Source organism: Cryptomeria japonica, chromosome 10 (genome assembly GCF_030272615.1).
Source record: "Cryptomeria japonica chromosome 10, Sugi_1.0, whole genome shotgun sequence".
Classification (NCBI taxonomy): Eukaryota; Viridiplantae; Streptophyta; class Pinopsida; order Cupressales; family Cupressaceae; genus Cryptomeria; species Cryptomeria japonica.
In genome coordinates this window covers 833,141,024-833,213,112 of record NC_081414.1, presented here as the reverse complement: position 1 = coordinate 833,213,112, position 72,089 = coordinate 833,141,024, and the positions used below count along the sequence as shown (strand labels likewise).

The following is a 72,089-nucleotide window of genomic DNA, read 5'->3' as shown; positions in this document are numbered from 1 at the left end:
ACAAGGATGTGTTTCACAGTCAACAACAGAAGCTGAATACGTTGTTGTAGCATTGAATTGTACCAACATTGCATGGATCAAACAACTATTGGAAGGTATAAATGAGAAAGTTATCGAGCTAGTAACTATATTCTGTGACAATACTAGTGCCATTAACATTTCAAAGAATCATGTTATGCACTCTAAGACAAAGCACATCTCTATCAAATATTATTATCTTAGAGAAGAAGCTCAAGAGAAGAAAGTGGTGTTGGAATATGTTAGCACAAAGGAACAAATAGCAGATATCTTCACCAAACCACTACCAAGGGACACTTTTGAATATCTCAAAAGTAAGTTAGGGGTCCTACCCTTATCTTCTACTCACTTACCGAGTTCAGTGAAAGCATCAATCCGATGACTCTATAGAATATCTTTTAGGAGTTTATGATGATTTACACACTTTAGGATGTTTTCTAAAGGTGTACAGGAAATATTACAGGAAACAATATAGGGAACAAGAATTGAAGACAAAATACTCTGACTGAGACTGAATTGACATACTATAGCAGGAATTCACTTCATATAGGAAGAAATTATGTTTTAGTTCTTTACTTTTTGGCATTGTTGTCAAAGGGGGAGAAAACTGAGAAAGGGGAGAAGACTAAAGATTGGAAAGAAGACTGAAAAAAGAGGAAAAGTCTAACGTATGGGGGAGAAGTCTAATGACAGCAAGAGAGCATTTCAGCATTTTAGAATCACAGCAATCCAAATCTTTTTAAGGTCAAATCAATTGGTTTTGTCATCAATGCCAAAGGGGGAGAATATTGGCAATTTAGCATTATAACAGACAATGGGAGATTGTTGGCATTTCAATAAGGATATTGAGAAGGTTGTTGATGATTATGGATATAACTGATTAAGGATGTCTACTATCTTAATATTATTATTTTGTCATTGATGTCAAGAAATTGATTTTCTAATTCAGTATGATGTTGCCATATCTTGAGAAGTATGATTTGAAGAGTATAAAGATGTCGGTAAAAGACACAGAAAGATTATGATGAATAAGGGGATGAATAAGGTATTCAATGGGCAACTATTACCGAGTCAGACAATGATGAGATCATGATGTTTAGATTGTTTTGACATCATACATATGTTATAAATTGTAAGGTTAATACTATACTATGTTACCAAGCAAAGAACCTAGTCGGTAAACCCTATGGAACCTAGTCGGTAAACCCTAAGGTTATCGCTATCGGTTAATGAAGACAGAATGTCTACCGAGTGAAGTTTAGTATTTACCGAGTTGTTATCGAGTTGTAACCGAGCTATAATAGAATGCATTAAATGTTTGCATGCGTTATTTAATGAAGGAGGCTAATGAGCTGGAACTGATTAAATGGTTGGTATGCCATGCATAAAGTTTGTTAATGAATCTATGGCAATGGAAGATCGGCATGAAGATCTACAGTTTAGATTGAACCACAATACGCTAGCACAATTCCAAGAAATGTATACAAGTTCCTAGGCAGGGTAAAACATTTTCAGATCGAAAGATACATTGAACTTGGTCAAAGATTGAAGATGTGATGGCTTTGATTGATCATGGTAAATGTGATCAAGGAGATTAAGCGGTTAGATAATTGTTTATAAATAGGGAACTGTTGATAAACAATGCATGCAAGCAAGTGTATGCACAGGGATGCTACATAGTGATTACCAAGCACAAAAGCTTGAAGACCTGTTTGAATAACAGAGTATAGAAGCCCAGCAGATGGACAAGATTAGTTCTATGTCTAGATTGTATTGAGCAAATAAGAATCTGCTTTAGCATTTTAGATGTGAAGTTGCAGATAGATTTTTATTACTGTTATTTTGTGAAAGTGACAGAAAATCTCTTAACCAAGTGGACTTAACAGTCTTATTTGTAAAACCCTCTAGCAAGGTGACATTCTGATTGAGTGTTTGAAATCCTTTAACAAGGTCACTTCTAACAAGGTGAAGATCCTAACAGATGTAAGGGAAATCCCTTAACCGAGTCACATCTAGCAATCTGTTTGTAATCTTTAACAGGATTTTCTTTTAACTGAGCATACTCTAGAAGAGTATATTTCTTAGTGGGTCCGAAATCCCACAGTGGTTTTTCCCTATTTGGGTTTCCACGTTAAATCTAGTGTTATGAGGTTTATGATGTTTATATGCTTTTGAGTTTGTATGTTTAGCAGTTTTGGTTATATTACTGAGGTATATGTTACCGAGGTTGAATCTGATGCTTTTATGGAAGATTAAGTTTGTATGATTCACCCCCCCTTCTCATCTTGTTGGCTATTGGATCTGTACTTACATTAAGTATCAGAACTATCAGTTGCACCACTTTGTGTGATCTATTCTAGGGGGTGTATCGACCACCAACAAACACTTGCTTATATTTGACGGTCATGGAAGCCATGTTGCAGTGACAACCTTCCACCAATGAAGGATGCTGGGTATAGACTTGCTCACATTGTAAGATCACAACTATCATAAAATATAGCCACTAGATGAGTGTATTCTCTCCATTCGAAGAATACTTCAAACAAGAAAGATCGGCGTGGTTGGAAAGGTTTCCAAATGTGCAGATCATGCATTCAAGCATTGAGCATTTGAAGTCTCCTTTCAAGGCTAGGTGTTGCATTCAAGACAATAATTCAACCATTGAAGACGAGATTTCTACCAACATTCAAGACATCCTATTTTACATATCCATTCAAACAAATTCATCTACAAAGGGATCAACCTTTCAATTACATCCCCTCCTTGAGGTGGACTCACTTTAGACAATTCTTTCATTTACTTGGAGCATTTTTCACCTAGTTGGTTAATTCCAAATTGGGGTTTGACTTGAAGGCCCCCAATCCAAACAACATTTTTCTCTATTTTTTGTGTGTAGGTTATAGGTGTGTAGCTATAATTGCAGGTTTAGGCTTCATTTCCACAGATGGAAAAACCCTTTTTAGAGTGCGGATTTTTTGGAGGATCATGTGAAACTTCAATCCGGTCCCCGCAAATTTTGCTCTAATTTGCAGGGAAGCTTCATCTCGACATTCTACTACTAATTTCAGGTACACAATGTCATCCCGCATCTATATCTCAAGATATAATCGCTTCTTTGTCATTTCTACTCTTAGTCTCAATTTTCTTAATTCAACTAGTCTATTATAAAAGAGGGTTAATTTAATTTCCTAATACATTCCAAATTTCACGTAAAATTCACTTAGTATTCAATCTCTTTCCATTGGGATTGGATCTAGTGAATTCAACCCCTCTTTTAAATGTAATGTGTGTGAAAAATTGAAGGGAATTCTTTGTGAAAATTCCATCCCTCTTTTGAGCAGAGTAAAGCTTTCCACTGGATCTCCCCTCATCACTTTTCACTATATTACACAAACATATATGCATATTGTGGCATCCTAATTTATATATGCAATAGTGGTTAATGTAAAAGGGTTCACATGAAGAGTCCTCTAAAAAACTAGTTTGTGGACCTTTCAAGTTGGAATGTGCTACGTATACATGTGTTTTGACTACTGCTAGTTCTTCCCTCTTAAACAATATAGACCACAAATATGTACATACACACATGTATATACATGTATGCATATACATGTCCATACATATATGCATATACATGTACATACGTTTATGCATATACATGTACATACATTTATGCATATAAATGTACAAACATATATGCATATACATGTACATACATATAATGGAATCCTTATTTATATGCACAAGTGGTTAATGTAAAAGGGTTCACATTTTTAGTTTTATTATCAAATAATTTTGAATTGGGGCAACCAACTCAGCGATCTACGTGGGTAGGTAGAAACAATGGTCTCTGGGTCCACTTTGTGTTCCACGAGGACCCCCAAATTTAAGGTGGGCACGTCCTAGATCCTCTCCCCTAGTCACCTCCGAAAACATCTACATATATACATCTACATATATGCACGCACATCATATGTGCATGCACATCAATGCACGTACATATTTGCATGTACAAGTACATACATATATGAATATACATGTACATACATATTTGTATATACATGTGAAGAATATTAAGAGGGAGGAGTGATTTAGTATACCCAAAATCCTTACCAAACACTTAAGCAGTTTTACTACAGATCGCTATAGCCCTTTCAACAGTAAACTAGTTAATACACAAACAAGCCAAATAGCAAATAAAGCATTCACCCACAATAACACAATCACCATAACACAAGATATTTTGACGTGAAAACCCAAATGGGAAAAACCATGGTAAGTAAAACTCACAAGTCTACTATCTGCAGAATAGCAACCAGACCGGTTAAGGTCAGACCGCTTAAGGCCTTACAATGTTCTTCACCAGAAAAGATCCTAGTAGGAATCCAAATCTTTGTAAGGAGATAAGTCTTGTTAAAGAATACCCTGTTAAAGGATTTCAGATCCACTACTGTGAACCACCTTGTTAGAGGATTTAGAACGTGCTTAACTGAGCCAACCCGGTTAAGGATTTCTGACTTGTCGAAGAGATTAGTAATCAACAAGTGATCTAGAAAGTAGCACAAAATACTTAGTTAGATCCTTGATTGCACTTTATTAATGCATTGCAGCATTACTTCAGTCTTCTATCCTTTGTATGTTCAATCTTTGTCGCAAGATACTTTTGCAAAAACCTAATCTTCTTACAACAACTACCAAAACCCTAGACATGATGTCCTCATATAGGAATCTGATTTGATGTCGGTCCAATGAGATTAGACTATAATTTCCTAGGTACAATGCATCTAGACACAATTTGTAACACAACATAGAATCACCACATCGGTGTCGGTGGATGATAACTCGTCACACTTTACAAGTTTGTCATTTAACAAAACAAGGTATATTGGTTACTGGTTTACAAATAAAGATTGGTAAACTAGAACATAGTGTTCCAATCTTAAAATATTGGTTGTCGCTTGGGGTCCTTTTACCGCTTGAGGTCCTCGTACATGCTTTGGCCAGTAAGATCCTTCTGCAAACACTGATAGTCTTCTACAAACAAAGACTATGCATACATTGGCCTATAATACCAGTTTGAACAATACATCACATACTACTGGTTGAGAATAACTCATACAGTAAATAAGTGGGTGTCCATCAATGACAATCACAACTAAGTACAAACATCATCAAAATGGCAACAATCTCCCTCTTTGGCATTGATGACAACACTTAGGAAAATTTGACATCTAAGTGCTTACAAAACAAAAATGATGCCATAATCAAAATTACTCCCCCTAAGCATATACACTACTCCCTTTGCCAAAATTATAAGCATGTACTATTTCCATTTGCATAAAATTTTCAAATACCACTCCCCCTTTGCCAACAATGATAAAGTAATGCAAACATGCCGCTAAGATTTACCAAAATCATATTGCATAACATGAAAACATAGTATATGTTTATGACAATAATGAGTAAAACTTTTCAAAAATGAATTTAAAGTTTTTCAAAAATTCCTTCATGTCTGTAGACCAAGTATCTAGGAGTGAGGCAACAATTTCACTTTGAGTATTCATCTAGAATGCTAACTCCTCCATGGCATCAATAGTGCTCAATTCCTAAGTGACAATAATGGCATCCATGTTCAAAAAGCACTTCTGAAGAATCTGTAACTTAGGTAACAAAAGCAACTGCAACTTTTGCAGATCTTGAGCCCACCTGCAGATCTTTGAATCAATCCTGGCAATCTGTTTCCTATGAGTCTATACAATCTTCCCATACACTATGAAGGAATCATATGGAACTTTCAAGTTCTCTATATAATGCTTTAATTCCAATTGAATTTGACCTTTCCTCTTCATAGCATCATCACATAATAGATCAGGCTGGCAAATTTTGCTCAAAAGTTTATGTCCTTTAGCCATTGCCAAACTGATATCATCTTCCTGATGGATCAACTTGGCTCTATCTTCATTAAATTTCTTCACCAATGCAACTTTTAGTGAACAAATTTGTCCTTCTAAAATAACTATACAAATAAACTCAAAATGCCCCAAATGAAGGACAAAAAGAACTAACAGTTGGATAGATTGTCATTGAAGTGATAATCTTCCTCGAATTGAGAGGTACAACTCCCTCTTAGAAGATTTACAAGGAATTAAATTACTGATATGCTTTTAACCAGAAAGCAATAAAGGAAAATAACATTCATCCATAGCCATGAAAATGAATGCCAAAGATTTACAAAACAGATATAAATGAAGACCATTAAATCAAAATTTAATTGTCTGCACTTATGGATAACATTTGGACTAAAAACTAACTAAGAATGTTGTTTCTCTAATATGGCTTACTTTCAAGCACACAAACTTGTAATAAATCCAAATACACAATTGATTATGGTAGAAAAGACATTAATAAACAACTGCAAAGGCTCAAAGTCTAGCTACAGTCATGAGAGGAATATCAACAACACAAATATTGAAGATATCATCTGCATTCTATTCATGTATGAAAATCAACTCAAAGATTGATATTTTCTGTACAAAACATTGCTTAGAAAATATTCAACTCCTCCCTTACAAATAAAAATCTACTCCCTCTCACCCATAGGTTGATGGAAGAAAAGAAAAGAAGAAGAACCCCGACTCCCTCATTCCACTCACAATAAATAGCTACATGAGATCTTTATTCACTTTTATAACCGAATCTTGAAAAACCTTTTAACTTATGCTTTTCACTTTCCCCATTACTCTTATTTTTAACATCAAATATTTATAAACATTAGAAATATAATTCTCTAAAGTTTATAAGAATATTTGGATAGGTGGCACTTGAATATTTTACTCAAAATGAAAATATTCATTATGTTGGGCGAACTAAAAATATTTGTGATAGTCAAAATCTGTCTCGGTGCGGGGGCCATAACTATTGTTTGCACAATTGGATATTTCTCAATTTTGGATATCTTGGTCGTAACCTAGTTTTCTGCATTCTGATTAGAGTGATTTCAAAAATAATGTCTAAGTAAAAAGATATGTGCTACCGTGTGTAGGTCTATATGACTATCATAAAATCAGACCTGCAGAGCTTGAACCTTGAATTTCGTCAAAAATTTTGAACATCACTGAACTGTTTGAACTAGGTTCAAACAATTCATAGTTTGGAGAAAGAGTATATGAAATATCATCCGCGACAGTGAAATAGAGCTACTGCAAAACACTTGATATGAATGTTAGCTTGGAAATGTCTTAGACACAACTTAGAACCTATAGTACCTAAATGAACACTATGAACTCTTTTCAGGATGGTTCAAGTGGTTCATGAGGTTCAAACCGACCATTGAAATGTAATGCTAAGGATTTAGAAATGATTTACAAGAGGATTAGGGATTGAACCAACAAAATTTTAACAAGATTCCGGAAAAAGAGGGAGAAAAGGACTCAACTAAAACTTTTGCAAGGCGACTCACTCTTGTTATGAGGGACGAATGACAAGGTAACATTGGCTCTGACTGGGGACCAAGACTGTAAAGGACTAGGAGAATCCAGAATGTCTTTGGAAGAGATCAGTGTCTAGCCATTGGGCAACAAAGTCAAGAAAAACAAAGCACAAGGAGCTTCTTGCGGAGGGCAGAGGCAACAAGGAAAACCTAACATGACAAAACCCACACTAAACCAAGGCTGAAAATTAAGACAAGCTACACCTAGATCACACCAAAAATATTATTTACAAAAATATATAGGTAGGAAAATCCTACCATGAGAACTAGAGCCAAGAACTTCTTACACAAAATCATCCACCGGTTGGGAGAAGAAGGAGCCTTTTCTGAAAAATGGCTTGTGTTCAAATGAAGCAACCCAAAACCATGCTCTTTTGGTAATTTCTTCAATGTTGAACACCAAACTAACAATATGTAGGAACTTTATGAATACACATTCATGCCCAAAAATCCATGTTTCATCATGAACTTCTAAATTTTCTGGAAATATCTACACAGTACTTCTCAAATAATGTTCTATTTCTGGCTGAAAAAAGTAATGCTCTGAAATTCCTAGGGAAAAGGCTGCATCATTCTCACAATCACCACTATTAAGACCATCATTCTTAAAATAATTTTCAGCATTTGAACTAATCTCAGAATCAAGAGACACTTCATCAGGCATGGTGTCCAACTTAGCTGAAACAACTTCAACATCTTTTATGGAGATTAAATCTGCAAATTCCCTATCCAAACTTAATGCATGAAATAAATTAATACCTGAATCCTTCTCCTTGAAATCCTCTTCTTCAATGGATGACAAGAACTACTCTATGATCTCTTCTTCACAAAACTAAGTACTATCCAAACCGGTCAATAGTTCTTGGGATTGCAACTCTTCATTAGTTTGACCATTATTTTGTTTCACTTTTGAATTTTCTTTTTCAATCGGATTTTTAGAATAGGAAACATCTTTATCAAGAAATGATTCCACCTTATTGTGAACACAATCTTCATTAGGAAGACATAATATTGTTTTACTGTCAAAATGAAATGATTCTACGAAGGACTCATCACAAGCTTTTGAACATAAAGAATCATTTTCATCAACTTCGGTTATAAGATTGAAAGCTTCATACTCTGGTTGCATGTAAATCTGAAAATTTTCATCCTTTATACTTTTTGGAACAAGATAACTTCCCATACTATCAAAACTAAAATTTTCTATTTCCGAGTAAGAGAAAGACCTCAAAAAACCTTTTTCATTCAAGCTCACAAGTTCTCCAATGTTGTCTTGATTATTCTCACTTACCATTGTCTGACTTGCATGAGGCTAAACAGTTTCTTGCTAAACTTCTCGCTCATTCAATACAAGGTAATTGTATGAGTGAGATGAAACTGAGATGACTGGAACCCCATCATCATCAAATTTTAATTCTTCTTTCAGCTACAATATTTTTTTTGCATAAACTTGCAAAACTCTTGTCTTTTCTTTCAATTCATTCAATTTGTGAAATATGATGCAAAGGCTTCTCCATAGAAGAGTGGATGCATGATCATCTTCCACACATATTATTTCTAATAGCACAAGAAATACTTTCTTTGTAATGCTCCAAGAAGTCATGCAGTATTTTATCATCTATTGCAATAATTTCCAAGATCGAAGGATCTGGTCTTTTCCCTTTTAGGATACTTTCTCAGCCTACAGATTTGCTTCTTGACAGCTTTGTGAGCCTGCAGATGAGTGTCCTTTTCTACTTTAGAGATTTTCCCTTCAAGTAACTGAAGTCTTCTCTTTCTCATGAAAAATATCCCTTTGTACCGATCAAGAATCTCAAATAATTCAGAATTGGAAGATCCGAGAAATATTGAACAAGAATTTGCTCCCTAATTGTTTGCTCCTTTTCAATGATAATGCACCATTTATTGCCTAAAGAATCATACAAAGAATTAGAAACTATATGTTTAATGTTGATTGGAGACTGATCATTATTACATAAATAGTTAATGACTTCTTTCTCTACCTCCTTTTCAGTATCGTTAAGATCATAAAGAATTTTCCTTCTAGTATTCTTTATAATCCTTTGAAAATGTGTCATAGGCTTGTAAGAAGCAACATGTATATTTACTAGTGTACAGGTTGTAGCTACATTATCGGTTAGCTTGGTCTTCTTACCAGATTGCCTCATCTTCTTTGTTTTATCTTCTGATTCAGTGTCTTCTGAATCTTGTGCTTCATTCTTAGTTTTCCTCTTCCTCTCAAATACCTTTGGCGGAATAGCCTTTGGTTTCTTCTTGGCTGGTGAGCTCTTGGTCACTTTTGGACTGGCAGTAGATGTAACTAGTGCTGATGCCGATGGCACAACTTTCTTCTTCCTCTACTTCAGTACTTTAGTAGGATTAACCCTCTCAGAGTAGGTACCGGTTCTCTTCTTCTTTGGATCAAGCAGTGAAGTAAGTAGGGTAGAGGCATACCCAATGAGTATATCATTCACCACTTCATAACCCATAGGTTCAACTTCATATTTTATTGGCTCGACTACTTCCATTATGCAATGATCCACTTTGATCATGAAACAAATATCATCTTCATACTTCTTAACCAGGTAACCTGATAGCCTCTTTCTCTAGTTCATCTTTAATCCGAACTCATCAAAATACATGTTTAGAGTCTCCAGATAAGTAGATCCCACTACTTGCAAACTCTCATTGATTTGTCTTGTAACCGGTAGGTCACTTGACCATTGAACATCACCAACTCCGGGAAAATACCCTTGAAAGTAGAAAAACAACTTGACAAGTAGTTGACCAAACTTAAACCTTAGTGCCTTGTCCTCTTTGATGGATTTTAAATTCTCTATGAGTTGTTTTTGCATGCGCGTACACAACTCGCACTCTGCATATTCCTTGATCATTCAATAAGCGGCATGCACCGCAGCTGTAGGAACAAAATTCATCCTACTGGCATAGAATACTCTATACCCGATCACCATGCATGCATACTTCACAAAGTCATCTCTTATGGTGTTTACAGTCATTGATTGCTTGTCATTCACAGAACCAGTGAACTCTTCCACTTTGGCTTTTATGATCTTACGAAGAAAAGGGACTTCTCCAATATTGCAGAAACTAGTCAAGGCATGGATTGCCTCCACTGTGATATCATGGGTTCGCTCAAGATACATCTTGTCACCATGAACCCTACTAAGAATAATTCTTATATGATCTTCTATGAATTCCTTGAGAAAATATACTGCATTGTGGAGTTTCTTCTTCTCGATCACGATGTACTCCGGTTTAATCTTCTTATCTTCTCCACAGAACAATCTCAACTGGGAGTGAATCACTAGAGACCCTAGGTATTCCAGTCTACAATCAATATAACCAGAAACATCCCCTTTGACAATGACTCCAACGGGAATTTGAGATAGGACATTGTATTTCAATTTCTTCCTAAGAGATTCAGATGACTCCTCAGGTGTGGAAGAACTAGAAGAGACTTGTGATGTAGAATCCATGTCTAAATAATTTTGAATGATAAGAGTGATTTGATGAAAAATACCTTTTCACTCCGAACTAGGGTTTGTCGATGTTGAGTACAACACACTTCTCCAAAAGATTTCTTTACCACTCTAACCTCCACTCTGGATAATTTGAAATGACTATTGGGTCTTGCACGAGATTTCTTTCTGGATTTCTTCGAGTGCAAGATTGATCGCTTCTATTGCGCTGCTCAGGTTAAAAAAAATGCTTCTTCAAAAATAGAGAAGTAAAAATGACTACAAGTGTCGCCTTTATACATGCTCCTACCTACCATAATAAATACATCACCATTAGGGTACAAACCCTAATTTTAGCTTTTACCACTTCATTTCTTTTGTCGGTCGACAAGTAACCAATACCAATAAAAGCACTTTACCGATATACTCTAGGAGTTCAAAGTATTGTTACCGATATGTTCCGCCTTAAGCTTTTTGAAGCTCAATTTACCGATCCAAGGGTCTCCACACTGGGTGCGGAAATTGGTACATCTTGTGGCTTCTCTTCAGATTTCTTGTTCCAAGTTTTATTCATATCTACCTGAATGGTTTCAACATCGACTTTTCCTTTACCTTCAAGGTCGACAGGTTTGTCTTCTAATGGATTCTGTCTCAGTCTGCATGCTCTGGCAAGATGCCCTGGTTTGTGACAATGATAGCATACCATACCAGGTGCTCTCCATGGTCCAGTGTTCACCTTTCCATTCTTTCTCCTACATGTTGTAGCAGTGTGACCACTACCATGACAGATCACACAGGTTGCATGCCAACCGTTTGTCACTCCATAACTAGTTGACCATTGGTCATAGGTTTTATACCGGTTTGGGTTCTTGCTCATAAGAGTTTCTTGGACAACTCCTTTTGATCTCGGTGTATAACCTCCAGGGTTGTTCATAATCGATCTGCACTCAAAATTTCTATGCCCAAACTTGTTGCATGCATAACAATGACCATTGAATCTACCAGCTCTAGCCTTGTGGTTACACATTGTTTTGCATGTAAGGGAATTTATTATAAGTCTTTCTCCTACATACATTGGCAGTATGTCCTTCCTTATGACAGTTAAAGTATATAGGTTTGAACTTTAACTTACTTTTTCTTTTGTTGTTGTTCTTAGGTACCGGTTGCTCTTTTGGTGCATCAATCTTGGTTCCAGAGGATTCACCTTCCTCATGTGTAGAGAAACCAAGTCCAGTGGTATCCCTTGATGGTTTCATTGATTCCAGTTGTTGGTCCAGTTTTATAGAGCTCAGGTTGAATTTTGCAAGTATCTCCTTCATCTCAACAAGTTCTTTGAAAAGATCTTCATTGGTCTTCATTAGGGTTTCATTTTGAGAGATGGATGCATTGAGTTATGCTTGCATTTCTTCTTTCTCTTCCTTACCTTCTTGTAGATAAGTGGTAATGGTACTAATTTCTTGATTCAACTTAAAGATCTTGTGCTCCTTGTCCTTCACTAGATCCTCATCTTTTCTTCGACTTTCCAGTTCCTGACTCATCCTAATGGTCAGTCCTTCCACCTCCCTCCTCAGGTTAGTTTTGGACGCATTCAGTTTCTCCACTTCTTTGACTAGGGCATCCATGTCTTATTCATCAGAAGAGTTGTTTTCAGTAATTTCCAGCATTTTCTTAGCAAGTTCTCTTCTTTTGGCTAAAGAGGCTTTATACTTGACCTTAAGTTCATCATAGGCTCTCTCAAATTCAGCCAGATGGTGAGTGCGTTCTCTCATGCTGTATTCCCCCATATCTCCTTTCAAGTAGTTAGACTTAAAGAAAGGTTGTCTCTAATACCAATTGATAAATACTAAGACAGGGGGGTGAATTAGTATACCCAAAATCCTTACTAAACACTTAAGCAGTTTTACTGTAGACCGGTATAGCCCTTTCAATAGTAAACCAGTTAATACACAAACAAGACAAATAGAAAATAAAGAATTCACCCACAATAACACAATCACCATAACATAAGATATTTTGACATGGAAACCCAAATGGGAAAAACCACGATGAGTAAAACTCACAAGTCTACTATTTGCAGAATAGCAATTAGATCGGTTAAGGTCAAACCGGTTAAGGCCTTACAATGTTCTTCACCAAAATAGATTTTGTTAGGAATCCTGATCTCTATTAGGAGATAAGTCCTATTAAAGACTACACTATTAAAGGATTTTAGATCCACTACTGTGAACCACCTTGTTAGAGGATTTAGAATAGGCTTAACTGAGCCTACCCGGTTAAGGATTTCTGACTTGTTGAAGAGATTAGTAATCAACAAGTAACTGATCTAGAAAGTAGCACAAAATGCTTAGTTAGATCCTTGATTGCGCTCTATTAATGCATTGCAGCATTACTTCAATCTTCTATCCTTTGCACGTTCAATCTCTATCGCAAGATACTTTTGCAAAAACCTAATCTTCTTACAACAACTACCAAAACCCTAGACATGATGTCCTCATATAGGAATCTAATTTCATGTCGGTCCAATGAGATTAGACTACAATTTCCTAGGTACAATGCATCTAGACACAATTTGTAACACGACATAGAATCACCGCATCGGTGTCGGTGGATGATAACTCATCACACTTTACAAGTTTGTCATTTAACAAAACAAGGTATATCGATTACCAGTTTACAAACAAAGACTAGTAAACTGGAACATAGTGTTCTGATTTTAAAAGATTGGTTGTCGCTTGGGGTCCTGGTACCGCTTGGGGTCCTTGTATCATAAATAAATATTGATAAAGATTGATTTTTTAAATTAATATAAAAATAATAAATAAATTAAAATGCTATTTTAGAAATAAGGTATTTAAAGAACTATAGTAAATTCAAATATTGAAGTGAAGTGGGAAAATGCATTTGTTAACAAGTGGCAAGTAGTGGCGAGTAACTTGACTTAGTTTTAAATTAATTTTTAAGTTATCATTTAATTTTAACTATAATATCATTCAATTAGTTTAATAGTAAAAAAAACTAAAACATATTAAATATTATTTTAATGAAATTTGCCTAAAAAAACTCAAACTCATATAGAGAGTGGATCTGGAAATCCGGTAATAAGATGCAAATTATTTGAGCCAATTAGATTGAAGGAAAACAATTTCTATAAATTGAAAACTTAAAAATCATGCATCTAACAATTTAAATATTAAAAAACAATTGAATAATAACGAGTTAATGAAAATTAGGTGCAACCAATTGCAATATTTTGTCTTAATTTAAATCTATTTAATATTTCATTATATTTGTATTCATTGTTTGTATTTATTATACTTTCACGAGAGTAAAGATATTGTAAATTTTAATATTTATAAAAATACTTTTTTACATAAATATGAGACAAATGAGTATAACAAGAAACGAAATAGGTAAAATAGTTAATTTAAATTTTTCATGAATTGATAAATTAAAATGTTATTTTAGGCATAATATACTTAAGTTTTAGAATTATAATCAACTCACATAATTTTTTCCAAATTTATCCAAGACCAGCCTATCTTTATCCAAATTTGACTTATTACCAACAATATTTTTTCGAAAGCTGTATCATCCCATCACAAATGCCTTGGTACTTTAGGAAGGTTTACTCATATTCTGAGGTATGCAGAATCTGTAACTTCTTTTGGTTTCTTACATTGGTATCAGGTTTCTACCTACTACAAAGAATAGGCAACGTTGGAATGTGGAGAAGGAAATAAGAAAACTCAAATGAATTGAGTAAAGTAGATAAAATTAGATAATCTTAGTGAAATGAGATAACTCAAGTAAATTGAGTGAAGTGGGAGGGATTAGATATAGCAAGTGGAAAAATACATGGCACATAAGTGAAACATAAAATATTAGCTCAACTGAGTGAGGAAGAAAAGGTTAGATATAATTGTGTGGGGTTAAGGGTTTGAGAAGCCTTGGATAATAGTCTATGCTAAGCAATATGTCTCTTTGTGTATGTAATATGTTATTCTAATTTTACATGGTTGTCACATGTGTGTTCACATGTAAATAATTGAAGTCACCAAGTTTGGGTCGTGACCAATATGAGTGATGAGTGTTGATAAACATGCTGAAACTTCTATAATAAAATCAATAATACATCACATATATTATTAGTCCCATTATTTTCCCCTATATTTTGTACTGTACCACTTCAGACCACTACATGTCTTATTAGGCCATTACTGAGATTTTTATAGCTTATTGAACCTTTCAGTCACTAGATCCTATATGTCATTTATGAAACTTAGTCCAACTTAGTATGAGGTAGCTCCTAGCATCTATCACCTACATGATAATGGTGAAATCTAGCTAAGTCCTATCATACATTGGGTATCTCTTAAAAGAAATCACCTTAAATGCTACTACTAAAAAATTGCTAGACCCTAAGATATGATAATTAACTCTTGGCATCTATCACTCTCATTACAGAATTTTCAACTATCTAGATCATGTTTGAGTCATTTCATGGTTATTTTCTATCATCCTTCCCTTCAAGGCTATTGGTCAAAATTAAATAATCCATGAGCTATGATAAATAGCATCTACAATTTGTTAAATGCATGGAATTAGTGATAGTTTCTAATCCATGCAAGAATCAAAATTGGTTCTAATAAGTGGGTTCACCTCATATCCAAATACACATAATCAATATATCACAAGGATTCAAAAGAATTGGGTATGTTGACTAAGACTTGGTTAGATACCACAAAAATTGATTGATAAACATACACCCGAAAATTTATGATTCTTAGTTTCAAATTCTTAAACACATAATGCTCACATTGAACTCACATGAGTTGTCTTATATGAACATATAAACATGAACAATAGAAACTTATAAGTAATGAGAGTTTATTTACTTCATTTTAATTGCTAACTAGAAACCCATTATTAAGAAATACATTATTTATTAGATACAAATCAAACCAATTGTAGTAATATTAAACACTACTCTACTTTTGAGCATTTAACATTTTGTATAGTACTAATCACACATATACACAAGTAAAACACTATATCAAATTTAGTAATACCCATTTGTTAAGTGCCCACTGCTAAGCATGGAAAATATAAGTAACTCTATCCTAGTCTCAAGATAGATTTGAGTAGATATATAGAGTCAATAGACCATTCAAACTTATTAAGAGGTTCTCACTCATCATATCATAATTGTTTGATTTGACAATACCACTAAATAAATGTTAGTAGGTTTCAATAACTAATTCATGACCATGTAAAGACCAGTTTTATCATTCCCTTATTTATTAAAAGGACATACCTCCGTGGTGTGCAAAAGCTACCTATATATTTTATACATATCCTTATTGAGGCACAAGATGTAGTATTGAACTATCACTTGATCTAATTATATAAATTTAGATATTTATAGAGGAAATATCACACATTCACATAAAAGAAAGCTCATGATGATAATGAATCCAAATTTCTTCCAAGATTGGAGCAGCTTTTGGAAAGTTAAATGCCACAAACATCAAAGTAAATAAGTTTTACAATGTTGATTTCTCTCGACTTTACCATGGATATGCGCATAAGATAATACCCTGACTAAAGTGGTGACTAAATGTAACAATGTAAAATTGTTACACCTAAAAATTTCTCGCTATATTTAGCGCTCATTTTGTTCCTTGTGGTTGATCATATGAAAATATACATATTTCAAGACTAGATTCGCTAACTTGATGGAATTTTGCACTTCCCAACCCTTTGAACTATCACGTTTGGCTCTAGATACTAGAGGTAGGTGCTACTAACCTCTCATTTTGGAATTTTGACTGTAAAAGATGTTAGAACAATAGTGCCTAGCTATAGTGTCATCTCAATTTGGCCCCAAATTAAAAATTTTAGATGTCAACTTGTTGGTGTAAATAATTATTCATCTTGGATATTATTACACCTTACCTAAGTTTACTTAGGAAATGCATTTCATAGTAGTTTGGGTATGAGAAACTTGGGTGTTTGTGCCACATTTGGATAGTGTGTGTAGGAGAAATTCCACCTTTTATGGTGTTGATCTTGTTACTACTTTATCATATCCACTTATTGTGGAGTGATAATTCCACCTTCGGTGGGTGATCCACCTCATGTGGAATATTATATTGTTTCTCCTACCTACCCACACCTATTTCCTACCTACCCTTGTTTCTTATTGAGCCACATGTCATATTTGGGTGCTCACATATCCATATAGCCTTGCCTATATAAGCAAGTTCATATTCATTGTTTGTACGGACAACGGGCAATCAATCAACATCTTGTAATGATCTAATTGATCAGTATTTTCATCTTGATAGAATACAGTTTATTTCTGCCATATATTTTTTCTCTCTTATTTGTGCTTTCCATTGCTTCTTGATCTTGGCAAAATCTCACATGGTAGTAGAGCCATTAGAGTGTCATTGGTTTGCCAATTGAGAGTAATTTGATGATATTTGGGGTTTACATTTTGGATCTTTCTACTGCAGGTTATTATTGAAGCTTTATGGGTCAACTCTGAGGTCACCATTGGATTGAGGAGGTCTAAGAAAGTTAGTTTTGTCTTTTGTTTTATCCAAATCAGACTTCGGAGGCCAAATCTAGAGGCATTTGAAGTTTGAAGCCGTGACGGAAATTTTCCAAAAATTATAATTTTGCAGGCAATTTTCAAATAGCGACATCTCACTCATCCAGACTCCTTTTTTAGAGAATTTTTTTTGTTTTGGGGTAGAATTTTGTGATCTGTACAATGGTGTAGGATTTTCCGGATATTTGGATGTAGGTTTTCTGGAAATCATGAAATCCCAATTTTTACAATTTTGGAGGTTTCATTTGGGCTCATATGGACTCCTTTTCAGGTGCCGTTTTTTTTTAAGTGCATAATTTTTCATCTACTTTCATAATCTGCTATCAGTTTTCAGCAATTTTGGGTAGAAATTGTACTTTCATCATATGGTCTTATTTGGCCAATTTGGCATTTGTATTGCATAGATCTATCTTTCTGATCTTTTGCTTTGTAGTTCTCAGCCTATTGGGGTAGTTGTAAAATGAAATCAGAAGTCCACCTTGTCATTTTTTGTAAGTGGCATATTCTACACACACTACATATAAAGTGCCAAAATCATCATTTTTGGGGGGGTACTTTGATTGAGTGAATTTGGGGGGTGTCTCTTATGCTTTTGTGCTCTTGTGTTCCTTCCCTTTTGCTACTATGGGTTCTTCTAATTTTCCTCTATTAACTCCTCATAATTATGCTACTTGGAAAATTGATGCATAAAGTAAAATTATGGAAAAAGGACTAACTCATTATGTTGATGGAACTATTGTTGCTCCTGTTGATCCTAAGGTTGATCCAGTTGGTCACTTGGATTGGCTCACTAAAAATATCATGGCAATTGGTACCTTAAGAGAGTATGTATCAAAGGATCTCATTTTTCATATTGAGAAGTGTACTCTAATCAAGGATGCTTGGCAAAAGTTTCAAGACTTGTATGGTCAAGTTGATGAGATTACGGGATATCAGATTGATAGTGATCTCACCATGTTAGATCCCAAGAACTTTGATAGTATACAAGATTATGTCACTAAGCCAAATGAGTTGAGGGCACAACTCAAGGATTTTAGCATTGATAAGAAGGATACTCAATTGATCTTTAACTTGATGGGCAAGCTTCCACAAGAATATGCAACATTTGTTTCTAGTTTCCAAACCCATAGGATGACAATGGGTTCAAGCTACACAATTCCTACATTTGATGCTTTCACTGAAATATTCATGATGGAAAAAACTAAGCTAATAAGCATGGGCATTATTAAGGCTTCTAAGTGTCAAGCATTAGTGGAAAATCAAGGGAACAAAGGAAATCAAGGAAATGACAACTCAAACAAGAAGAAATAGCAATCAAAGTATAAGGACAAAGCATCGTCCTCTCCAGAACAAGGAGATTCATCCTCTTCCAAGAGGGATAACTCACCAAAGAGTGAGAGACCTACTTGTGCCTATTGTAAAAAGTTTGGTCATGAGGAGTGTCGTTTCCATTTTAAGAAGATTGATGAGCTCACACATATCCTCAAAAAGCATAACATTGATTTGCCTAATGTCTGCAAGAAGGATGATTCATCAACTTCTACTTCCTCACATTCAAAAGGAAAAGGGCAAGCATTCATGGCTTCTACAAGTGGGAAGACTCACTCTTTTGGGACAAGAAAAGGAAAAGCTCTTTGTGCTACTACCAGTCATGATTCAGAGAGATGGCTTCTAGATTCAGGGGCTTCTCATCATATGGCATCTTTGCAGTATATGTTCTTTACATTTGAGCCTTGTACCATGCCACAGATTTTGATGGGAAATCATACATACATGGATGTGATTGGGAAAGGATCTATTGACATTGGGGATAACTCCTTCATTGATCTATTGTGTGTACCCTACTTGACAAACAATCTCCTTTCCATCTATCAAATCACACATGGCGCAGCTAAGATAGTTGTGGAGTTCACACCTGAGTCAGTTTTCATTAGAGACTTGGAGACTAGAGCTATCATTGCGACTGGGGTGGTTGATCATGCATCTCAGTTATACTCCTTTTTAGATTTTGTTGATGATGATGATTTCACATTTGATGATTCTACACATGATGATCACACCTCTTTTGATGGTTCATATTTTGAGGAGAACTTTGGGTACTTGAACATGGGGATTCTCACATGTGACCCTGTTCTTGAGCCTTGCATTTCATCTCCTCGTATTGATATCACATCACGTAGTGTAATTCATGATACAGATAGTGCGATAGTTTTGCCTTCATGTGATTCAGTGCAGCAGGATATTCATTGTCTTCCAGCTTCAGATTCATGGGATGATTACTTGACAGACATTGCAGGTTTGTTTGTGGAATCCTACATTGCATATTTGGGAGACATCATTGATGACATTCATCTTCTCTTTGATGACAATCATCCTTCTTCAATTGTTGCGAGGGCGCACTCTGACCCTCTTGTTCATCTTTTGAGGAGACATGTGAGTCTTTGGGACATGTTCTACATCCATCTCCACTAGATCTTGGAGTGCCTTTTTCAGCAGTGTGGCACAGTTTACCACCTTTGGAGGGGGTATCTTTCAGCATCGACATGGGCACACTTGAGTAGTTTTCAGAGATTCCATTCATCATGAGTTTTTTTCATACATCTTCCCTTTATGATTGGGGAGACTTCCTAGATACACCTTTGGTTTTGTTCCTTCCTAAGGGGAGGAATGTTATTCAATGTTCGTGGAGCAATTTCTTCATACATTGAGCTTCTATCCTTGGTGCAGATTCCACATTGTGGGGGGGCTTCCTAGTCTCTCTTCTTCTTCTTCTTCTTCTTCTTCTTCTTCTTCTTCTCTCATATGGGGGGGGGACTTATTCCTCACATGGGGTTTTTTCCTTCACATACTTCTACTAGAGTTCTTTGTATCAATATTTCATCTCTCATTTGGGGGAGGGTTTTTTCCCATTGGGTTTTTCTCTCTTTCCTGGCTTTGTGAGAGATTTCATTGCATTAGTTTGCATGCATTTGCATTTGTACATGGGTACCTAACATGACCTTGTAGTCGGGACCCATCTTGCATTGCTTAGTTTCATTGTAGACTTTAGTGCATTCCCCTAAGTTACACTTAAGTGGGGGTGTTGGTGTAAATAATTATTCATCTTGGATATTATTACACCTTACTTAAGTTTACTTAGGAAATGCATTTCATAGTAGTTTGGGTATGAGACACTTGGGTGTTTGTGCCACATTGGGATAGTGTGTGTAGGATAAATTCCGCCTTTTATGGTGTTGATCTTGTTACTACTTTATCATATCCACTTATTGTGGAGTGATAATTCCACTTTTGATGGGTGATCCACCTTACATGGAATATTATATTGTTTCTCCTACCTACCCACACCTGTTTGCTACCTACCCTTGTTTCTTATTGAGACACGTCATATTTGTGCGCTCACATATCCATATAGCCTTGCCTATATAAGCAGGCTCATATTCATTGTTTGTATAGACAACGGCTAATCTATCAACATCTTGTAATGATCCTGCTGATCAGTATTTTCATCTTGATAAAATACAGTTTATTTCTACCATATATTTTTTCTCTCTTATTTGTGCTTTCCATTGCGTCTTGATATTGGCAAAATCTCACACAACTTTCTGGTCATTAATAGATATAATCTTATGTTGGCCTCCCTCAAAAAGGTTTCTTGTGAAAACATGTTAGTTTCATATAAAGAAACTCCCTCTCTAATTTTTAACATCTTCTAAGAATATCTCTTGTAGGACTATGTGTGCTACTATTCAATGACAATGGGTCTATCGAGGTGACTACTATTTATGGTGTTTCTCGATGCTAGTACAAATAACAGACCTATTGAGGTGTTTCATGATGTGTTGTGTCAGGATTTCCACCGGAATAAGGTTTAGGGATGCCTTTCAAAATCTTCTAGGTTGTTTTGCACTAGTCTATTTCTTGGTTATATTGTTTATTGTGTGTTTCGAAGGGCTAGGTGATTCTCCTATCGAATGTTTCTATTTGTGGTTTTTGTTGGAGAAACATGGATATCCTTCAGGTAAAAGGTTGCAAGAATCCTTTCAAAATCTACTGGTTGTTTATTCCCTTGGTTGCTATGGTTCTAGCACAAGGGCTTTTGTTAGGAAGATGGTTTCGGGTGCTTTTTGAAACCCCTCTATTTCAATTAGATGATTTTGGTTTGTCGAGAACCCTATTATTGCCGATTTGGTGCTCCAGTCAAAAACTCATTTCAAAAAAGGGCCTATCCTTTAAGGTATTGATGGTCTTGGTGGTCTCATTTCTTGGGAGCTCCTCCATTTTGTGTGCCTATGTGGCATTTATGTAATGGTTTGGGCTATCCCAATTTTATCTAATCAGAACATCTTCTAAGAATATCTCTCTATAATCCTAAAAAAATTGTATCAATCAAGTGAAAAAGTTTTAGGTAACTATCAGTGATACAATAATTTTATATCAAGTAGCATTCATTGTTTATAATTCATCATTATTATCATTTTGTACTAATTTTTTGTAGGACTACATGGAAGCAAGTTAACATGACCTTACATGAGATTCAAACATGGGTTTCATAGCTAAGGTATGCATTTTAGTTCATGTTATTCATTTGCCTCTATGCTTGAGGGGGCATGTGATAGTTTTCATCACTATTGATTGTTGTATGTGAAGGTGAGAACATCAACATGGGTTTTCATGCAAGAAAGCCCCAATGTAGTACAACCTTTTCCCTTTTTTCATGCATGTGAGTGCAAATCCAAAGATTGTGGTCGATAAAATTATACAGTCAAATAGAGAAGATAGTGACAAACAATTTGGAATTTTGAATGACGATAAAAACTACAACATTACTATTGGGTGCTAGTGTTTGAACACTTTTTCCTAACATATGAAGAATATCAAACTAGAAAACATTAACTCCTAAGAAAAAGATGAGACAACATACAAAATTCATGTGGACCTTCTAGCAAGTCTAAATCCAAATTAACTGCCTTTACAAGTATTCACCCAATGCATAACAAAATGTTATGTTTTAGAACAACATATAGGCATCCATTAAAGAATAAACGAATGCACAATTTTATCAAAACTTATGGTTACAAGTTTGTGCAGACCTGCATGTAAATATAGAAGCATAGAATGGTGCGATGTGTTCATTAGAAAGCCAATGTCATTGTTGAAATGCATGCAAAATATGAAAGAAAATAGACAAGGAAGGAACCATTGACAAAGTGACTCAAATTGACTAAAGAAAATGCAATGCACTGCACTGTATATAAAGTATTAAAGTCTCCTAGTTACACTATTTGAATGAATGTGGGATTAAACCTACAATAGTTGAATCATTATAACATAGAATTGGAAATCATAAACGGTATGGATATTGGGACCTACGAAGGGATTGGGACACATGAGTGGAGTTAGGAAGCCTACAAAGGGAGATAGGATGAATGAATGAATGAAATATTTTTAATGACGTCCAAGAGACCCAACGGTCCAAGGGACCAAGATGAAACACACTAGCCTGTTTTCAAGTTCTTTTATATGTTGGCTCTCTTTCTATGGATCTTTATTAGCAAACTGATTGTTTTGTGGATTCTTGTCTCTTCAAAAATCGCATTCAAGTTGTCCACCTTTAATTTGTTAGCAAACTGATTGCAGATATCATCATACGCTGCACATTCTTTGATGAAATGTCATTCTATTTCCGTTTCCTTCTTACTGCAGAAGATGCACGTCCTTTCTTCCCAGTCTTCTTTGGGGACCTTCTATCTCCAAGTTTTAGATCTTAAATGATGAGACCCCATCCTTAACTGTGCAATTAGAATTTTTGGCCTTTTCATTGATTTCGGATCTCAAATACACTTTATCATCATGTTCCTAGATGAGGTTAAACTCTTTGATATAGTATGTTTTTATCTTGCCTAGCTAATTCATCCACATAACATTCCTTAATTTTTCTAACACCCATTTTTTAATCTCTTCTTTAGTGTTAGGATAGTCATGATGATTTATGTTCCACTTGTTCAACCACTTGCTATTTTGATTTTTCTAGTTCTTTTTACTGGGAGTTAGTTCCCCCTCTTCCACTATCATTTTGGGATAGTGGTGCTAATCCATATTTTCAGCCTTCTTTAGATAACATAACAATTGAATTATCGTTGAAGTCTCAATTAGAAACATACTAGCTTCAGCTAAAAGAATATCATACGGTATCGTTGATTTGACTTTAGGACTATTGATAATTAGATGCTTTTGAATTCTTTCTATTTGTCGCCATTTGTGGTTTGATATTCTATTCCCCCAAACTTCACACCTACAAAGGATAACCGACAACACTAACAAACTAAAAATGGTTTTCTTATTTTTCCAATCCCACAACTCTTCTTTTCTACATCTATTATGAAGAAGGTATAAACCTCTCCATCCTCATTGTATCCTCTTTGATCGAAATGTCTCCCAAGTAAGCCTATTGTGAAAATCAATTCCTAGATATTTGTCATCCACCACTACCTCCAAGGGGCTGCCCTTGAAGATAAATTTGACTTGCTAATTCTTCTTTTTCAAAGACAAGATCATGACTTTGATCTTGTTGGTATTCACTTGCAAGCCAACCTCCTAACAAAAGAGCTTGAGAGCCTTCAAATGCTCTTCCAAATCTTGTACAGATTTAGCAAAGAGAATAAGATCATCTACATATAAAAGCGACCTCACCATGTATCCGGCCAACTGAATACCTTCACCATTAATATTGTTTAACCATAATTCAATTTTATCAATATATAAACCAAACAAAGTGGGAGAAATAGGATGCCCCCGCTTGACCCCAATGTCACTACCAAAGCACACTAACGTCCCCTCTTTAGTTCTAATTTTAGCTCTAACCTACTCATAGAGTTTGTAGTCAGCAACTCTAAACTCCTTTGGAACCCCAAGTTCATCCATTCTGTGCCAAATCTTATCTCGAGGAATAGTTTCAAAATCTTTTTTTAAATCAACAAAGTAGAAAAAGTCTTCTCCTCCTTTGTTGTCCCAAATTTTTTCACTGAAATGTATTCGAGTAATGCAATGGTCAATGGTGGAATGTTTCAGTCAAAAACCCGCTAGCCCTCTAGGTCTTTTTCTCTCTTTTTCTGCCCATTTACTGATTGTGCACTCTAGCATGCTTCTAAACATCTTTCCAAACAGAGGATTGACCATAATAGTACGATAATTATAGGGGTTATTGACATCTCCATTTCTATGTAGTTGTATAACAATGCAAGTTTCCCATTCCATCAAAAAGTTCTTTTCATTAACCCCATTAAAGATTTTATTGATATATGGAGCTAGGAGATCAACTCCCCATTTTAAAAATTCTTCTTGTAAACCATCAATATCTCATACTTTACCACATGCCAAATTCCTTATGTCTTTTGATGTCTATCATTGAAAAAAGCTCAATTGAGGTGTCAATTGTGGATAGCCTACATTTCTCATTTGTTCGTTCATAAAGGAGATTTGCATATTCAACCCACTGGACATCTATTAAATTATTTTCTATTTGCTTTCTTTTTTGTTGCAGCTCCTTCTAAAATCCTTTGAGGTTATGTTTCCCCAAAGCAATTAGTTCCTTCCTTCTTGCAATTACATAACTTTCTTTTTTTTATTTTATCAATTATTTGTATGGTATCTTATTTTCTTTGTTTGAATCCATCATTTTAAGAGATATTTTAGCAACCTTGCACTCTTTGTCATAGAAAGGATTAGTAGGGAAGGTATTTGAAACTTTCTTCAAAGTTTTTGAATGCTTACACCCCTCCAAAGCCTTGTGAATTAAAGGGATCAATATACTGCTGCCAAAATACTCTCTTTCTCTCTTATTTCGTTTGCCCTCTATATTTTTTTTGCCAACTATATTTGTTTTTCCAGAGATGCCTCAAAGATTTCACAATTCTCCTGATTTAAGAGGATTTTACCTTGTGCATGGTCCCTCCTATGGTTTTGTTGTTTCTTCTCTTCCTATATGCCTTTAGTATTTATGCCAAATTTAATAAAAAGAGGCATATGACCATAATTTATCTCCAAGGGACATAGCTCAATATTGAAGTTCAACAACTTAGAAATAGAGCTTTGAGAGCAATTTACATAGTCAATTACACTTTGTCCATTGTGAGTCTTGAAAGTAATACTATTAGATCTTGGCCAGTTCTTCATTCCATTACATATATCTTGGCCATTTGGTGGAATTAATTATGTGTTGCATTGATGTTTTTTCATTGATGCCAACACTAGCTATTTTGATGCTTTACCAACACCCTTCTGGTCCGGTAGGTTGAGTGGTTTCTAATTAATTTGGATCCGACATTATCCGGTATAGTTTAGTGATGGAATTGGCTTGTTTATGATAATCATTCTCATATTCAGTCAGTTGGTTTTGGTCTGGTGGTCAGATGCTATCCTATTTTCCTAGAAGCTTTGTTTCTGGTTCTAGTGAGGGTTTCACTGGCAGATCTTTCGATGAAGATCTTTGATGAATTGCATAAGTGGTGTTGGTGTTGGTGTTGGTACAACTTTTGGTTGAGTTTTAGGATGCTATTGGTGATCATGTTCGAGACTTGGTGAATTGAGATCATTTTTGTAGCATGTGGACCTATATTGGGTCTTGGTTGATCTAGGTTATGGACTGGCTTTAATGAAGCATGTGGATTGGACCTCTAGATGTGTTTTCGGGATGTCTTATGTGTTGGTTTTTTTATTTTTTGGTCTAAGGCCGACATGGTTTTTAATTATGTAATTGGTTTATTGTCTGGTGGCCGACCTGATTGTTTATGGTTGAGGGTTTGTATATATAGATGTAAGATCTCATTGTAGATCATCATGGTTATGGAAATGGATATGTAATGTGCAAATAATGTAATATCATTTAGGTAGAGGATTTGGTTGATCATTGGAGATCGAATCGGGTTTATGTAAGAGGATTTAGTCCTCCAATATTGAGCTTAACCGGAACTATACTTAGGCATAGGAGATGCTATCTTTTGCAGTTCAACTGTACTTCTCTGGATTGTAGTCTAGATTTCTATGTAGTCAGTGAGACTCCTTTTGTGATGAGCAATGTGCTCTAGGCTATTGACCTTCCTACAAGTGCAAGCCCCTCAATTGTAATTAACATACTTACTGTAGAAGTATTATCTGAATGTGGGTAGGCTTCCCAGCATGGTTTTTCCCTTTACTGGGTTTTCCACATACAAATCTTGGTGTCATGTGGATGGTATTTATTCTATGATTATTATTTATGCTTAATTGGTTTAACTGCTATTCTGGTATTAATTTTTTGGTTTCCGGTAATAAAATTTTTAATTTCTAATGGTTCTAGTAATTTGTGACAATTGATTCACCCACCCCCCCCCTCTCAGTTGTCTTCTGATTATTTGAACCATCTAACAATATAACCATTCCATATAGGCTACAAAGACCTAACAACTCTATCCCATAGTGTGACGCATTACCATTCCCATCCTATGAGGTCCTTTTCCAAAGATGATCCTCATTTTCCCTAGCCATAAGGGGTTACTATCCTGCCCCACATCACTTCTCAACTGAATAGATTGATTATTCATTGTCGTAGTGTTGAAGTCACCAATTAAAATGATTTCTCCTATACTGCTAAAAATTGAGATATATTTTTTAGTGCAACATATGAGTCTTCATTATCCAAATTTATCTTCTTGCAAAATTTTGAGCTTTTTGGGGCAAAATAGCAAGCAACCACCCAAAAAGAATCTTCATTATCTGTTATTTTCAGCCATATAAATTGTTTATTTGGGTCTTCCTTCTCTAGTTTCACTACACCAGTCCACATTTCTTTTATTAAGATTGTTATCCTTCCATGCCCTTTACCTATTTCAATTTCTTCATTCCACACATATTTTTTAATTTATCCATCAATGTATGGAACCCTACATCCCTCATTCTCATGTGTTTCCATAAGAAAAATAATATCCTTGCCTTCAACTATGGGAACCAACCTCTGTCCTCTTCTCCATAGGTAACCTCAGCAATTCCAACTTACTATGTTTATATACTCCCATGGGGCCCTGAATGCCTATTTCTTGTATGTCCATCTATTGGTAATTTGAGCTTTCCTATTTTTTAACCAATGCCCTTTTTCCTGCATCTCTTGTTGATTTCACTTTCTCCCATTCTTTCCTTCGTTCTTCCTGTTGTGCAAAATTCATATCTTCATCCAGGTAAATATAAGTACCTAAAAGCATCCCTCTATTTTTTAGTATCATCATTTTTTTCCTCCAAGATCCTTAATGTGACTCTCACATGTCTATCCCTTCCTTCCCCTATTTTCTTTGTGATCCCGTTCGCTTGTCCTTGAGAAAATTTTGTGCCAAAATATCAATTCTTTCTTTCTCTCCAAAGTCCTTTAGACTTTTGATGATAATATTTACTTCCTTGTCTTGTTTGTCTTTTTCTTCTCTTATTTTCCTCTTGATTTGTCTTTCTATGATTTTCATTTGACCAACTATTGGTTCATTTACTATCTCGGACCAAGATTTGTCTTCCTATATCTACTCCTTTAACTTGTTTTCTCTCATTGTCATGTATTCTATTATCGATTGAAACTCCTGCAGCTATTCCATGATGTCTAATCTTAATTGATTATGAGCTATTTATCTTTGTCACCTTTCCTTGATCTATTCTTTGTCTTACATTGTTTAACTCTTGCTGCCCCCTCACTACACTATTTTGCAAACTTATTACCTGCACCTTTAGTAACTTGATCTCCATTTTAAGGTTCCGACTAACTTCTATAAATTCCCTTAATTTTTTGTCTTCTTTCTGCCCCTTTGCTTCTATAACTTCAATCCTCTTTTTTATACTTGTGAGCTCGTTTGCATATAGTTCATATAACCATAGCAAAGGAGAGGTCGTGGAACTATATAGATCTTTATTTCCTTGATAACCTTCCTCCCTTGCCTCTTTATCTACTGCAAGAAATTCAATTTTGGCTTGAGCTGCCTCAAACATATCCTTGAATGAGAGAGATTCTTTCTTTTTGCCCTTGTCCCATCCTTGTTATATTTGATCAATCATTGAGTCACAATAGCTACAACAGGGTTGTTTCTAGCCGACTTTGGAAAGATCATTATAAGCCTCTTTTTCTACATTTGTCTCTTTTTACTGACTTGCCTCCACCTTAATATCCCCAAATATTATGTTTCATTCACAAAAATTAGTTTATCATGTATGTTGTCCCTGTTAGACTGATGACAATCTGATAGAAGGAACTTCCATGGCCTAACAAAATCTCCTTATTCTGAGCTTAAAAGCGATTTCACAGACCCCTTTGTTGTACCAATGTTTGGTAACCATTTTATCACTTCCAAAAAATCTAAGCGCACATTTTCATCTGACAAAATGTTTTAGTCGATAGGCTAATATGGAAGGAACTCCCACCGAAATCTCCTCATGTCTGACACTGCAAATTTTGGCCAGTTGATTTTTCACTGTCGATACGATTAACGTGTGAAGAAAGAATTTTACGAAATTTTTACCATGATGTCAGAAAAATTATGTTCAAAATGAAAACTTGTCGTAGGCTCTTTTACCACAATGTTAGAAAAGTAATGTTCGAAATTAAAGGTTTCTCTAGGCTCTTTTACCATGGTGTGTTCACATGTTTTCATACATGTTCCTTCCCATTATTTCTTTGTTCTTTCTCTACCTCAGCTCTTCAATGAATTATTTCTACTTCTTTGTTCATGTCCTCCTTTTATTCACCTGTCTTATCCTTTCTATATTTGTGTGTGCTTCCCCATTCTTATCAGCGTTCATCTATGGTTGATAAATATGCATTTTGGTTTTTGAATGAAATCTTTGTTGCAAATGGTTTAGGGTTAGGCTTTAATAAATTACATTAGGAAAATCTAAGTTGGGTTAGGAAAGAAATCAATTCGAAATAGATCCATTTTCTCTCACGTCAACGCTTTCTTGCCTTTCCCAGAAAGCTCATCGGTTGGAGCAATTTTACAAAAATCAATCACTGTGTTCATGAGGGCAAGATTTGCAACAGTAGTAGCAAGAAAAAACATCCCTGGATTCAGTCCTGAGCGAGGTCATTGCCACATCTAGTTTAATTTATCACAATGTCAAATCTTAAATAATCCACACAAGCCACCGAAGGAAGAGGAAGAAGAGGAAGAAGATAAAGTAGAAATTATACAAATCAATGAAGATGATATTCTAGTAGAACATGTCCGTTTCTGCAAGGTTTGTGGGAAAGTCTTCAGGCGAGATGGGAATGTCCGTATTCATATGTGATCCCACAACAACCAGTATAAAACCCTAGAGGCACTTAAATCCAATAAGCCCAAGGAAACAAAATCATATTTTTCTTGGCCTATTGAGAATTTCAACTTGAACAAGGGTAATCCAATTTTAAGCCCCTAATATCAATGGTCTCCCTGAGGAATCATTATAGAAAAAGCCATTGCACTAAGATGTATAGCTGCATGCATGGATGCGTACGTAATGCATGAAATAGGTGGACTATATATTTTCTATTTTTATTGTTTTTCTTACTTAAATATAAATCTTTAATGTCATACAAACCCTAACGTAATTTTTGCAACCCTAACACTAATCTATATAGAGTGCCTTCACATGAAACATTTTGTGCATTGAAGGAATAGAAAGGAAAAAATATTGCATTCATTAGTCTGGTTCTTCAAAAACTACAAGCTACAAATGCAATTATATGGGTCACCGCCATCTTGTCATTATGAAGTGTATGTCTACGTCTTGCACAAAAAAGTGGTCATGCTCCACTTAGACAAAACCCTCATCTACCTGCAGGTTCTTTACTTCTTAGGCTCTCTCTTTCACAAAAATGGTTGTCTTAATCATCAACACAAATTCCCTATTTAACAAGATAATGGAACAGATTGCCAAAAAATCAACTGCCCAAACAATGCACAAAGAAAGGAGGTGGTAGATCCATTAGAGAAGGTGTGCCGACATTAAGGCTAGATTATGTGGTGGCGATGACTGAAGATGAAGACTATTTTTTTATGAAATTATCTCTTTTCCAAATCTACTTTTCACATAAAAAATAAAAGTGAGATTCGCATAGAAAATGTGGGTGAATGCAAACTAAAAAACACTAGTTCAATGTTTCTCATGCTTGAAAAAGAAAATCAGGTAGCTAAAAGGGAAAATAAATTTTGACTTGTAATTGATATTTTTGTTGAAAAGGCTGAAAAAAATTCATTATTCTACAAATCAAATTATATTTCACTCACCTTATATGTGAAATATTTTCTTAAGCTCGGGAATTTAGTAACCCCTATACTTTTAATTTTCATTTAGTGTGAATAGATTGAATCTGTAGGGAGACTTTTTTTGTTTCCTACAAGTGAGTTAGTTTGTTTTGGAAGTGAGCACCCATGATAATCAATAAAAGTATTTACTAGCATACTAGATGAATTATTTTTAATTAGTTATTTTCTCAACAAAACCCTATAACTTTGATCTTGAGATGAATATTGTTTTATTCACTCACATAATGAGTTTAATTCTCTCTCTTTTTTCAGTTTGATTGACGAACAAAAAAATAGAGATTCTCTTTTTAAAATCTTTGGCAAATATGTCATGATGGTCACATAGAAAACCACAATTTTTGAAAAGGCAAAGTGAGCATTAAAGAAGAGGAACTTTCTAGCTAGAAAAAATAGAATTCTCATTTATCATTTATTGGTTTTACATTAACACCACCCTATTGCAATAAATATCATAAAAGTTTATTATTAATTATTTTATTTGTTAATCAACTATAAAATATACCATCCCACCATACTTTTCCTTTGCAGGAAATTACTTCACTAGCCACACGTTTATTTTTTACTTAGGGAAGAGGAGCCATTACGTGTGCAGTGACCTATACGTGTGATAGATCTTAGGTGGTTGAAATAGTCATTGAATTTTATTTTTTCAAAATTGTAAACATTGAAATTAAAATTTGAATGGAGATTTAAATAAAATAAAACGTTCATTTGTTTTGAAGAGTAGCATTATCTACTTAGTTATATTATGATTAATTTTTTCATTATAAGATAAGATATTTGCTTGAACAAGCATGGGAACTCATTGACACATTTGTAAATTTTACTATTTCATATGTGTATAGAGAAGGAAACCAGGTTGCAAATCATTTGGCAAATATGGAAATTCCAAAGTGGAACTTAATATGATGGGTCTAAATTGTGATCTCGATTCTTTTCCAATCCTTAGAAAAATAATTTTGGAGGACACGGTTATAGGATAATATTGCACATGGTTATGTAGTTGTTCTCATAATGATAAAAAGTTGGTATGTGAGCTATTATAATTGCAGGGTTCCGTGGTTGTGCAATTTCTGAATGATGTGAATGGATGTTGATTTGGGCATCTATGAAGCAAGTCAGACTGTGGACTGTGGACTTTTATGTAAATGTGTACAACTTTAATGATGTTTTGGTTCAGACTTCATCTTGGTCAACATACTCCAGGAAGCATTCGATACTTGGGGATGATTTGTGGCATTTGATATTCTGGACATTACGAGATATATTGTACTTTTGTAGCATATTAGAGATTTAAGTTTCACAACCTTTCTATGTAATATCAAGCAAACATCATGGAATAATAAATGATAGTAATTGATTGCATTAAGCGAAAATGTGTGAAAATAGGTAGGGAAGGCATTGAGCGATTTTTTCATCCTGATTTCCTCTAAGGAAATTGCCAGATCTTCTCCACCAACAATGGTTTTTTGAGCGGGCTAACTATACACTCAGATATGGCAACCCAGGGATTAGGGATCCCCTGCCTCAGGAGCAGATGGAATGGAAAGTGGTGAAACCTAGGAGGGCTCATAGGGCAGCCATGAAAAACCCTCCAAGGGCTATGAATGGAAGGGATTGCGGCCAAGGCAATTCTAGGTCGACCACTTCCAATAGGTTTAATTAGCTACAAAATCTTGAGGAAGGTTATTTAAAACCAGATCCCCGGGCTACCCTTTTTTCAAAAAATAATAGTAGAAGCAAAATTAATAAACCTAGAATACCTGTTCAAACTCAATCTGCACCTAAGGCTTCTTTAAGAAAGGGCAAGTCAACCTTGCTACCTCCTAAACCCTTAATGACAGGTTCGGGTTCAATCAGGGACCCTAATGTAGACTTGGTCAATATTTAAGAGATTAATGAGAATCTGGTTAAGCATATTCAACATTCTTGCAAGGCCTTTGGAGTTTTTGCGAGATGGCAGGGTCTTGGAATTTCATCGGAGGCTATTGCAGATTGGTTTATATCGTCCTTCAATTAGATAGTAATTATAGCTATCTTGTCCAAAGGTTTTCTATATATTGATTGTGGTAATTCAAGACACAAGAAGGAACACTTAACAAGTAAATCTCTAACTTATAGAGGTTTTGATTTTGATTTTTTAGATTAGATTCCAGATTTTAACCCTAATAATATGCAAAATCTAAAGATAGATAGACCGGTATTTATACCTAACTTACCAGTTTAATTAATGGATATTGAAATTATTAGGAAAATTGGTAATCACACTGGCAAATTTGTAGAAATTAGTGATAAATATAGGAGGTATGTGAACTATGTGATGATAATTAATATGGATATTAGTGTTAAAACCTTAAAACCTATTGAGATTAAATCAGGGGTGTCGTCCTTCCTTATCTATCCTAAAATCTTCAAAGGTATTCTCGATCTAGACCCTGCATCGACTCTAGTTATGTCTCCTTCTCATTTGAGATCCAGTAGGATTCCTAGGGTCGACATTAGTTTCAATATAGAAAAGGGGGGATTTGTGTTTGAGGAAATCCCTTTGCCATCTAGGCATATTGAGGAAACTAAGGATGCCGAGGATACTGAAGAAGGATAATTTATCATTAACAAGGGACAAGAAGACTATATGATCCCCCTGGGGATTTCAACAAAAGTAAAATTATTCCCTTCAGAGAAACCACTGGTGAAGGATTTGTGTCCCTTTGTTAAGGATAAAGGATCTGAGCATGAACTTTCGACAACACAAGATAAGGATAATGAGGAAAGTAGGAGAGCAAAGGAATATAGTGCATCCTAGAATAGTGATCCAGTGGTGGCAGAAGTGGAAGAGAAAGAACATGTGGAAAGGGAAGTCAACATTATTTCCAACTTTATTGGGGAACAAGTAGTTAATGACCTAATGGAATAGTTTGTTGATGAGTTTTGTGACTCTGAAGAATTGGAAAGGCAGAGGGAGCTATATGTGAAAAACTTATTGGAACGTACCATAGTTAATATGGAAATAGAAGAACTATTCATTGACCTAGATAATTTAGAAAATGAGAACCCAAACATTTTAGGCATTCATAATAGAGAGGAGAGCAAAGATTCTCCTGACTACACCAAGCCCCTTAAAAGGAGAGGTAGGAGATCCCTTGCTGAATTAAGAGCCAAGGATGGGGAAGCTATGGGCCAACCCAAAATTTCATCACTATTTAATGTAGGGGAGGGGAAGTTCCTCCCCACTGAGCCATGAAACTCTTATCATGGAATGTTAGGGGCATGAATGCCCCTAACAAGTAGTGTATCATAAAATATTATATATCTGAATCAAATCTAGACATAATTCTAATCCAAGAAACTAAAATCAACTCAACCGAGATAGACCTCTTTGAGAAAAAATTAGGTTTTAGAAAACTGAAGTATTCCCCAGTTCATGGGGCTTCAGGAGGCTTAGCAATCATCTGGGATCCTAGATACTCCTCTTTTATACCATCAGAGATAAAACAAAATTGGATAGGCGGAAAGGTAAACTGCTATAATAATAAGTTAAGATTTAACACGATCAATGTATATGGTCCTATTCAGAATAGGGATAGAGCTCAAGTCTGGTTGGAACTTGAGACTTTCTTAAGAAAGAATCTGAATGAGTTGTGTATTATTGGAGGAGATTTCAATGCCATCACTAAGGCATCAAACAAAAGAGGAGGTAGTAAAAAGATACCTACCACAGTATTGGACTTCAATGATTGGATCAATAGGAATTCTTTGTTGGAAATCCAGACAGCAGAGAACACCTTTACATGGAACAACAGAAGGAAAGGCTTTAGCAGTATTGTTGAAAATCTCAATAGACTTTTTATCTATAGGGGGCTTATGAATTTCAATTACACTATGGAAGCAGAGATCCTACCTTTATCCGGTTTTGACCATTATCCACTTCAACTTAACATTATGGCAGATCAAGGTCCAAGAAACTGCTCGTTCAGATTTAAGAACATGTGGTATAAGGATGATAACATCATCAACCTGATTGAACAATGGTGGAGTGAATCATTATTCTCAGGCTCAAAGATGTATATTGTTGCAAACAAACTGAAGGTAATCAAAAGCAAGCTCTTGGACTAGAATAGAGAGCACTTCGGTAGCATCTTTGATAAGAAATTGCCAGTAGAGAAGGACCTCAAGGATGTTAATAGGGAATTTTTGGATTGAGGGATGGATGATCCTCTCTTCTTAAAGGAAAAAATATTACTAATAGAGTATAAAAAGATTCTGGCTAAAGAAGAAATCTTTTGGAGACAAAAAATCCAAGGAAACATGGTTGAAAGATGGAGATCGCAACACAAAAGTTCTTTCATAACAACACCAAGCAGAAAAGATGGGTAAACTGAATCTCTAACATTAAGAACTACCAAGGAGCAAATATGGAAGACCCGATAGAGGTGGTAGCGGAAGCGGTAAGGATTTTTGAAGGCATCCTTAACAATACTGTTGGTTCCAACCTTAGAGGCCAACATAATATAATTAGAAATATTCCAAAACTCATTGATGCAGAACACAACAGACGTCTACTTGAGAAATTTATAGAGGAGGAGGTTAAATCTTCCCTCATGAAAATGAATCCAGATAAGGCTCTGGGCCCAGATGGCTTCCCAACTAGTTTCTTCCAAAAATGTTGGGGATTTATGGGTCTGGAGATCACGGAGGCCTTAGAGGGTGTTAGAAACTCAGGTAAGATACTAAAGGAGATCAATAATACTTTCTTAGTTTTGATTCTGAAAAAAAGAGAAACCTGATAGCTTTAATGAATATAGGCCCATAGCCCTCTATAATACCCTTTATAAACTACTTACCAAAACTCTAGCAACTAGACTTCAGAAACTTCTCCCTATCATCATTAGTGAAGAACAAACATGCTTTGTGCCTGATAGATCAATCTATGATGGGGTAATCATATCTCAAGAAGATATACATTCGGTCCAACTTAATGGAGCACCAAGCATGCTGGTCAAATTAGATATTAGTAAAGCTTATGACAAAGTGGATTGGATATTTTTATGAAAATGTTTGGAAGCATTTGGCTTTACCAAATACTGGATCAACCTTTATTTTGAATGCATATCCACCCCCAAATTCTCTGTCATGGTCAATGGCACACCTGAAGGTTTTTTTAGTATCTCTAGGGGAATATGGCAGGGAGACCCTATGTCTCCTTTCCTCTTCATAATTATGGTAGAGGCTCTTGGCAGGTCTATCTCAAAGGCTAGGGAAGAGGGGGGAATCATAGGTTTACCCATTAATATTGGTCTAACTCCCATTACCCACCAGCAATTTGTAGATGATACAATGCTTTTTGGGTGAGGTGACATTAGGGAAGCAAGGACCTTCAAAGGTATCCTCAAATCCTACATGGAAGCCTCGGGTCAAGAGGTCGATTTGGAGAAGTCAGTTGTGTGCATGTTCAACATAGAATCCGCATTCGAGGATAGATATGCGGGGTCTTGGAGATCAAGCTTGGCCTCCTCCCTTGCAAATATTTAGGCATCCCTTTGGATAAAGGAAGCAAGACATCTAAGTCTTGGGACCACATGGTGGAAAAAATCAAGATGAAAATTAACACTTGGAAAGGGAAATGGCTTTCCTCTATAGGCAAGGCAACATTGGTCAAATCAGTTCTAGCAGCAATGCCCATTCACCAACTTTCTTGTCACAATTTATCAGCTAAAAAATAGGATGAGCTAAATAAACACCTTAGGACTCTCTTTTGGCAAGGTGCCAGTGAAGATAAGAAATTATCACTTCTATCTTGGGACAAGATTTGTTGACCAAAAGAAGAAGGAGGTGTTGGCATTAAAAATATCCATGACCAAAGTAGGGCCCTTGGGAAAAAGTTAGTATGGAGAATGTTCAAACATTCCCATTTAAAATGGGCAAGAATATTGTACCATAAATACCTTAATGAAGATAACCCTATCCAAATATTTAGAGAAAACAATCCACCAAGAGGCTCTCGCATATGGAACTTTATGCTGGAATGTAGAAATATTATTAGAGATAAACTCACTTGGAACCTAGGGTCAGGGGAAGATGCCTTGTTTTGGTCAGACTCTTGGGGAGGGTATAAGCCAATCGAAGAAATCCATGACTTCAAGCCTGCAAGAGAACTCCTAGAGTCAAATAGAGGGAAATTGATTGGGAACTACATTTCCCCCTTAGAGGATGGAGCGGGTGGCAATGGATAGTCAAAGAAAATGAGGATATCCCTGTAAGGGATAAAGACAAACTCATGGCAATTCTAAGAGAAAGAAACATCTCCTTTAGTCTAGGAAAGGATAGGCTTGTGTGGGATGGCTCCATGAATGGGGAATATAACTCCAAGGATGGGTATTATCACATCACTAAAGCTCATCTTAGACCCAAGACTGAGCTGCCTCTAAAACTCTGTTGGGACAAGTATTGCCTACCCAAGGCTAGAGTCTTCACATGTCTTCCTCTCTAGAATAAGCTCTTGATTGCTGAAAAATTCAGGAAGATGGGGTATGAGGGACCTAGTAGATGCCCTCTTTGTGAGAAGGATGAAGAAGACACAAACCACCTCCTCCTCAATTGCAACTATGCAAACCAATGTTGGGTGTGGTTTACCCAGAAACTAGGTTGGTCCTCTGCCTTTCCCCAAACTATTTTAAGAATGCTCAAAGTCTGACCCTTCCTAAGAAGAGGTTGTCTATTTGAAGCCTTATGGATTTCTCTTCCATCTTCCATGATTTGGGAATTGTGGAAGGAAAGAAATAGGCATCTTTTCAAAAATAAAAAATTAGAGGTGAATCAGGTAATCAATAAAATTGAGGTTGCTATGATCGAAAAAATCAACAGTTTGATCAACTTTGGTCTGAAGAAGAATGCTACAATAACTTATTGGGATGAGAATATGAAGGGGATATGGGAGGGACTATCTATCCCACCCTTTACTAGGGATGGCCCTGAAGTAAATCTAAGGAAAATATCTGAATGTAAGTGGCAACCTCCAGGTGAGGGATGGCTCAAGCTAAACTTTGATGGGGCCTCCCGAGGCAACCCAGGGGTGGCAAGGATAGGATGCTCTATCCATAACTAAGAAGGAAAGGAAATTTCCCTTAGGGCTTACCCAAAAGGTTGCCCTGCTGGAAGGCCTTAATCTTTGCAAAAAGTTGGGAGTGAAGAATTTGGATATTGAAGGGGACACAACAATTATTATCAATGCTCTAAGAAAAATTAGTATGCCCAATTGGAGACTCAACTCTCTATTGACATGGGCCATTGAGTTATGCAAAGGTTTTGAGAGATTTATGATCAATCACATCTATAGGGAAGGCAACAAAAGGGTTGATGAGTTAGCTAACTTGGGAGCGGATGGCATTCATCTTCCCTGAAGCTCTATCTTAGGTCTTCTCTTAAATGTCTGACAACATAACATGTAAACAAGGAAACAACAGAATAGCTGAGCTTTCTTACTTAGGAGCAACTGGCATGGAGTTCTAAGTCCTAGGCAAAACCAACATATATATTCATATATATACACACTTATATATATATATATATATGGATTTATATATATAGTGTCACAGATATATATACATAGAACTATATATATATATATATATATATATATATATATATATATATATATATATATATATATATATATATATATATATATATATATATATATATATATATATATATATATATATATATATATATATTCAAAGGAGTCAGATTTATATACAGTCCTACCCATACAAATATATACAGGTACATGTATTTATATATACTTATCCACTCATACATATATATGTGTGTGTGTGTGTGTGTGAGTGAGTGTGTGTAATAATCAAACATATATATATATATATATATATATATATATATATATATATATATATATATATATATATATATATATATATATATATATATATATATACGCCTACTCTCACAATATATGGATATACAATTAACATATATTATTTGATTAGTAGTTTTTGTTATATATATAGATATGCATTCAAGACATAATCCAAAACTTATATATACCCTGCTAGATATATAAATATGGGTATATACTTAAAGTATAGAGTTATATGTATATGTATAAACCATGAATATTATACATAGATATATACATATGTCTATACATATGTATATATAATTTTTGATATATAGTATCAGATGATATATAAGATTTTATGACTAGTCGTATGCAACGGTGTATAGGAATATGCATATGCATATAGACATCCATTCATATATATCATTTCAACTGAAATATATATATATGGATAAATAGGTATTAATATTTACATATACATTGCATACTAAAAGGAACAAAATATTATTATTTCCTTCAGAGTTCGCCTTATCTTCTTCTCTAAGCCTTCTAGGCTCAGTATAGCCTTTTTTAGCTTAAGATTTGGTTGTTTTAGCTTAAGCTTTGGCTTTTTGAGCTTAAGCTTTGGATTTTCTTTCTCAGATCTCCTTCGTCAGCAACTCCTCCTCAATTAGTACCAACGTGATGGTACTCTAGTAATGATGATGTGATACTCCTTCTACGATTGAAGGCATAAGTACCCTTTGATTGTATGCTTTAAGGCGGCAGTAATTATTTATTAGATCCTTGAGATCCCTCCATTTGCATCCTGACCCTCCGATATCGATCATTTATCTTCATTCTGCTTTCCTCCATGGCTAGATGCGTTGTCTCTCATGAAGCATTAATACTCCTGCTATATTTAGACCGTTTGGTCGAGGTCTGAGTTTATCTTCCATTTAGCTCAAATGGATACTCCGCTAAGACTTCTAGGGCTCAAATGGTAGATGGCCTTTGTAGGGGAAATCAAAGAGGAGAGATTGAAGGGCATTCTGGTTCACCCCAATCCCCTGGTTATCTATACTATTATGAAAACCTTGGGGAGGGATTATATCTTAAATGAGGACTGGACCAAAGCTAATCCAGACATTGCAGCGATGTTCTTAGCAATAGCTATGCATCTTGAGAAAGATAGAAATGTAGTGGTGAAGCTTTGCAAAAAGTTCTTCAAAAAGGAAATGTTGGGCGAATTGGAGAGGGTGGTGGTCAACATTGATGAAGAACTTTCTGCTCCAAAGCATCAGGATTAAGATATCCTCATCAGGATGAATAAACCGGTGCCATGATTCCCCATTCTGGCTATAGAGGATCTTTAGGCCTTTGAAGCTTATAGCCCTATTAGGAGTAGGAATTTTTCCTTCCTTTTATGGCTCTTGCAGGTTAAAAAGCCCCCACATGACAAATGGTTTATTAATTACCTCGAAGCTGAGAACATCGCAGTGATCTCGGATGATATACCAATTCCTCCCTCTCCTACCTCCCCCTCTTCAGTAAAACCAGAGTGCTCAGGAACTAGGGGCCCTCATAAGCAGGGAAGGAAAGGATGAGGCTTCTACCGGAGGAGGGGCCTTCTTTTGTTTTTCGTTCCTTTTTGTCTATTAAAGTTGCGGGCATGGAAATGTTGGACCATTAATGAGGGGTTTGTCTCGAGTTTTCCCTTTTGTCACATTTTTAACTCTCAAGTGTTTTGTCTTGCTTTCATTCTATCTTGGGCTTATATTTTAAAGACTTATGGGTGCTTAATCTATATACTCACTAGACTTAGTTATGATTTTCTCTATCTAGCTCACCGATTTCTGCTTATGGTTTTAGTTGTTTTATTTATCCTCTTAGCCACTATTCCACTCTCTTAATTTATGGTTAAATTGGCTCCAGCAAGATATATGTGTGTGTGTGTGTGTGTGTGTGTGTGTGTGTGTGTGTGTGTGTGTGTGTGTGTGTGTCTTCCTGTATTTGTACTTCTATTTGCAGTATACTATCCTTAAGTAGAGATGGTATGCCATCTAAAGGGAAGATTTGCAAATTCCTAGAGCCTTTTGACGGAAAAGGTTTCATCATGAAGCTCTTTTAGCTCTTGGCTAGATATGATAATGCTTTGCTCTCTGCTTTATCTTTTTAAAATACTTATATCTAAAATCATATATATGTGTGTGTGTGTGTGTGTGTGTAAATCTCTACACACACACACACACATGTGTGTGTGTGTGTGTGTGTCTGTGTGTGTGTGTGTGTGTAGAGATTTACACACATATGTATGTATATATATATATGGTCATCTACTTGTAATAGCACTTCTATTGGCAGGATTTTATAAGCGAAGAGGTTTGTGCCTTATGAAAGGAAGGTTTTCCAAATTAAGATGGATGACCACTCTGATTTAGATTTGTGATGGTTGGTAGGTTTCTCTCTGTTTAAATCCATAGTGTTTTATATGGGTGGGTTGTCTAGAAACAAATGTCTTTGATTGCATATAGAATTGTCTTCTCAATAAAATTGTCTCTGATTGCATATCCTTCAATATTGGATGTGAAGATAGTGCTCTCAACTCTTCAGCTATTTAGCGGATGTTTTGGTATAGGCTGGGCATTATGGATGGGGGTATTTTTTTGGCTAACATTTTTTGCAATATTTTGCTGTATGGTAGGAATGAGGGTTCTTGCAGGTATTATCTCGACAAGTTTTAGGGTTCCATATCTGCTGAGGGAAGTTGTCTTTATTAATCAATTAGAAAGTTATGTTTCAAGCTATTGTCTTTTCTAGAGTTTGTAATTATTGTAAATATTCTAACATTGATTTGGGTTGTAAGGTGCAATTAGGATCTTATGCAGAAGATTGGAATAGTTAGATCCAAACTAGGCAAAACAAGAATTCAGGTTAGAGATGTGTTGATAATCATGATCGAGCTTATCATTTTCAGGGAAGGATCGAAACACGACACTAAGGAAAAGTGTGGATGATCCTTAAGTATTCTTTCAAATAGATTCACCTAGATTTGCATTATCCAAGGTTTCATGTATCATGTTCTTTATTATCAGCTTTCTCTAGAGCATCAATTTTCTAATCCATTAATGGATCTGGGCTAGATCAGAGGTTTTCTTCCCTCCATTCTTTCCTACCAGTGCCCACACTGAATGGAGTTGTAATTATCATTTTTATTAATAAAATCTCTTTGGCTTCAGCCTTTTATTGATAAAAAAAAAAATATCGAGCAAGGACCAGAGTTTTTCTTTCTGATTCTTTTCTCTGGGAGCACTTTGAATCATCTTGTGTAAATAAATTTATAAATAAAATATATTAAATGACACTCCCACCTTTTTTTTTTTTTTTTAAATCATTATAATTATTTTAAATTTTTCTTTCAAAGTTCATTATTTCATTATTTAAAAACTACATTATCTTATCATAAGAAAAAATGCACAAAGAGAAGAATACCATAATAAATAAATAGAAACATGGAGCAATATATTAAAATAAATGAATAGGTAAAAACTTATAGAAATTTTTAATTTCATTATTATAAAATACTACACTAACTTAATGTATTGAGATAAATAAATATTGGTCCAAAGATTGATTTTTTAAATTAATATAAAAAATAATAAATAAATTAAAATGCTATTTTAGAAATAAGGTATTTAACCAACTATAGTAAATTCAAATATTGAAGTGAAGTGGGAAAATGCATTGTATTTGTTAAAAATAAAAAAATTAAAAACAATTGAATAATAAGGGAAAAAATCATTGATATAATTGATGAAAAAACAATTGAATAATAACGAATTAATGAAAAACAGATTGCAATAGTACTAGCCTCACGACAAATACTAATAATAAGGAATATAGATTTTTGTATTTTATCTTAATTGAAATCTATTTAATATTTCATTATATTTGTATTCATTGTTTGAATGTAATTTCAAATGTCTATAGAATAATATATTGCGAATATAATATTTATAAAGGAAAAAATATTATTCAAGGATATTTATAATACTTTCATGAGAGTAAGATATTGTAAATTTTAATATTTTTTATAAATATGAGATAAATGAGTATAACAAGAAATGAAATAGTTAAAATAGTTAATTTAAAATTCTAATGAATTGATAAATTAAAATGTTATTTTAGGCATAAGATACCTAATTTTTAGAATTATAATCAACTCACATAATAAAAAACTATAAAAGATGGATCAAATATTAATAATAGTATAAAATATTATAACAAAAATGTAATATTAATTAAAACATAAAATATTAATTTTATAGTTTTTAATTTGTTTGTTTTTAATTTTGTGTTTTTTTTTATATGTGTGTTTTTAATCTTGTGTTTTCTTATGTTTATTTTTAGCTTTGTGTTTTTAATAGATTTGTTTTAGCTTTGTGTTTTTAATGGTTTTTTTTTTAATTATTATTTTCATATGTATTTTAAATTACTTTGATTTTTTAAATAAATATTAACAAATATTTTTGTTTTAATTATTTAAAATGTTTCACATATCTTTATATTTTCTATGATTTGTTGATCCTCCAAATAAATTATCCAAATTATATTTGACTATCAGTGTAACCATTGCACCTCATTGAAATGCAAGTACTTCCCTGGTTATTCTTCGTGTCCACAAACTGCCGGCCAGTGCGACCCTTTGAGCTTGTATTGACTTGTATCCTTGTACTGGGACCGTGTTCCTGACTTCCTCTGGGCCCGTGTTCCTGTCTTCATCTCCTCGTTTCTAATAAAGCCGGCAAACCCCTGGAGCCCACGTTCCCTCCTTCCTGATATATAAATCTGAAGATTGCACAACCAAATAATTACTGGGTGTTGGCCACGTCTGGAATATGGAGTGGGTAGTTTGCATTTTGGTGGCTGTTTGTGTGGCTGTTTGTGGTGGTTTAGTTTTGTTTTTGCTCAAGATTGCAACAACGGTTTGGTGGAAGCCTCTGCAAGTGAAAAAGTCCTTCGAAGCTCAAGGAATCAGTGGCCCTCCATACATGCTATTCTATGGAAATTCCACAGATATATCCAGAATGAACGATGAGCAGAAATCCAAACCGATGCCACGCTCACATGACATACTCCCTCGAGTTCTTCCCTATGTTTACCAGTGGACTAAAACATATGGTACACTTGCATTCTGCATATTTTTAAGCATTTGGCATTTTATTAAGCATGTTAGTGGAATTCCTGCATAGTACCATTGATTTGTTTTGCTGGGGTGTTGTTAGAACTTAGAATAATTGCTGATTGAGGAGAAAATGCAGGACTCTGAAAACCCTAGTGATTAATAAACTTGTTATATGTGATATAGGTCAGGATTTTATTTTCTGGTTTGGGCCTCATGCCAGGTTGGTTGTTCCCCACCCTGAGCTTATCAAGGAGATACTGTCCACTAAATTTGGCAACTATCCAAGGCGTCCGATGAATCCCCTTTCTAGACTACTGTTGGGAAAGGGACTTGTGCTGTTGAAAGGTGAGAAATGGGCTCAGCACAGGAAAATCATCAATCCTGCTTTCCATATGGATATCTTGAAGGTAAGGCACTGAATGTTTCTATTTATGTTCTCGATTAGGACCAAAATGCCTAATAAATGTATTCAATTATATTTTAGAGAGAAATCTACAAAGTTCTTACTGATAAATAAATATAGATCTACTTTGCATATCAATCGTCTGAAAATTTCATATGGTTCGATTGTTGGATCAATACCCAATCGAGAAGGATAAAGCTCTCCTTCCAAGCATGCAGGAGCTAACCATTGGAACTTTACTACTTGCAGAGCCCGGGTGATTCCCCTTCTTGGGTGTAATCTCCAGGTTCTGTAGATTCTTAATTAGGGTGATTCCCCTCATTAGGACGAAAATGGTTCAATTAAGAGAGAAATCTACCATGTTCCTACTGATAAATAAACATAGATCTACTTTGCATACACATTTTCTGAAAATTTCACTAGGGTTGATTGTTGCGCCGACACCCAACCAAGAAGGATAAAGCTCTCTTTCCAAGTATGCAGCAGTTGTTCATTGGACATTTACCATTTGCAGAGAGCCAGAGTGATTCCCCTGATTAGGTTTAATCTCCAGATTCCCCAATCATTCAATGACCAATTATTGCCCCATAGAATGTCTCCAATGTGAAATTTTGCACTCGAGCGTCATAACAAGAATTGTTAAGAGTGCTTGAGCCTGATTCACATCACAGTTGAAAGTTAGAAATCATTTTGAATCTCTTGAATCAAATTGAAGCCTGATTCACATCAGTGTCTACAAAGTTTTAAGAAGCTTCTAGTCTTGAATCTTGTAGCCAAAACTCTAAAGGATGTCTAGTGCAGGGTCATAGTACTTAAGGCCGAATACTTTAAAAAAAAATTAAATTGCAATCCAGTTTGTTCGTCTGTGATGAAGAATTAAGGCAGTTATGCTTCCAGGATGCCCCCACTGCCCTGTTTTGGCATACCTTTACTGAAGGGTTATATCTCAGTGCAAGACCCTGGTCATGTCTTAGCAGAGGCAAGATTCTGTGTGGTGTTTTTCAAGCAATCGAAAAGAGTACATGGGAGATCGAGTAATTACTTAAATTTTTTTATTTGTTTTTCATAAGGGTTAAAATTTATTAATTATTAAAAAACAAAACAAAATAGAAATGGTCTGTTGTTCAACAAATAACAGTCAATTGATCAACCTTGTCTTCCACAATTAATTTTTCAAACGTATTAGATAAATCCAAAGACAAATCTTCTCTATCCACAACATTCCAACCTTGCAAATGGTCAGACGCTTATTTAACCAGGCAATCTGCAACTCTAAGGAAATGTGAGAAAAGATAACTGAATCAAATGTCCTACTCACTTTGAAAATGTGTCTAATAACCATAGCTAAATGCCACTTAACAGCATCCAATCGCTTTTCATTCAGCATATTCACCTTTAAAAGAAAACTGCAAATAAAAAAATTAATCTTGTGATTTAATTTACTTACTAGTGGATAGGAGACCCTGCTCTCTTGAATTGAGATGTCTTGGCTGGTGTTTTTTGAATAGCAACACACTGTTCAGACACGACTGCAAAGAAAACCTTCTCTGTTAGAATCTATACATATTATTTTGCAAATACTTCTCTAATTTGATATTTATAATCAGAATTTCATAGGAAGATATTTATATTCAGAATTGCATAGGAAGATATCTATATTCAAAATGTCAGAAACTTATATACTTAATTATACTATTTGTGTAATTGCAGGGGATGATTCCAACAATTGTGAAAAGCAGTGCCCATATGTTGGATGGATGGAGTAAATTGATATTGTCAGGTGAATCGGAAGTTGATGTGCAAAAGGAGTTCCACGATCTCACAGCAGATGTTATTTCCCGCACAGCATTTGGAAGCAGTTTTACAGAGGGAAAACACATCTTTGAAATGCAGACCGAACAGATGATTCTTGCAGCTGACGCACTTCGCAGTGTTTATATTCCAGGTTTCAGGTGACAAACTTCAGTTTTGTGACACTATAATTGTCAATCTTAAATTGTCGCTGTCCTTTTTAAATGAGAGGTTTTCCAACATTTGTCTCACAGTTGAGAGTTCCACCGATTTTTCAACTGTATCATCCCATCTCAAATGCCTTTGTCTTTCATGAGTAATGTGCATTTGGTAGTGTTCTTGGGTACTTCGAGAGGGTTTATACAGATCTAAACTTCTTTTGATTTCTTAAATTGATGCATAATGTCTGAGAGTAACTCTTTTCATCAGGTTTCTTCCTACTGCAAAGAATAGGCAGCGTTGGAATGTGGACAAAGAAATAAGAAGATCCTTGAGACAGATTATAGATGCCAGGGAAAAGACTGCCATAACAGAAAAAACAGGTGGATATGGTGCCGATTTGCTTGGTTTGATGATGTCTGAGAGCAAGGAGCAGGGGAGAGTCAATGTACAAAGTAATGGAGGCCTGAGTACAGAGGAAATCATTGATGAATGCAAGACTTTCTACTTTGTTGGTCATGATACTACATCACTACTGTTGACATGGACTATAACATTGTTGGGAATGCATCAAGATTGGCAAGAGCGAGGTCGCAGAGAAGTGATGGAAGTATGTGGAAAACACAATTACCCAGATGCAGACAGCTTAAGTCGCCTCAAAATTGTAAGGAAAACCACAAAGCATTTTGAAATTAGTAAAATAATAAATTAGGGTAAGGGCCATTTGCCGGCTCTAATGAAACCAAGACTGAGATCAGGATTTAGTTGCAGTATTTTGGATGTCTTATAAAATATTGTATGAATGTTTTGTAGGTGGGAATGATCATAAATGAGGCCCTAAGACTTTATCCACCTGTAGTTCGTGTGTTCCGAACGGCAAGTGAGCCGATGAAACTTGGAAGGATCTCAATTCCTGCAGGCATTGAACTTGAGATTCCGATCCTGGCGATTCACCATGACCCTGCGTTGTGGGGAAATGATGCCAACGAGTTCAACCCATGGCGATTTAATGAAGGAATTGCAAAGGCTGCAAAGCATCCAATGGCATTCATGCCCTTTGGTGCAGGTCCAACTATCTGCGTGGGCCAAAATTTTGCCTTGTTGGAAGCAAAAATAGTTTTGGCCATGATTCTACAAAGATTTTATTTTGTGATTTCAGCTTCTTATACTCACGCTCCTTTGCTTTTAACTACTGTGAAACCTCAATATGGAGCTCAGATTATCTTCCGCATGGACTAATATCTGAGACTAGTGCTGTCTAGAATTTCCTCTTATGTGTTGAAATTTTAAGTAGCATTTTATCTTCCGCATGGACTAATATCTGAGACCGGTACTCTTTTAATAATTAAATTTTAAATTTGATTGACTTTGATAATTTAATTCAACGAATCATTTTTTAGAAACTCTAGCTTTTTGGAGATATTTATCTACTAATCTACATTTAGAATTTTTACTTTATTTACAATCTAAATTTTCAAATATTTACTAGATTTTTTTAATTCTTAAATATAATTTAATAACCTAACTTAAGCCTTCTTAAAAAACATTCATTTTTTACCTTAATTCTCTTTGTAGTGTTTTTGATGTTTATCTTGTTTGTAAGAAGTTACTAACTCATGATAGAGGTCGCTCTCTCTCTCTCTCTCTCTCTCTCTCTCTCTCTCTCTCTCTCTCTCTCTATATATATATATATATATATATATATATATATGTCTGTGTCTGTGTGTGTCTTACACACGTCCTCTATCTTTCTCAAGTTTATATCTATCTCTATGTCTCCTTTCTATTTGTATCTATCCATCTTTATATCCCTATCTCTACTTCTCTCCTTGTCACTCCCTCTTTTTATCTCCTTCTGTCTCTTATTCACTCCATCTATCTTCCTCTCCATTTCCCTCTCCCTCTATCTATGTCTTTCTATTTATATCTATCTAGCTCTATCTCCATATCTCTTTCTATATCTTTCTTCTTGTCTCTCTTTTTATATCTCTCTATCTATATATATTACTCACTCTCTATCAATTCAAATATCTCTCCCCTTTTTCCTCTCTATATCTATTGATCTATCTTTCTCCTCTCTCATTGTCTCCCTCTTACTCATCTCTCTATGTCTCTATATTAGGTCCCCTATCTTTATCTTTTTTTTCCCTCCCTCTCCCTTTATATATATATATATATATATATATATATATATATATATATATATATATATATATATATATATATATATATATATATATCCCTTCTACCTCTCTCTCCCTTTTATTTCTCTTATATCTCTATCTCCATCTCTTTCTCTTCCCATATATTTCTATCTATCCCCCTCTCTCCCTCCCTTTCTCCATATTTATTTGTCTATCTTTACTTATCATTATTTTTGTCTCTCTATTTGTCTCCATGTCTCTCTATCCCTCTATCCCTCTCTATATCTCCTTATATTTGTATGCCTCTATCACTCCCTCTCTATCTCTCTCTCTACCTCTTTCTATTTCACTGTCTATTTCTCTCCCTCTTCCTCTCTCCCACTATCTTCTTCTCTACTTCAATATTCCTCTCCCTACTTCTATCCCTAAACACGTCTCACTCTCTATCTATCTATTCATCCATCTTTCTCCTCCTTGTAGACCTCTCTCTCTCTCTCTCTCTCTCTCACACACACACACACACACATATTTCTTCTTCCATCTCATCATTTATCTCTATCTTGTTATCTCTCAATCTCTCTCTTCTATATATATATATATATATATATATATATATTTCTTTTCCTCTCCTCTATATATTTCTCTCTTGGATCTCTCTTTGCCCCCCTCCTCTCTCTCTTTATCTCTCCTTTCCTTCTCTCCATATCTCTCCCATTCTCTCTCTCTCTCTCTCTCTCTCTCTCTCTCTCTCTCTCTCTCTATTTGTATCTCTTAGTTGAAAAAATATCATGGGCCTACTGATAATTGAGCCTAATTGTATCACTAATTGAAAGGCTATTTTAGTATTATTAGGATCCTTGTGAGTGGATGGATAGGTAATTTGAAGCTATCACTTCTCCATTGAGACCTTTGTTGCACAAACAATATTATTTGCTAAATATCCTACCAATATCTCTCTTTCTTTATCTCACCCTCACTATCTCCCTATCTATCTCTCTAACTATGTATCTCTCTACCTTTCTTTAAATCATATATATCTCTATCACTCTCTCTTTCTCTTCCTACATATCTCTATCTCCCCTTCTTTCTCTCTTCCTCTTTCTCTCTTCATCTCTATCACTCTATTTGTATATCTCTCCCTCTATATATCTCCTTATATCATTATTTATCAATCACTTTATCTCACCATTTATATCACTACCTATCTTTTCCTTTGTGTTTTCCTCTTCCTTTGTATCTCTCCCTCTCTATCTATAAATCTATCTCATCCATCTCTATCTATCCCTCTCTCTTCTCTCTTTATCTCTCTCTTCTCTCCCTCTCCCTCTCCCTTTCCATCTCTACCTTTATCTTCCTCTCTCTATATATCCCCTTTATCTCCTTACCCCTTTCTCTCTGGCTCTTCCCCCCTCTATCTTTCCCTCTTTCTATTCATCTCTCAATCTCCCTCTCCCTACATTGTAAACATAACATGAGCTTGTTGGTAATGAAGCCTCATTATCTTCCGAATTAAGATATTTTTCTTTCGATTATGTTTAGAAGGATGCATACTTAATTCAAAGCTATAACTTCTTGATTGAGACCTTTGTTGCACAAAAAACATCATTTTCTTAATAGCCTACCAATTGAATTCGTGTTCTACACATATGTACGCCGCTAATAGACCATTTTTTTTCCTAATTAATCTTCCACACCTTTTCATTGTACCCATTGCATGCTAAGGTGCCATAGCTAGTTTTTAATCTACACTTGTATGATGTTTCTTTCTCACATCCACATGGTTCATTCTTATTTAAGCATGTTTTCCCTTCATAGAGTAGTTTCTCAATATATACTTGTTCCTAAATTGTAGTTATACACTATCATGACACACAAATTCCACTTTTGCCCCTCGAACCAATCATAATAGGCATGTGGGTCCACCAATGTGCCTTGTTGTCATTATTTTATTGTAGAATGCTAGTTCTTTTTAGCATAAAATTAAATATTTGAATGCTTTAAAGTTGTGCTAAAATGCTATCTTGCCACATTTCCCATTCGATGACTTGTGCTTGAAATGAAATAATGTAGGGCCATCATATGTATAGGTGGCATCATCTTATTTCGAGTACACTCATTCTTTATAGAATGGTTTCTTGATAAGTGCTCTGAAAATTGAATCATCACCACTATCTTATGATAACATGTGGCACCTACTCATTTTGGGATCAAGTCAACTCTTTTCTCTTTATTGATATTGGCATATGAAGGCTAAAAACCATGTGTAAAAACCCATAGTAGCATGATACATCTTTGTAGTTCAATTTATATAGAATTGAACCTTCTAAATTTGCACTATTCAACTCTATCAACACTTGGCAACCATGGTTTGCAAATAAACTAGCTTGGAATTCTTGTAATGAGCCTAAATAATAATTTTGGGGTTGTCCCCATGTTTCAAAATAACCTTTACAGGTGGTGAGACATCATTGAAGCACAAACATTCTTCACTATGTAACTTTATTTATACTTGCCTTTTCAAATTTGCACTATGTTGGTTAACAGATTTATCACCTAACTCTATATTCTCATGCCCACCAAAGGTGACAAATGTAACCACAGTTGAACCAGTCTAAACAAACTAATTATTGATTGATTCTCTGCTTATTTTACAAGGTGGCAGCTACCTTTTGGTGATATTCAATGAATACAAATTAACTGAAATGCTCTTAACTAGAAAGCAAATAAGGAAAGAGATTTTAACCAGAAAGCTTTGAAAAGGCATGCACAAAATACAAATACTTTTTAGATTTTTCAAGATTTTAAAACAACTAGGTCACTACAAAATACCATTCAAAGGCAATATGTTTGTAGCAACAGAAAACTGAAACCATTCACCACCTTAATTATTGATGCATCCACTGATAAAAATTCTAAAGAACAAAAAGTATTCACACACCATAATTCAAAGATATCTTCAAATTCTTCCTCATAAAAAGTAGTAGCTCAAAAAAATTCAGACAAGTCCAAAAGAATATGTCCCTAGAATATCTCAACATCTGGTTGTACCACAGGACCTTTCCTAGCTTGGAGCACCATTTTGCCGAAGTTAATTATTTGGGTTCCTTCCTACTATGAGCTCTCCCTGTAAGCATTCTTCGTGATTTTCAGCTTGTTTTGCAATCTTATCTAATATGGTGACGACTTTCCTATATTCGCTAAAACCAGTTCATGCTTTTCATGCAAACGACTGTAACTGTTAGACTATATCTTCCTGCTCTTTTTCCAACCAATTCAAATCTGGGTTGTGAAATGATATCTCACTGTCATCATCAAAATCATGAAAATTTCCTTTAATATTCTCTACAAAAATATGGCATCATCAAATGTAATAACGCATGTCACCACCTTTTCCGTATCCTTGGTTTCTTAATGGCCATTAATGACGATACTTCGTAAATATTTCCTTTATTTATTCCTTGGAAGCATTATATGACATGACACTGGATGAGGCAGAGAGGAGAAAGGCAAGAAATCATTACTCTTATTGGTCTGACAAGCTCATTTAATTCTGTCGGTGCCCAAGCATGACCCATCTTTACCATAACTCGTGTTGTCACCCTGATAGGGTACTGAAATAACTTGAAATTACATTCGCTAGAATGTCCTTACTTGGAATTGGAGATGTCCCTTAAAATATTGAGGAAGTTCAACATTAATTGCAACATAAGGGATGCTAGAAAGTTGGGAGATCAAGCAAGTTCACAACCATCAAACTCTTTCAAAAGAAACTGTAAGTTTGACTTCCTAAGGGTACCAACTTTATGTAGACTTCCCCAAGTTGGTCAGGTGATTGGGAGGTTTTAAAAGTTAAGAATCCCATGACAGAGGTTAAGAAACTCAGACAAGCCACGACAAGGTATGAAAAGGAGAAGAGTTAATAGGGATTTACTCCCTACCTGAAGTTTAAAAATTTATGGGTAAGACATTGATGATACACTCTTGCACCATTTGTCAAGGAAAATTAGTGATTTCATCTTTGTGTTGGGCTTTCCTATCTAGACATCACTCCCCTATTGTATCACACATTCATTTCATAGCACAACTTCACCAATGTAAATTCAAATACTTTTTGTGTCGAAGGATTACAATGTTTTGGCTATTGATCGATGCACTCTCACTAGGATCAATGGTACACAAATTCTGAAAGGAATCCAAGTGTGAAATAAATTCTTCCAAATGTTAAGTATTGTTAAATCTAATAGGAGAGATGATGCAAAAATTTATTACAAACCTTTAACTTCTACAAATTAGATAAAAACATATGCAAAATCATATTTAAACAAATAAACTCACAACACTAGATATATGTATGAAAACCCTTTTAGGAAAAAACCCTCACTCGAAAAGTTAGACTCAATTGAATTATTAGCAAAAACCAAAAGTTACAATATAATGCCTAAAGCCAATGCTCTTTAGGATTAAACACAATGTTAGTGAACAAATTTGTCCTTCTAAAATAACTATACAAATAAACTCAAAATGCCTCGAATGAAGGACAAAAAGAACTAACAGTTGGATAGATTGTCATTGAAGTGATAATCTTCCTCGAATTGAGAGGTACAACTCCCTCTTAGAAGATTTACAAGGAATTAAATTACTGATATGCTTTTAACCAGAAAGCAATAAAGGAAAATAACATTCATCCATAGCCATGAACATGAATGCCAAAGATTTACAAAACAGATATAAATGAAGACCATTAAATCAAAAATTAATTGTCTGCACTTATGGATAACATTTGGACTAAAAACTAACTAAGAATGTTGTTGCTCTAATATGGCTTACTTTCAAGCACACAAACTTGTAATAAATCCACATACACAATTGATTATGGCAGAAAAGACATTAATAAACAACTGCAAAGGCTCAAAGTCCAGCTACAGTCGTGAGAAGAATATCAACAATACAAATATTGAAGATATCATCTGCATTCTATTCATGTATGAAAATCAACTCAAAGATTGATATTTTCTGTACAAAACATTGCTTAGAAAATATTCAACTCCTCCCTTACAAATAAAAATCTACTCCCTCTCACCCACAAGCTGATGGAAGAAAAGAAAAGAAGAAGAACCCCGACTCCCTCATTCCACTCACAATAAATAGCTACATGAGATCTTTATTCACTTTTATAACCGAATCTTGAAAAACCTTTTAACTTATGCTTTTCACTTTCCCCATTACTCTTATTTTTAACATCAAATATTTATAAACATTAGAAATATAATTCTCTAAAGTTTATAAGAATATTTGGACAGGTGGCACTTGAATATTTTAACTCAAAATGAAAATATTCATTATGCTGGGCAAACTAAAAATATTTGTGACAGTCAAAATCTGTCTCGGTGTGGGGGCCATAACTATTGTTTGCACAATTGGATATTTCTCAATTTTGGATATCTTGGTCGTAACCTAGTTTTCTGCATTCTGACTAGAGTGATTTCAAAAATAATGTCTAAGTAAAAAGATATGTGCTACCATGTGTAGGTCTATATGACTGTCATAAAATCAGACCTGCAGAGCTTGAACCTTGAATTTCGTCAAAAATTTTGAACATCACTGAACTGTTTGAACTAGGTTCAAACAGTTCATAGTTTGGAGAAAGAGTATATGAAATATCATCCGCGATCGTGAAATAGAGCTACTGCAAAACACTTGATATGAATGTTATCCTGGAAATGTCTTAGACACAACTTAGAACCTATAGTACCTAAATGAACACTATGAACTCTTTTCAGGATGGTTCGAGTGGTTCATGAGGTTCAAACTGACCATTGAAACATAATGCTAAGGATTTAGAAATGATTTACAAGAGGATTAGGGATTGAACCAACAAAATTTTAACAAGATTCCGGAAAAAGAGGGAGAAAAGGACTCAACTAAAAATTTTGCAAGGCGACTCACTCTTGTTATGAGGGACGAATGACAAGGTAACATTGGCTCTAACTGGGGACCGAGACTGTAAAGGACTAGGAGAATCCAAAATGTCTTTGGAAGAGATCAATGTCTAGCCATTGGGCAACAAAGTCAAGAAAAACAAAGCACATGGAGCTTCTTGCGGAGGGCAGAGGCAACAAGGAAAACCTAACAAGACAAAACCCACACTAAACCAAGGCTGAAAATTAAGACAAGCTACACCTAGATCACACCAAAAATATTATTTACAAAAATATATAGGTAGGAAAATCCTACCATGAGAACTAGAGCCAATAACTTCTTACACAAAACCATCCACCGATTGGGAGAAGACGGAGCCTTTTCTGAAAAATGGCTTGTGTTCAAATGAAGCAACCCAAAACCATGCTCTTTTGGTAATTTCTTCAATGTTGAACACCAAACTAACAATATGTAGGAACTTTATGAATACACATTCATGCCCAAAAATCCATGTTTCATCATGAACTTCTGAATTTTCTGGAAATATCTGCACAGTACTTCTCAAATAATGTTCTATTTTTGGCTGAAAAAAGTAATGCTCAGAAATTCCTAGGGAAAAGGCTGCATCATTCTCACAATCACCACTATTAAGACCATCATTCTTAAAATAATTTTCAGCATTTGAACTAATCTCGGAATCAAGAGACACTTCATCAGGCATGGTGTCCAACTTAGCTGAAACAACTTCAACATCTTTTATGGAGATTAAATCTGCAAATTCCCTATCCAAACTTAATGCATGAAATAAACTAATACCTAAATCCTTCTCCTTGAAATCCTCTTCTTCAATGGATGACAAGAACTTCTCTATGATCTCTTCTTCACAAAAATAAGTACTATCCAAACTGGTCAATAGTTCTTGGGATTGCAACTCTTCATTAGTTTGACCATTATTTTGTTTCTCTTCTCAATTTTCTTTTTCAATCAGATTTTCAGAATAGGAAACATCTTTATCAAGACATGATTCCACCTTATTGTTAACACAATCTTCATTAGGAAGACATAATATTGTTTTACTGTCAAAATGAAATGATTCTACGAAGGACTCATCACAAGCTTTTGAACATAAAGAATCATTTTCATCAACTTTGGTTATAAGATTGAAAGCTTCATACTCTGGTTGTATGTAAATCTGAAAATTTTCATCCTTTATACTTTTTGGAACAAGATAGCTTTCCATACTATCAAAACTGAAATTTTCTATTTCCGGGTAAGAGAAAGACCTCAAAAAACCTTTTTCATTCAAACTCGCAAGTTCTCCAATGTTGTCTTGATTATTCTCACTTACCATTGTTTGACTTGCATGAGGCTAAACAGTTTCTTGCTAAACTTCTTGCTCATTCAATACAAGGTAATTGTAGGAGTGAGATGAAACTGAGATGACTGGAACCCCATCATCATCAAATTTTAATTCTTCTTTCAGCTACAATATTTTTTTTGCATAAACTTGCAAAACTCTTTTCTTTTCTTTCAATTCATTCAATTTGTGAAATATGATGCAAAGGCTTCTCCATAGAAGAGTGGATGCATGATCATCTTCCACACATATTATTTCTAACAGCACAAGAAATACTTTCTTTGTAATGCTCCAAGAAGTCATGCAGTATTTTATCATCTATTGCAATAATTTCCAGGATCGAAGGATCTGGTCTTTTCCCTTTTCTCATTGTTCTTGCCTTGAGCATGATGTTTATATACAGAGTCGCCAATCTTCCGCACAGAGATAAATCTAAAAATCTGAGAAAACAAAATGCACTAGACTTTGATTCTAAATCCCCAGCAAAGTCACCAAAAATCTATTAGTGAACAGATTTGTCCTTCTAAAATAACTATACAAATAAACTCAAAATGCCCAGAATGAAGGACAAAAAGAACTAATAGTTGGATAGATTATCATTGAAGTGATAATCTTCCTCTGAATTGAGAGGTACAACTCCCTCTTAGAATATTTACAAGGAATTAAATTACTGATATGCTTTTAACCAGAAAGCAATAAACGAAAATAACATTCATACATAGGTATGAAAATGAATGCCAAAGATTTAAAAAATAGATATAAATGAAGACCATTAAGGGTATATGCATGAAGTTGTGGTAACAAAAAGGTGCCACACTTCAAAAAAAAATTAAAAAGAGCATAAGGTACATGCCTTATAAGGCGTATGTGCATTGTAAACAGCAAAAAAACCTTGCTTCGCATTTCTGCATTCCAAACCCACTTTTTGGCATTTTTGGGTGCTATTTTCTTCCGCTCGCCCTTTGTAAAAGCTTGAAATTGGGCACTAATTTGTCCATCTATCATCAAAATGCCTCCACACCATCGAAGAGCTCAAAGAGGTATGTATTTTTATTTTCTTATTGTCATTTTTTTTTATTAATTTGAAGGTTAAACTAGTTTTATTGATTTAAATTTATTTTCATTATCAAGAAAGGAGATTAGACAAGAAAATGTTGAAAATACTCAATCACCTCCTCATGAAGACCATATTGAAGAAGAAGCACATCAATCAGCTCCTCATGAAGACCATATTGAAGAAGAAGCACATCAAGAACCTCCTACAATCCCTAGACACCCCATAGGTACACAAGAAAACCTATTAGGTCAAATAGAAAATAGCCAAAAAGATCTTGAAGGTTTAATCACAAGGCTAAAAGATCCCACTGGAACAAACTCCCATAGGACAAACCTTGCCAGTTCTTTGCAATCTATTGTATCTCACATATAATCTGTGAGTGGGCAAATAAAATTTTGGTCCCATAAGAAGGAAGAACAAAAGCAATTTTATGCTGACAAATTATCATATGCGGCAGTGAAGAAAAAGAAAATTAATAAATTTGACTTGTGTGCTCTTTTTACGAACCCCTGAACGAATCAACCTTTACACCCTGGATGTAGGAGATTCCCTATTCATTAGTATCATCATGAAGGGATTAAGAACAATTTTTGGGATAGGTGGTGGATGGTATTTGATCAACCCCCATGCAATAATCATGAGGTACCCCAATACTTTTTGAGAAAATTGTACTGTGAGTTTGTCCTTGATGAGATCCCAAACTATTTTGATTTTCTAGATTTCCAAGGTAGAGGTGGGGGTTCCTTGCATGATAGAGAGGGTGCACAGTGTGATCCAAATCTCCCACCAAGACCCTTGGCCAGGCCTATGGTGGAGCATGTTATTATTCCTTCCATTGTGAAGGAGAGTATTGAGGTCGAAACTCAAGACTCCATTAGCTCACTCATTCAGACCCTTATACAGTATGCTAGTCCTCTAGTAGAGGGTGATGCGAGTGATGATGTTGATTCTTCTAGGCATCGAGTTCCAGCTCATTTTTGTCGATCTTGTGGTTCTCTTTGCACTTATGATCCTAATAGTTCTGAGAATGCACGTGCACAAGCGAAGTTTGCTACAAAGAACATTGTCATGACAGAATCCTTGCCGAATGAAACATTTGTCATTGATACCTAGGTGAATTTCATTACAAGTTCATTTCATTCTTTTTATTAAATCTTATATGCAAATTTGAGAATATATCTAAATTAGTAAATTATTATGATAAAAAATCAGGGTCAAAGTGTTCACAATACTAGCAACATTCCTGCAGCACCCTTTTTCACTACTTCGTCGACTCCACAAGTATACAACGAGTGAAAAAATATAATTATTATATGTAGATAGTTGAACCTTATGTGAATGATTTTCTAATTACTCATTTTGGATGTCAAATAGTTTGATGCTAGAGCTTCAACATCAACACCTCGTAGTGTATTTCATCGACAATCTTTCACCCAGGTAAATAATTTATCTTTAATGTTGTTATTAAATAATATAGATAGTTTTGGCGATTAATCAATATACTTTGTTTAATTTTCAGATGTTGAATTCAAAGACTCCTCCTGCTATCCGCACGTCAATGGAGCGCAGTGTTGTTGCACCAGTAGCAAGTTCAACTGTTTTAACTGAAGTATGAGACAATTTAATAAATTTAGCATTACATTTGTTATCTTAATAATATGTTATTGAAAATTTTAATGACACTTGTATTTAGTTTAATTTATATTGTGATGCTTATAGGAGGGGCTTGTCACTCCAGATCATGAATGTGCACCTGTCTGGATGAGCTGTTGGTATTTTGGTATGGTTTTGTCATTGATGTCAACACCTGCTAACACACCTACTTTGGAGATCCAGCAACATTCACCGGCAATCAGTAAAATGCTCAACAATCACCAGTATATAGTTAACCAGCAGGATATAATGTTCACCGGTACATGCAATGACATGGAAGACACATGGTAATGTCGAAGACATCATGTGGACACTTTTCCTTGAAGTAATATCATTGGTATATTCTTATTTGCATATTTCCTTTTACCGGCAAATAGGTCTAGGTTATCTAGGGTTACACCGGCGGGTTTATCTTTTCCAGATTAGCATGGCACGCTATGGAGATGATTTATTATTGTTGTAAATACATTAAGCCGACATGTTCAATCGGTTATTGCATCAGATATTGTATTATTTGTATAATGTTTTATTGTAATATCTTGTAGAGCCGACCTACTAAAATTGGTCTTAGGGTATGGTATAAATGTAAGATCTTATTTGTAAGATCAAATGTGGAATGCAAAAAATATTTAAGGAAGGGTATATGCGAGATCAAGCAGAGATATACACGAAGACATCATTTGAAAGTGAAGTTAGGTTTTTGGAAAAGCATATCAACATTACACCGGTACTGAATCTAGCATATGAAGATGCTATTTTGTGCAATACATTATCATTGGATTTAACCATCCAACTGTAGTCAGTGTGACTCCCATTTGTGTTTGAGTAGTGAGCTCTAGGCTGTTAGCCTTTCTACATGTGCAAACCCCTCTTTGTACACTTACTATCTACAGTAGTATCATCTGACTGTGGATAAGGTTTCCCACCGTGGTTTTTCCCCTTACAGGGTTTCCACGTACAAATATTTGTGTCATGTGTTGTGGTTGACTTTGTGCTTATGTTTCATGCATTAATTCTTATCGGTACAATATTTCCTATTAACATTGTTTACCGGCACAATTAACTGTCTTACCGGTATTAAGCAATAAGTTGGTCAATAAGATTTTGGTTTGAACTTATTAGACAACTGATTTAGCCCCCCCCCTCTCAGTTGTCCCCGAGACCTACAATTGGTATCAGAGCCTAGTCCTCTTTTTGCAGAAGTTTAACAACTTGAGGAGATCCAATGTCTACTAATTATTTCATGAAGGATAGTCCTAAGCTTGATGGAAGCAACTATGGAATATGGAAAATCAGAATGGAGACACATCTGAATTGCATTGGTAAAGACATCTGGGAAGTTACTAAGAATGGTTATACTGCTGCTATAGCTAGTCAGCCTACTCCTACTACTTTAGCTAAAGATGAAGAAAATGATTGCAAAGCAAGAGAAGCACTTTTGAGCACATTATCAGTTCAACAAATCATGGGATTATCAGATAGATCTACTGCAAAAGCTATTTGGGATCATTTGGAAACTCTGAATGAAGGGGATTCCACAGTCAAAATTGCAAAACTTGAAAGCTTCCGAGTCAGGTATGAACATCTGAAAATGGAAGAAGATGAAAGAATTTCTGCCTTTATGGAAACAGTAAATGAAATTGTTTTAGGTATCAAATGTTGTGGAGGAACCTTGAGTGAAGATGATATTGTTTCAAAAATCTTAAGAGGTTTTCCACCAGCATATAAAATAAAGGTTACTGCTATTAATGAGCTAAGAACAATGCCTAATACATCAGTAACTAGGGATACATTGATTGGAAAACTTTCAGCTTTTGAAATAGAGGAATTTGGTCCTGTAGCTATAAAAACTGATTTGGCCTTCAAAGCATCAACATCATTTGCTCCATCTTTTGATAAATCAGACTGGAGAGCCTTTTATGCAAGAGAACTTGAAGAAACCAGGAAGGAGAATGAAGAGCTTGAAGAACTTGAAGCACTATTTGCAAAAAAAATGCCAAAAGGTCCAATTGGAAATAAGTATGAAGGTAAAGCACCCTTTAAATGTTTCAATTGCAATAAGATTGGTCATATGGCTTCAAGATGCCCTGATAGACATGCTAGACTAAGAGAAGAAGCTAGAAGGACATATAAACCTAATCCTGAATATCAGAGATACAGATTTAAGAAAAACAAATATAAATCCTGTTACATTGCTGATGAAGGTGTGACTGATGATTCTGATGAGGATCCAATAGAGAACGGATGGGTCTTTGTTGCTATAATAGAAGATCAACCGGTACCTATTGCTCCACCGGTAGAACAAGCCCTAGCAGCTAAAGTTGAATCAAAGGATGAATGGATTATTGACTCAAGATGCTCACATCACATGACTAGAGACAAAGGCAAATTCTTGAACTTTCAAGAATACAATGGAGGTTTAGTAAGATTTGGAGATGACAAAGCCTATTCAATCAAAGGTAAGGGTTCAATATCTCTTGATGGTAAACATAACACTGACAATGTTTACTATGTTGAAGGATTAAAACATAATCTTTTAAGTGTTGGTCAATTAGTTGAGAAAGGTTTTACAATTTAAAAATGGAAAATGCAAAATCATGAATAGAACTGGTTTGGAAATTGCAACCGGTAATCAAACTAGAGGTAATATCTTTCATTTGAATAACAGTGAAAAGGCATGCTTAATTGCTCATATAGATGAAAGTTGGCTATGGCATAAAAGACTATGTCATGTAAATTTTGATTGCATGGTAAAAATTAGTACTTATAAGGCAGTTAGAGATCTACCTAAAATTGTGAAACCTCATAATACAATTTGCAAGGAATGTCAATTTGGAAAATAGGTTAGAGCTAGTTTCAAAAGTATTCCAGAAAAATCCAATAATGCTCTTGATTTAATTCACACTGATTTATGCGGTCCGGCTAGAACTAAAAGCTTACAAGGTGATAGATATTTCATGCTAATTATTGATGATTATTCTAGAACGTGTTGGGTTACTTTTCTCAGAGAAAAGTCAGAAGCATTCGGGAAGTTCAAACTATTCAAAGCAATGGTTGAAAATGAAACTAGTAAGAAAATTAAATGTTTAAGATCAGATCAAGGAGGAGAATTCCCATCTAGAGATTTTAATACATTTCTGTGAAGTGAATGGAATCAAAAGACAGTTATCAGCACCTCGAACACCACAACAAAATGGAGTTGTTGAAAGGAAAAACAGAACTATTTTGGATGCAGTAAGAAGTATGTTATCAGAAGCAAATCTACCACATGCATACTGGAGAGAGGCAGTAAGCACTGCTGTCTATACATTCAACAAAGTTCACATCAAAGGTGAAACCGGTAAGACCCCTCATGAACTATGGTTTGGTAATACTCCTACTCTTAAGTATTTCAGAATTTTTGGAAGTAAATATTATATTAGAAGAGATGAGTATATTGGCAAGTTTGATCCTAGAAGTGATGAAGGAATATTTCTTGGTTATTCATCTAAGAGTAAAGCTTATAGATGTTTTAATAAAAGATTACAAAAAATTGTTGAGAGTACAAATGTAAAGATTGATGAACAATTCAGAGGAACTTCAAGGTATATAGACTCTGAACCGGTAACAAAAATTATGACAAATGAACCAACAGTAAATCCACCAGTACAAAATGATGACCCAGTTACTCTGGTATCATCAGAGGATACCATAGAAATTGAAGAACAACAATAGACTAAGACACCCCAGTATGTAAGACTGAATCATTCTGAAGATCAGATAATTGGAAGCAAATTTAAAGGAGTCATGACAAGAGGAAGATTGGAAAATGAAGAGGTATGTCTTATTTCTCAAATTGAACCATTATCTATCAATGAGGCATGTGAAGATAAATTTTGGATTAAAGCTATGGAAGAAGAATTAGGACAAATTGAGAAAAATAATACTTGGACATTAGGTCCCCGGCCTGAAAATAAAAATGTAATAGGAACCAAATGGGTATTTAGAAACAAACTCAATGAAGATGGTAAGGTTGTCAGGAATAAAGCAAGACTAGTGTGTAAGGGATATTCTCAGAAAGAAGAAGTTGATTATAATGAAACCTTTGCACCGGTAGCCAGAATTGAAGCAATTAGATTATTCTTAGCCTTTGCAGCTCACAAGGATTACAAAGTTTATCAAATGGATATTAAATGTGCATTTTTGAATGGAGATCTTGAAGAAGAAGTTTATATTGAACAACTTGATGGATTTTCTTTGACAGATAACAATGATATGGTTTGCAAATTAAGAAAAGCTCTGTATGGACTAAAACAAGCTCCAAGAGCCTGGTCTGCAAGATTGGATAAGTATCTCATAAAAATTGGTTTTACTAAAGGAAATGCAGATAGCAATTTATATTAAAAAGTAACTAATGATGACATTTTGATTATGGAAGTATTTGTTGATGATATAATCTTTGGAGGAGAAGATGGATTATGTAAAGAATTTTCTCTTAAAATGCAGCATGAATTTGAAATGTCTATGATTGGAGAAATAAAATTCTTTTTAGGATTGCAGATTTTACAGAATGATAAAGGCATATTTTTGAGTCAATCTAAGTACTTGAAAGAACTACTCAAGAAATTTGGGATGGAGAACTCTAAACCAGTAAGCACACCTATGACTAAAAATGATAAATTATCTCAAAGGGGTGAATCTACACCTATTAATCCAACTAGATACAAATCTATGATAAGAGGTTTACTGTATTTGACACAAACCAGACCTGATATTATGAATGCAGTATGTATAGTTTCTAGATTTCAGAGTAATCCCAAGGGAAATCATGAATCAGCAGTAAAAAGGATTTCCCAGTACTTACAAGGCACAACAAATCTTGGATTATGGTATCCTAAAGATGAAAATTTTGATCTATATGCATACATAGATGCAAATTGGGCAGGAGATGTGGATGATAGAAAGAGCACCACTGGAGGAGAATTCTTTCTTGGAAAGAGATTAGTTTCTTGGTTAAGTAAGAAACAGAGTTGTACATCTTTATCAACAGCAGAATCAGAATATGTTGTAGCAGCAACAAACTGTACACAGGTACTTTGGCTTAAGCAAATGTTGAAAGACATAAAGGTAAAATGCAAGGAACCTATTACTATATATTGTGATAACACTGCAGCAATTGATATATCTAAGAATCCAGTATTACATTCTAAAACAAAACATGTTTCTATCAAACTGAATTTTCTAAGGGAAAAAGTTGAAGAAAAGGAAATAAAACTGGTTTATGTGAATACTAAAGAACAACTTGCAGATATTTTTACAAAACCTTTTCCTAAGGAAACTTTTGAGTATCTCAAAGATCAGCTTGGAGTCTTACCTCCACCGGTAGAGACTTAGATAGTTGATGATTGTCATCAACCAGTAGAATTAAATGGACAAATCTTTTATTCCAGTATTTGATGAGGAAGCTACTTCTTAGGGGGAGTAGTTGGTATATTGAATTGGTTGGTATTTTGTATGAACTTGACCTTTTTGTGACTTTGGCATTTGATGTCAAAGGGGGAGAGATATATGGAAAAACATTAAAGAAAAATATATGAAAAATGCATTATCTTTTTGAGGAGAGATTGGTATTGTAAATAAATCTTTGTATAAACACATATTACTCCCAGGGGGAAAATTGGTTTTTTTTTGGCATTTATATTTTGGCACTTTGATGGTTTTTCCATCTTGTGTTGCCATCAATGCCAAAGGGGGAGATTGTTGGTATTTTGGTATGGTTTTTTCATTGATGTCAACACCTGCTAACACACCTACTTTGGAGATCTAGCAACATTCACCGGCAATCAGTAAAATGCTCAACAATCACCAGTATATAGTTAACCGGCATGATATAATGTTCACCGGTACATGCAATGACATGGAAGACACCTGGTAATGTCGAAGACATCATGTGGACACTTTTCCTTGAAGTAATATCATTGGTATATTCTTATTTGCATATTTGCTTTTACCGGCAAATAGGTCCAGGTTATCTAGGGTTACACCGACAGGTTTATCTTTTCCAGATTAGCATGGCACGCTATGGAGATGATTTATTATTGTTGTAAATACGTTAAGCTGACATGTTCAATCGGTTATTGCATCAGATATTGTATTATTTGTATAATGTTTTATTGTAATATCTTGTAGAGTCGACCTACTAAAATTGGTCTTAGGGTATGGTATAAATGTAAGATCTTATTTGTAAGATCAAATGTGGAATGTGAAAAAGATTTAAGGAAGGGTATATGCAAGATCAAGCAGAGATATACATGAAGACATCATTTGAAAGTGAAGTTAGGTTTTTGGAAAAGCATATCAGCATTACACCGGTACTGAATCTAGCATATGAAGATGCTATTTTGTGCAGTACATTATCATTGGATTTAACCATCCAACTGTAGTCAGTGTGACTCCCATTTGTGTTTGAGCAATGAGCTCTAGGCTGTTTGCCTTTCTGCATGTGCAGACCTCTCTTTGTACACTTACTATCTGGAGTAGTATCATCTGATTGTGGGTAAGGTTTCCCACCATGGTTTTTCCCCTTATAGGGTTTCCACATACAAATATTTGTGTCATGTGTTGTGGTTGACTTAGTGCTTATGTTTCATGCATTAATTCTTACCGGTACAGCATTTCCCATTAACATTGTTTACCGGCACAATTAACTGTCTTACCGGTATTAAGCAATAAGTTGGTCAATAAAATTTTGGTTTGAATTTAGTAGACAACTGATTCACCCCCCCCCCCCTCTCAGTTGTCCCTGGGACCTACATGAGCATCATGATTATTTGTATGTGGTAAGTGACTATTCTATTATATGTCATTCTAAAATTCAATTTTTTTATATGCTAACATCATTCTTTTCATTGTATCAGGTGGAGTTACAAAAAAGTTTGGAGAGGAGGTCCAGTGGACGTACTCAAAAGACACCTGCATAATATACATCTCCATTCCCTCAATAGGAAAAGATATCTCGTGATCTGTTTCCTTCCCTTAGAGGGAAATGAATAGAATAGGGTCCTATGTTGTATGCCTATATGGCAATTTTGAACATATGTTTTGTATTATGAATATGTGACATTCTATCGCCATACGGCTTTTGGCAAGCTCCAATTTGGCTTTATTGAATACCATGTTGTATGCCTATATGGAAAATTCGAACATATGTTTTGTATTATGAATATGTGACATTCTATGTCCATATGGCTTTTGCAAGCCCCTATTTGACTTTATTGGATATCATGTTGTATGCCTTTATAGAAATTTTGAACATATGTTTTGTTTTATGAATATGTGAAATTCTAAGTCCATATGGCTTTTGGTAAGCCTATTTGTTTGTATTGGATATATTTGATATTTTTAACGGTATACAATGTTGCATGGATTTGTATCTTTTTGGTTAATGCAAATCATTTATCATGGTTATCCATAATTGCAGTACAAATGATTAGATGAATAATTGCACAAAGTTTATTATTACTTAAGCTTTGAACCTAAATATGTGTTTGCAATCCAAGACACAAGCCACCCCGACACGTACGAGCTGACGATTCGGTGCTGCAACACGACCCTGCAGGATCAGATGGATCGTTCTTATGATTAACGGGCATGGAGAAACACAATGTCGAATATTGACAACTTTGAGCAATTTGAGCACTTGGGCGATTTGGCTGCTAGGGTGTGGCCTGCAACAATCGGGCGAGTTGGAGAGAAAAAAGAAGGCATTCCTAGTGTAAATCCAGCCACCCCAATGCATATGAGCTGATGGTTCAGTGTCGCGACGAGCAAATTGAAAGATGGGGCATTGTGCAACTTTTCATTAAACTCATCTGTCGCTTTTTGTCACAACAGAGAAAGAGTCACCACGAGCAACTGGATCCGAGTCTACCCAAACCAAGAGAGGCTTTTTTAGAGTGCCATAACATGACCCCATAGGATCAGACAGGTCATTCTTATGATTAACAAGCATGGAGAAACATGATGCCGAATATTGACAACTTTGAGCAATTTGAGCACTTGGGCTATTTTGCTGCTAGGGTGTGGCCCGCAATGATCGGGTGAGTTGGAGAGAAAAAAGAAGGCATTCCTAGCATAAACCTGGCCACCCCAATGCGTACAAGCTGACGGTTCGGTGCCGCGATGAGCAGATTGAAAGATGGGGCATTGTGCAACTTTTCATTGAACTCATCTGACGCTTTTTGTCGCAATCGAGAAAGAGTCACCACAAGCAACTGGATCCGAGCCTACCCAAACTAAGAGAGGATTTTTAGAGTGCCATAACATGACCCCACAGGATTAGATGGACCATTCTTATGATTAACAGGCACGGAGAAACGCGATGCCGAATATTGACAACTTTGAGCAATTTGAGCACTTGGGTGATTTGTCGCTTGATTCAATCGATGTTCTTAGCCCAAGAATCTTCATTATAGGCCTAAATCTTAGATTTCTCATCATTTCAACAAATAGTTGACATCTTCCTATCTCATTTAAAGGCTCAAAAAATATTTTCCATATCCGGTTAGCATGTCTTTGACAAGTACGCTTCGGAAACTTGTCAACCATTGGTTTCAAAACATTAGCATCAATATCAATCAAATACTTAGGCTTTCTATGCAAAACTCTAGGAGGTGTTCTCAAACTTTGAGTTATATCAAGATTAGGAATGTCAACAACATTAGGGATAGGTGGCATACCTTCAACTGGATTTGAAAATGATGACATACCTTGAAATTGAGGTGTACAAGATGGTGTAGCTCCAATACTTGATGTCAATCGTGAAGTACTTGCAACGTCAAATGTCATAGAGGGAGTGCATTCAATAAGAGATGGTGTGCCTTCAACTTGAGATGTAAGAGATGGGGTGCCTTCAACTTGAATTGTGGTAGACATGCTCTCAACCTCGGGATTCAATTGTCTCATTGCACGAAGGTTTTGCATCTGTTACCTTTGTGTGGCCAATTTTGTCTCTCTCTTAGATTGGATGGATATTTCATGTTCCTCTTCAATTGGCACCTCTTCAATTGACACCTCTTCTTCTATGGTATTCAATTTCCTTTGTTCATGAAGTTGCTTCATTCCTTCTCTTTTTTTTGCATTCTTAGCTTCACGCTCTTCCGGTGTTACATTTTTTGGTTGTTTCCTCAACATGATGATGATTATGTATATGTTAAAATGGATATATGAAATTGAAATTATTTCATGTATTCCTTTTCTAAATTATTTCATAAGATCTTAAAAAGGATGTATGAAATTGCAAATTTTGTTTTAAACCACTAAACAAATAATTTTCTTATGCAACTTCCTTCAAATGCATTGTTAAATCTAATGTAAATCTAATAGGATTATAATCAATTTTGACTCACACTTTTATTCTAAGATTTAAACAAAATAACACTTAATAAGTATTTGAATTCTAAAAACAAGAAAATATTACCTCAATTATTCAAATTTGATTAAAAAACTATGTTCTTCCTCTTTGACGTTGCCAAATGAGAAAAAGGTGGTGGAGAGCTAATGGAATGTATAAAATAACCTTGCATAAAACGTCAACACCATGTAAAAAGAATTTTTTTGTCTAATCATGCGCAGAAAGAAGACAAAATGAGAGAATGTGGGCTTGGATCACAGGTCAAGGGTCCCATTTAACCGGTTTTTAGTGCAACTCATTTGGCTAGCGCCAAATGACTTCCATTGAAATTTTTTACTTTAAACTAAACACTAACTATATACCCTATAACCTTTTTTTTGTGTAGCTCATTTGGCTAGAGAGGAGAGGGACAAAGAAGAGTTTGTATCTATTCCACATTTGGTGCACGCCAAATAGGGAGAGTGCCAAATGTGTACATAGAAACCCCCATCTCACCTCTCCCTTCTTTATCTCCCTTCCCTCATAGTTCCATCTCTCTCTATGAACTAGATCTCATATTCTCTCTCTCCTCTTACCTCTTCTTGGGCTCTTCATTCTTATAGATACATACTCTTCTTTGTCCCTCCCCTTTCTAGCTCTCACAATTCCCTTATTCTGCTATCCCTCGAGCTATCTCCCTCTTCATCCTTATTTGGCGTGCGCCAAATGTGGAATATGGACCACATTTGGCACTTTCCAAATGGAATATCCATTCATCACATTTAGCACATGCCAAATAGGGCGAGCACCATATTTGGCGCACGCCAAATAGGGCGCTCACCATATTTGGCACACGCCAAATAGGGTGCTCACCATATTTGGTGAGCGCCAAATGTCCCACTTTGGGAAACACCAAACATATGGTTTGGATTCGCCTTGGGCATCCAACCCAAAGGTTTGGACAACCATTTCAGGCTAGAGAGGTGTTTTTGTTAGAACATTAAAAATTTTGACATATTTTTGGTCGTGCTCTCCATCAGGTTTGCACTTGTTTCAATGAAGTTTAAAAAAAATACCATGGTAAACTTAAGCTCCCTCTTAGCTATCCAAAAATGTAATTTATTTCAAATTTTGATTTCGTTAAGTCTTTCATCTATAATTTCTTTTGTTAGTGTGTCTGTTTTTTGTCAAAAACCAACATGCACTATTTTGGGTCTAGATTTTTACACGTTCATCAGATTTTGAAAAAAAATACATTTTTAGAAACTAGACTCCATTTTACACAATTTAAAAAAAAAGGTTTTTATTTTTTATTTGTTTTCAATGATTTTAGGGGGGAGCACACTTAAATTTCTATTTTTCAAGATGTGTCCACTTCGAAAATTAGTAAAAAATCATATACTCATTAAAAAATTAGCTGAAAATTCTGGCATAAACTTCAAGGTGTTAGCTAATTTCTCACTGAAGCGATTTTAAAAATTCAAAAAAAAAGTTAACGTTTTAGGGGGGCCACAACAGACGCTATGTTATGTTTTTTGCATAAAAATAGGACCACTTTTTGTGGGCCCCCTTTTTCAAGCCCTTAATCTCCACCATTTTTAGAAAAAAAAAAAAAAAAAGTAGTTTAGAAAGTAGACTCGAAGCACTCTAACTCTTGTTCTTGTTGCATCTTCAAATTTGGAGTGTAACTATCTTCAATTTATCATTGAAGTTCAAACTTTGTTGATTTCAAAAGAAAAAAAGTGGCATCTTAAGACCCCCTTTTGGTACCACAACTTGGTGCACATACCCTTAAATCAAAGTTTAATTGTCTGCACTTATGGATAACATTTGGACTAAAAACTAACAGAGAATATTGTTGCTCCAATATGACTTACTTTCAAGCACACAGACTTGTAATAAATCCACATACACAATTGATTATAGCAGAAAAGACATTAATAAACAACTGCAAAGGCTCAAAGTCCAGCTACAGTCATGAGAAGAATATCAACAACACAAAGATTGAAGATATCATCTGCATTCTCTTCATGTCTGAAAATCAACTCAAAGATTGATATTTTCTATACAAAACATTGCTTAGAAAAGCTTCAACTCCACCCTTACAAATAAAAATCTACTCCCTCTCACCCACAGGCCGCTGGAAGAAAAGAAAAGAAGAAGAACCCTGGCTACCTCAATCTGCTCGCAATAAATAGCTACATGAGATCTTTATTCAGTTTTATAATTGAATCTTGAAAAACCTTTTAACTTATTCTTTTCACTTTCCCCATTACTCTTATTTATAACATCAAATATTTATAAACATTAGAAATATAATTCTCTAAAGTTTATAATAATATTTGGACAAGTGGCACTTGAATATTTTAACTCAAAATGAAAATATTCATTATGTTGGGCGAACTAAAAAATATTTGTGACAGTCAAAATATTTCTCAGTGCGGGGGCCATAACTATTGTTTGCACCATTGGATCTTTCTCAATGTTGGATATCTTGGTGGCAACCTAGTTTTCTACATTCTGACCAGAGAGATTTCAAAAATAATGTCTGAGTAAAAAGATATGTGCTACTTTGTGCGGGTCTATATGACTGTCATAAAATCAGACCTATAGAGCTTGAACCTTGAATTTTGTCGAACATTTTGAACATCACTGAACTATTTGAACTAGGTTCAAATGGTTCACAGTCTGGAGAAAGAGTATATGAAACATCATCTGCGACCATGAAATGGAGCTACTGCAAAACACTTGATATGAATGTTAGCCTAAAAAATATCTTAGACATAACTTAGAACCTGCGGTACCTAAATGAACACTATGAACTCTTTTCAGGATGGTTCGAGGGGTTCATGAGGTTCAAACCAACCATTGAAATGTAATGCTAAGGATTTATAAATTATTTATAGGAGGATTAGGGATTGAACCTATGAACTTTTAACAAGATTCTGAAAAAAGAGGGAGAAAAGGACTCAACTAAAAATTTTGCAAGGCGACTCACTCTTGTTATGAGGGATGAATGACAAGGTAGCACACAATAAAAAATAATTCTAGAGAATATCTGGCACATAAAAGCTTGTTAAAAGATATCCAACCTATCATAAAAAATAGACTAAGAGGCCACATGTATTTATAGAGCTCAACACAAGCGAAAAGTGCCCATGGTTTCCAAAACCAACTCCAATGCCAAAGCGGTATATGATGTCATAAACAACAACTTGCCAATCCCATGACAAGTTTCCCATAGAAACTTCCAAAGAAAAAAAGCATAACTCATCCATAATAGTCACTTTGTTGTATTCAACACATGCCTCACACCACTTGTCAAAAGTGAACTCCACAATTAATATCAATTACCTAATAATAACTCTCCATGAATCTTCCACTAAACTAGTAATCATCATAGTAAATAAAAGAAATCCTCATAGTTCCAACATAGCAACCTATGACACTAGTCCCCTCTTTTTATGATTTCCAAAGTGGATGTAATAAAATAAATAAATAATTAAATAATCATATTTGGACTCTAAGGTTGAGACACCTTAATCCCAACATTGTGGACCACTTGTCGAAGACCTATCGAGAGTCAAAACTCTATCATCTGCTCAAGGCCCCAAGACCCATATAACTAGTGCATCACCTAAACTTCTCTATGCTCACTAGCTTCATCAATAGATTTACGACATTCACCAAAGTATCAACTTTCTCTGCCTTCACCTTTTCATCTTCCACCATATCATGAACAGAATGTAACTATACTTCAATATCAATGAAAATGAGAAAAATTAATTACATGTACTCATTTCTCTTAAGGGACTGAAGTTGAGCCTAATTGGTTGTTCTCCAATGAATTTAAGGATTGAAAATGATTCCTAGTTTGTATGTTTAACATAGTGAACACAATTTATTACATATCACATACATGAAACAAAAGCATAAAGCTAAACACAATTAATTATTGAACAAAATATCACATATATATGAATTTCTCAATGTACTTGTTGTCAACACTATAGAAAAACATGGTGTCAGTGTACATTGAGGTGGCTGAGGGATATTTTCTCTTTTAGATCGTGTCATATTGAGAGTGGTGAATCCTCTCCTCTACACTAATTAATTATTTCATATGTAGGTTTTAGTGAATGCATGACCTAACTAGATTCTCAAGACTCTAGGAATATCTAAAGCACATACCACATTATTCTTTTAGATAGTTTGGTTAACTCTCTTCTTGGGTCATTTATGTGATGTGTAGTTGATAGTGTTGCATTTCAATGAGGGTTTTGGGTGGACTTTGCAGGAATGAAC

At 35.0% G+C, this 72,089-nt stretch overlaps 1 protein-coding gene across 1 annotated transcript; it reads left to right on the top strand.

Moving 5' to 3' along the window:
• The first annotated feature begins 43,443 nt into the window (after positions 1 to 43,443).
• On the top strand, positions 43,444 to 47,590 carry LOC131076943 (cytochrome P450 734A1-like). The gene is made up of 5 exons (XM_058014298.2): positions 43,444 to 43,927; positions 44,115 to 44,338; positions 46,045 to 46,286; positions 46,555 to 46,948; positions 47,098 to 47,590. Exons 1-5 carry the CDS (start codon positions 43,645 to 43,647, stop codon positions 47,521 to 47,523), a joined length of 1,569 nt encoding a protein of 522 aa, XP_057870281.2. The 5' UTR covers positions 43,444 to 43,644; the 3' UTR covers positions 47,524 to 47,590.
• The last annotated feature ends 24,499 nt before the right edge of the window (positions 47,591 to 72,089 follow it).

Excerpts from the sequence above, each read along its gene's own strand:
- LOC131076943 (XM_058014298.2), top strand. The coding sequence starts at position 43,645 with ATGGAGTGGGTAGTTTGCATTTTGGTGGCTGTTTGTGTGGCTGTTTGT. Across the intron at positions 46,287-46,554 it reads GTTTATATTCCAGGTTTCAG|GTTTCTTCCTACTGCAAAGA; the intron begins GTGACAAACTTC and ends TCTTTTCATCAG. Across the intron at positions 46,949-47,097 it reads GCTTAAGTCGCCTCAAAATT|GTGGGAATGATCATAAATGA; the intron begins GTAAGGAAAACC and ends AATGTTTTGTAG.